This window comes from Hylobates moloch, unplaced genomic scaffold, assembly GCF_009828535.3.
Source record: "Hylobates moloch isolate HMO894 unplaced genomic scaffold, HMol_V3 SCAFFOLD_9, whole genome shotgun sequence".
Lineage (NCBI taxonomy): Eukaryota > Metazoa > Chordata > Mammalia > Primates > Hylobatidae > Hylobates > Hylobates moloch.
In genome coordinates this window covers 45,537,567-45,598,514 of record NW_026652284.1, presented here as the reverse complement: position 1 = coordinate 45,598,514, position 60,948 = coordinate 45,537,567, and the positions used below count along the sequence as shown (strand labels likewise).

At 41.3% G+C, this 60,948-nt stretch overlaps 1 protein-coding gene and 1 pseudogene across 2 annotated transcripts; one reads left to right on the top strand and one right to left on the bottom strand.

The window, feature by feature from the left end:
* Positions 1–6,834: 6,834 nt before the first annotated feature.
* Positions 6,835–59,915, bottom strand: LYPLA1 (lysophospholipase 1). Of its 2 annotated transcripts, XM_032759767.2 has the most exons (9): positions 59,710–59,915; positions 58,843–58,874; positions 25,709–25,774; positions 23,283–23,330; positions 22,235–22,305; positions 15,490–15,563; positions 13,111–13,212; positions 11,473–11,649; positions 6,835–8,577 (listed from the first exon to the last, which is right to left on the bottom strand). In XM_032759767.2, exons 1-9 carry the CDS (start codon positions 59,776–59,778, stop codon positions 8,524–8,526), a joined length of 693 nt encoding a protein of 230 aa, XP_032615658.1. In that variant the 5' UTR covers positions 59,779–59,915; the 3' UTR covers positions 6,835–8,523. The 2 variants fall into 2 exon arrangements, with proteins under 2 accessions (XP_032615658.1, XP_032615660.1); XM_032759769.2 differs by lacking the exon at positions 23,283–23,330.
* Positions 29,860–32,617, top strand: LOC116813741 (teratocarcinoma-derived growth factor 1-like; annotated as a pseudogene).
* Positions 59,916–60,948: the final 1,033 nt, after the last annotated feature.

Sequence of the window (60,948 nt, the reverse complement as noted above, 5' to 3'; positions counted from 1 at the left end):
GGGGTTTCACTATGTTGGCTAGGCTGGTGTCAAACTCCTGACCTCATGATCCACCCACCTTAGCCTCCCAAAGCACTGGGATTACAGGCGTGAACCACCGCGCCCTGCCATATTGAACTGTTTTGTAACTTTTTCAAATCAGTTGGCTGCACTTGTGTGAGGAGACTTTCTGTGTTATTTTGTTCCGTTCATCTGTGTGTCTTTCTGCCAATACCTTTTTGATTACTGTCTCAATTTAGTAAGTCTTGAAATCTGGTACAGAGACCACCCCCCTCCATGTTCTTTTTCTAATTATTATTATTTTTTAATATAAGAGATGGGATCTCACTATGTTGCCCCAGCTGGTCTGGACTCCTGGACTCAAGCAACCTCTCACCTTGGCCTCCCAAAGTGATGGGATTACAGGTGTGAGCCACCACGCCTGGGCCTTCTTTTTTAACATTAAAGTTTTGTAGTTCCTTTGCATTTCTGTATGTTTTAGAATCATCTTGTGTATAACTGCAACAGTTTTGCTGGGGTTCTGATAGGAATTGCATTAAATTAGTAATCAGTGTGGACAGAATAAACATCTTTACTATATCGAACCTTCTAATCTGTGAACATGGTGTATGTATCCATTTATGCAGATCTTTTTTGATGTCTTTCATCATCATTTTGTAGTTTTCTGCCTCCAACTCCTATAAAAAGATTTTTTAGATTTATCCCAAAGTACTATTTTTGTTTGTTTTTTGAGACAGTCTCACTCTTGTCACCCAGGCTGGAGTAGAGTGGCGTGATCTTGGCTCACTGCAAGCTCTGCCTCCCGGGTTCAAGTGATTCTCCTGTCTCAGCCTCCCAAGTAGCTGGGATTACAGGTGCCCACCACTACGCCCGGCTAATTTTTGTATTTTTAGTAGACACGGGGTTTCACCGTGTCGGCCAGGCAGGTCTCAAACTCCTGACCTCAGGTGATCCCCTGGCCTCAGCCTCCGAAATTGCTGGGATTACAGGCATGAGCCACCGCGCCTAGCCCGAAGTACTATTTTTTAGCAAGAGAAAATGGTATTGCATTTAAAATTTTGATTTCCATGTGCTCATTGCTAGTATATAAAATGCACTCGATTTTTGCGTGTGTTTTATCTTTATCCAGTATTTTAGCCCCCAGATTAGCATTATTAGTTTCACACAGTCATCAGTGCTTGTTTAGTTACCCAAATGCTTATCACTGTTTCCAGTTCTCTGAATCTCTTTTCCTCTCCTTCACTTTTCTTCTTCTGATAGAACAAACACCTTTAAAAAGTTCTGCCAGTAGTAATTTTCTTATAAACTATGTATTTTAAAATGGTTTTCTTTTGCCTTCAGTCAGAAAATTCCACATTTACATCTCCTCAACTTTTATATTAGGTTGGTGCAAAAGTAATTGAGGTTTTTGCCATTTTTTAAAAAAAATGTGACAGTTTAAGTAGTTTCCTTTTCTCTGGTTGCCATTAAGATCTTTTTCTGGCCAGGAGTGGTGGATTATGCCTCTAATCCCAGGGTTTTAGGAGGCCAAGACAGGAGGATGATTTGAGGCCAGAGCCAGGAGTTCAAGACCAGCCTGGCAACACAGTGAGACCCCATGTTTCTATAAAAATTTTAAAATTAGCTGGGTGTGGTGGCACATGCCTGTAGTCCCAGCTACTTGGAAGGCTGAGGTGGGAGGATTCCTTGAGCTTCCAAAATTCGAGGCTACGGTGAGCTATGATCATACCACCGCACTCCAGCCTGGGCAAGAGAGCAAGACCCCATCTCTAAAGAAAACAAATTCTGGCTGGGTGCAGTGGCTCACGCCTGTAATCCCAGCACTTTGGGAGGCCGAGGCGGGTGGATCATGAGGTCAGGAGATCGAGACCATCCTGGCTAACATGGTGAAACCGTCTCTACTAAAAATACAAAAAGTTAGCCAGGCGTTGTGGCAGGCGCCTGTAGTCCCAGCTACTCGGGAGGCTGAGGCAGGAGAATACTTGCAGTGACCAATTCGCCACGATCCCGCCTGGCGACAGATTGAGTCCATCTCAAAAAAAAAAAACTATGGTGTTCTGTTTTGCTCTTCACCATCATGTGTCTCAGTGGAGATTTCACTTACTTATCCTGTTAGTAACTCATTTTTTGCTCCCTGAATTTGGGGTTTCTTACCTTTCATGAAGTCTGGAAAAATATCAGCCATTTTATTTTTTTTTGAGACAGAGTCTCACTCTGTCGCCCAGGCTGGAGTGCAGTGGCGCGATCTCAGCTCACTGCAGCCTCTGCCTCCTGGGGTCAAGCGATTCTTCTGCCTCAGCCTCCCAAGTGGCTGGAACTACAGGCACGCGCCACCACACCCAGCTAATTTTTGTATTTTTAGTAGAGACGGGGTTTCACCATATTGGCCAAGATAGTCTCGAACTCCTGACCTCGTGATCCGCCTGCCTTGGCCTCCCAAAGTGCTGGGATTACAGGCGTGACCCACCGCGCCCTGCAAATATGAGCCACTTTATAGTTCTCTCCATTCTGTTCTCTCCTTCTGCAACTTCTATTAAAGCCTGTATTGGACCTTTTTACTTTATTTTTGTAGTCTCTCACCCTCCCGTTTGCTGTGCTTCCTTGAGTAAATTCCTCAGAACTACCTTTAAAATCTGTTGTCTCTAATATATTTTAACTCATCCATTGAATCATTTCTTTTTTTTTTTTTTTTTTTTTTACAGATTCTCATCTGGTTGCCCAGGCTGGAGTGCAGTGGCACAATCTTGGCTTACTGCAACATCTGCCCCCAGGATTCGTGTGATTCTCCTGCCTCAGCCTTCTGAGTAGCTGAGATTACCAGCGCATGCCACCACACCTGGCTAATTTTTGTATTTTTAGAGACAGGGTTTTGCCATGTTGGCCAGACTGGTCTCGAACTTCTGACCTTAGGTGATCTGCCCACCTCGGTCTCCTAAAGTGCTGGGATTACAGGCGTGAGCCACCGCACCTGGCCATTGAATCTTTTTTATAGGTCACAGGTTAACACAATTTAAAATCTAAAGAGTGGGTACAGGGTTTCAGTTTGGAAAGATGAAGTTCTTGAGATGAATGGTGGTGATGGTTGCATAATACGAATGTACTTAATGCTACTGAAGCATACAGGTAAAAGTAGTTAAAATGGTAAATTTTGTTATGTATTCAGATTTTTAAATCTGTGTTAGAATAAACAATGTATCCCAAAGGCAGGATTCCTCTCTCCCACTCCTATCTTTATTCATTTCTTCCCCATTCATGCTCTATAGATATAACTACTTTTATTACACTCTTCAAATATCATTTCAGTGTTTAAATGCAAATTCTAGCCAAATCAAGTATATGGTCTTATTTCCTCCACCCCTTTCAGTTTTTTACATTTTTTTCATCCGATAACGTACCCTAAATCCTTTCCTAACGAATTCAGTGCACCTTATTTTTTAATAGCTGCCTAACATTCCATTGTGTAAATGTTCATGGTTTATTTAGCTGGTCCACTTTCATTCAACATTTGGGTTGTATCAAACATTGTGCTGTCACAAATAACACTTGTCCAGAGATGAGGTCTCACTCTGTTGCCCAGGCTGGAGTGTGTGATAATAGTTCAATGTAGCCTCGCACTCCAGGGCTCAAGGGATCCTTCCAGCTCAGCCTCTGGAATAGCTGGGATTACTGGCAAGTGCCATCACTCCCAGCTGAAAATTTTCATTTGAAAACGCTGTTTTTCATTTTTTGAACCTTTTTTCAAATCTGCATTTTTTATTTTTGAGACGGAGTCTCGCTCTGTCGCCCAGGCTGGAGTCAGTGGTGTGATCTCGGCTCACTGCAACCTCCGCCTCCCAGATTCAAATGATTCTCTTGCCTCAGCCTCCCGAGTAGCTGGGACTACAGGCATGCGCCACCACACCCGGCTAATTTTTGCATTTGTAGTAGAGACGGCGTTTCACCCTACTGGCCAGGCTGGTCTTGAACTCCTGATCTCATGATCCACCCGCCTCAGTCTCCCAAAGTGCTGGGAAAACAGGCATGAGCCACTGCACCTGACCCTATTTATTTTTTAGGCGAAGTTTACTTTTGTTGCCCAGGCTGGAGTGCAATGGTGAAAAATTGGTTCACTACAGCCTCCTGGGTTCAAGCAATTCACCTGCCTCAGCCTCCCAAGTAGCTGGGATTACAGGCATGCGCTATCATTCCTGGCTAATTTCGTATTTTTGGTAGAGACGGGGTTTCACCACCTTGGTTAGGCTGGTCTCAAACTCCTGACCTCAAGTGATCCACTCTCCTTGGCCTCTCAAAGTGCTGGGATTACAGGCGTGAGCCACCACACCCGGCCTCAAATCTGCATTTTATACTGTTACTCTTTTTCACTTATTCTTCTGCTTTTTTTGAGACAGTCTTGCTGTCACCCAGGCTGGAGTGCAGTGGCATGATCTTGGCTCACTGCAACCTCCACCTCCCAGGTTCAAGTGATTGTCCTGCCTCAGCCTCCCGAGTAGCTGGGATTACAGGTGCACACCACCACGCCCAGCTAATTTTTGCATTTTTAGTAGAGATGGGGTTTTACCATGTTGACCAGGCTGGTCTCGAACTCCTACCTTCAAGTGATCCGCTCACCTCGGCCTCCCAAAGTGCTGGTATTACAGGTGTGAGGGAGCCACCGTGCCCAGCCTTCCTTTTATCTTTTGGGTCACCTGGTATTCAGTTGTAGATAAACCATTCCCTCTTACGATTTGAAATGTGGGGGCTCTGAGCTCATTTTTGACAAGGTTAAATTTATGCAACCTCAGAATTTAAATTCCGAGGCTGTCACTCTTCATAAAGTATTTGTTTGCTTCTTCCAGGTGCCTGAGAGTAAAGCCAGTCCAGGGAGATTCTTGACGTTAATATTTAACTTCCTGTGTTGACAGACCACATAAATGGTATATACCTTGAAAATCAAAATGCACATGAACACAAACTCCTGGTGAAAAAGTTTTGAGGGATGATTTCATCTCTCCCAGTCCACAGCCCAGACCAAAACAGGCAAGTTTCCCTCCGCTTCCCTATGCTGGGGAGTGGCGGGGTGGAAGGGGCCAGATTTTTTTTTTTCCTAGTTCACCTATGTGCACTGCCCTTAAAAGGGTCCTGGCTTGGCTGGGCGTGGTGGCTGTTTGTAATCCCAGCACTTTGGGACGCTGCGGTGAGATCACTTGAGCCAAGGAGTTTGAGACCAGCCTGGGCAACATAGTAAGACCCCATCTCTACAAAAATATTTTAAAATAAAAAAATAAGGGTAAATTACTTACACACCTTATCTCATCTTAAGCCCCAAAGTAACTGTGTCATGCGGGTTTTTTAGTTTCCTTTTAGTTCTCTCTGGCCACTGGAGATTGTACTTTATGGTGAGCTGATTTGTATCATAGTTCTACTCAGCATTTCCATGTGTCCTGTATTATATGAAATACACATCATTTGTGTTTCAAAGCATTTAAATTACCCCACTGGGGCACAGAGCAAGGTTGTAAAGACCATGAAGTTAGGCACATGAATTTGAATCCTGGCTCTTGCACATTAATACCTCTGGAATCCTAAGTAAACAGTTTCCCTCTCTAGAGTTTCCTCTTCTGTAAAATCAAGATGGTTGATCAGAGGACTATATACTTAAAGGATATAAAATGCTTAGTATAGTGCCCAGCATATATTAAATAATTACATTTTCATTTTTTAGTAATTTCTACAAAATAAAATGGTACTTGTTAAGAGGGTTTAAAAGTATATATACTTTCAAAATGCAGCAGTAAGAGTGGCTGCAATAGTAGGAAATTACCCAACTATTTACATATACATACAACTATTGTTACCCATGGGTAATTAGATCATAACAGTCAGTACCAAGCTCTGACCACATTTAGTAGTTAACAAAATTATTTTTAAAAGGATCATGAACTAAAGATTGTCATATGAAATACAGTGCTGATGTGAAAGATAAACCTTTTATAAAACGAACTGAAGTTAATGACAATATATTTGGTCCAGAATTTTCTTACCACGAGAACCATCCAAAAATTGAACAAGCCGCATCACAAAAAAGTGAGGTGGTCACGTAAGTATCCAAAAGCAGAAAGTGAAGGACTGCTTAACAGAACAGAAGGAATTCCTATATTTGGAAAAGTCAGAAGTCAGTGTTGAAATAAAGGAGAAAAACTACTTGGATAACTGACTTATGACACTAATTTAAAAAACCCAGTGAATACTACATTAAAGAAAAAGACCGGGCACAGTGGCTCACGCCTATAATCCCAGCACTTTGGGAGGCTGAAGCGGGTGGATCACCTGAGGTCAGGAGTTGGAGACCAGCTTGGCCAATATGGCAAAACCCTGTCTCTACTAAAAATACAAAAATTAGCCGGGCATGGTGGTGGGCTCCTGTAATCCCAGCTACTTAGGAGGCTGAGGCAGGAGAATCACTTGAACCCGGGAGGCAGAGGTTGCAGTGAGCCGAGATCGCACCACTGCACCCCAGCCTGGGTGACAGAATGGACTCCGTCTCAAAAAAAAAAAAAATAAAAATAAAAATTAAAGAGTTAAGAAAAAGACAAAAGATAAACACCAAATAAAACTTCTTAAATAGGTAGAAACACTGAAAACCAAATTTGGGAAATTTTTTTTTAGCCAATTAAAACTGAATAACATGAGATTATTTCTTATGCCTGGTTCCATTCTAAGTCAACCACACCAACATCAAAATTTCTCTCTCTGAATATATATTCTTTTAAGTACATTGTTATTTTCCTCCTTTGCATTATAGACATTCATTCCAAATGTTAACATTCCAAATATTAAAATACTCAAAGTCACAGAAAAGTCAGAATTAAATTTTATTTCACATTGATAGAAACCATGAAAAACATTTACATTTTCCCATGTTACAGCACAACATTTCAACGGAATATTTCTTGCCATAAATAATATCTTGCTGATTTGTAGAAGTGAAATAACAGTTTATGTTCTTCAAGGTAAAGAAAAATGACATAGTAAATGATTGTTTAAAATTTTTAAATCCAGACATAAACATATGGCTTCATTATTAACATCCTATATAGTCCATTACTAAATTATTTCCATTATTGATTAGCACCCATTTATAAAGATGCATTCTTAATATTGTTTTGGTCAGCTGGAATACAGCAGAAAAATTAACACAGTTCAGAAATATCAAGCATACATTTTTGCTACATATTAATCTGTATGGTAACTACACTTTATGTATAGGGTTCTAACTAGCCTTTATTACCCATAAGTTTGTTTTCAAATAATTTTTACCAGTAATCTGGAAGTTTTGACAATTTAAAATGATTGCTATTTTTATGTTTGCATGAAAAACTAATACAAAAAATAATTTGACTAAAGTGAAAATTTCAAATAAGTCCACTGGCAGATGAAAATAAAGCAAAAAATTACAATAGATTCCTCATCTTCTACAGTAGATGGTTTCAAACGTATACAAAGTAAACTCTATGCTATGAGAAGATGAAATCATCTTAGAAGTTAGTTTTTAAGATCAGTCTTAAAGGTATTTCAGAACATACTAGAATATGATCTAATTATTCTTTCAGTTGTTTACAGAAAAATAAAACCACAGAATTATTCCTTTTACCTGGGTTGAAGATCCTAATAGCTAGGTGTAAATTTGGATAAGGTACAGTAATTTGAAATAAGTAGTGCATGAAGTTTTAATGTCTGCTTTCTCTATAAAGCATAAATAGATTTTAAATACCTTATATCTGTGACCCAGAATGTCAAATTACAGCATGTATTGACAGTAGCTGTCTATGGCAGAGAGGCAATACTTGGTCTGCTATGAAGGACAATAAAGAAAAAACAAACTTTTTTTTTTTCTTGAGAGAAAAGAGTATTACATAGAAATAATATCAGGGAAAATAAAAGCCTGGTCCCAAAATAAAAGGGCCATTAATTGAAGAGAACAATTTTACTTTTTCTTGACAATAAACAGCATTATCCCTATTATTAGGAATAATGTAATACGACCTCATTCTTATTATGTATTACAATCATTATGTATATATGAACACATATATAAAAATACAGACACTGCATGGTGACTAAGCAATTTTGGAATAAATCCATAGACTAAGTCACAGCATGCATAAATTGTTTATATCTTAACTGCTCATTTATACCTGAACAAATTTTCATTAAGCATACTGCTAATTTTCAAATGATGTAATAAAAAATCTGGTGGCAGTACTGTATTATTTTGCTGAATTACATTTGAGAAAAAAGAAGCTACCTGCTTCATCTATTCTAATATAGTAGATCCTGGGTCTTCTTATAAGAATACATGTATAGAAACTTAAAAGATCATAAATTTCTCATGAGGAGACATTATTTGATCTGTGTCACTGGCATGTATTTGCAAAACATTTTAACACTGCAAAACATTAGAAATTTGAAGACTGGGCATGGGAAAAGGTTTATACTCTACTACAATGATGCTGGTGTACTTCTACACAAGGCCTCTTAGTGACGTCAATCAATTGGAGGTAGGAGTTTATCAATGAATTGCTTGACATCCATCATTTCCTGTTTGGAATAAAGTAATTTAACAGGTAGGTAGTTATGTAAGTCAGAAATTAAATTCCCACTAAAATGCCACTTATCAAATCTATGGTATGCATAGTTAAGGTGAAATCACATTTTTACTACAATTAAATAAGACAAAAGAGAAATGAGGCTCCAACAGAAATTTCAGGACATTTCCTATCATGATTATTGTACGCTGAAATGACAGCTCCCATCCAGTATCTAGTTCTGCATCTTCCTATACTGGAACAATATAAGACACTGGGGGGCAGGGATGTTTAGAAGCGATGGTGCCTATACTGAGAGGTCTCAGTAAATGAACAATTACTGACAACTGAGTATAAGTGACAAAGCAGAGCTCCTACCATTCTTCAAACTGAATTATGCGCTAAATCCATAGCATTAAGTATGTTGTGTCTTTCACAACGAATTACATACAACTAACCATTTGATAGAGAGCATGTACCTAAGATGTTCCTGGGAAGATATGAACATTAATATACCAAAGATTTATCATAGAAGAAACTTTCTCCTCTTAGCCTCTTGCATTTGGCTCAGTTTTCTCACCTCCCTCAAACTCGCTTCCTGCTATCAGCTCTTACATTTCAAGGCCTTACTTAGCCTCACAGTGCCAAATATTAGCAATGCAGCTAACCTTCAGCCTTGTAATTTAGTCACTCAGAAAAGAGCCCCGGTATGAAAGTGTTCTATTTCACAATATTCTGAAGTCCCAAAGAGTTTCCTGTGAGATCACCTCCCACTATCCTACTTCCCCTCATTTTCTGCTCCTCCTCATTCAGCCCAGAGTCGTCGTAGACTCATCTATGGAGCTTTTATGAAGCTCCAGGGTATTTGTGATACAAAGCCCATGAAGAAAACAGCTGCTCTAGAGACCTTCAGTCCCTCTTGCACAAATTAAGGGTTCCAGGACTTCCCCTGCCCTCTCTTTTCTGGATTCAACACTGTAATACTCTATATCAGTAGGGGAACACCCTAGGTTCCCAGGCACCCTTGTCTTTCTGGATAAATCATATTACCACCTCTTTCTCCGTCCCTAAATTATGTAACCCAGGCTGAGTAGTTGTAAAACTGTCAGTGTGACTGTCTCAACTAGGAATCAATTTTTACTCTAGGTCTTCTCAAGCCTCCAGACCTATCCAGGCCTCCGGCCTCCTTCTTTCTATCAAGTGATCGCACTTTCTACTTAAGTGAAAAGATAAGCACATCTAATATGAGCTCCCAAGCACTCTCTTCTCTCTCTCCATCTCCTGTTTATATTCATCCATCCTTTCTCTTTCTTTTTTTTAGGGTCTCACTCTGTCACTCAGGATGGAGTGCAGGGTGCCAACAGGGCTCACTGCAGCGGCAACCTCCTGAGATCAAGTGATCCTCTCACCTCAGCCTCCAGAGTAGTTGGGACTACAGGTGCCCGCCACCTCACCTGGCCCGTCCTCTTCTATCTTGATTGAAAATGGTTTTCTCCTCTTTTAAGGCAAGCACTATACATCTCAGGACTTAATTCTATTCTATGATCCCTCTGAGAATGCCTCTATCAATTATCTTCTCTTTACTGCATCTTCTTCCTCCTTCCTCCACTCATAGGTCTTTCTCTGATCCCATTGAAGGACAGATTTCCTACTCTTCTCCCTCTTTACCAAAACTTTTTAAAAAGGTCTATACATGTTGCCTCTGCTTCCTCATTTCCCTATCCACTTCACACAATCCTTTGCGTTTTGGCTTTATCTACCCAAACATCCAAGGTCACAGGTGGCTTAATATTGGGTACTTTCTTCCTAACCTATTTCTCCTTAATCCTTCTCTGGAACACCTTCCACATCTCCTTCCCACTCTGAAATTCTCTCCTCCCATACTCTCAACACCTAACTCCTTTTCTCATTAGGCTAAACTTTAATGTGTCCCCCAAAGTTCTATCTCTGAGCTTTTTTTCTTATAATGCTTTCTCAAGATAATTCTTCATTGATCAATTATATTAGTAATTATTTCAAATCTCCATTTCCAGGCTTGAACTTCAGACAAGTATTTCCAATATCCTATTTTGATATTGTGGGGGCACATCAATCTCAATACATTAAACTCAGTATTATCTCCTTCCTTTACTCTAAAATTGTTTCTTGCACCTACTTTTTATGATGGCATCAGAGCTAGAAATCTCAGGCCCTTTTGATACTTCTTTGGTTACTACACCCCATATAATTAATCTCTAAATCCTACTGGATCACCTGTCTCTAGAATGTAGATCAGATCACATCTCACTTCAACCAAAAACACTGACAGCTTCCTGCTGCCTAGAGAGTAAGTCTACCAAGTCCCTTCTCAGCACAAGGAGTCTCTGTTCCTGTGTCTTCCGTCCTATCACACCCAGCTTTTCCTAAGACTGAATGGCTTGCTTTTCCTGTCCTATAGTTTTTTCTCTGCACATTTGCTATCCAAATCCCACCATTTTTCAAAATCTACCTGTTTCCTCATGGTCTCAGTGCCTCCTAAAAATAAATCTCTTCTCAGTTTTTCAGGGCACCTTTTGTTATTTTCCAAGGGCACTTTTTAAAGCTTCTAATACAATGTATATCACATTCTGCTATCCATACAGTTACTTAGACATGCATCTTTATATTAAATTTTAATTTATCTTAAATTTTAATGAAAGAGAATGTTTATTATTCATCTTTGAATTATGTACAATGCTGTGTATAATAGCCAATCAGTAGATATTTGTTGAATTAAGTTGAATACACACTCATCTAATGACCTGCTAACTTATGACTCAATATGAATTAACTCATTTAAATCCCCAAGCATTCAAATGTTACTTTTCTTGAAAATATCACACGAAAAAAGTTACAAATATGGCGCTGATCACTGCTTCCAGAGACATACCTGTTGACACGAACTGTGCATCATACCTTCATAGGTTTTAAAGGTCACATTGGCTGGATTCACCAATGTTTTTAGTTTTTCAACCGTAAGAGAACCAAACATCAGGGGAACTAAAGGGTCACAATCCCCGTGGCACTGGAGAATAGAAATATCTCTATTAGCACCACCGATAGGACCCTGCAAAAAGCAAAAGAAGAAATAGTATTATTTTTGTAAAAGTATAGGACACTATGCCAGGCATTTAAAATTGTACATAAATATGCATACATATAACATATTAGAAGTTATATTTGGCCAAAAAAATAAAATTCCTTCCATCCATACTCACCACATCCCTTTGACTTCTATAGGATGTATGATCACCTTGCCTCATATTATAATATATATCTTCCCAATGAATGAGTTCCTTGAAGCAGATCATATATATGTTTTTTTTGTTTCGTTTAGTTTTTTTGAGACGGAGTCTTGCTCTGTTGCCCAGGCTGGAGTGCAGTGGCGTGATCTCGGCTCACTGCAACCTCCGCCTCCCAGGTTCAAGCAATTCTCCTGCCTCAGCCTCCCGAGTAACTGGGATTACAGGCACATGCCACCACGCCTGGCTAATTTTTTTGTATTTTTTAGTAGAGACAGGGTTTCACCGTGTTACCCAGGATGGTCTCAAACTCCTGACCTTGTGATCCGCCCGCCTCGGTCTCCGAAAGTGCTGGGATTACAGGCGTGAGCCACCGTGCCCAGCCAAGCAGATTTATATTTTAATCCATCTTTATATTTTCAGCTTTTTTTTGTTTGTTTGGTTGGTTGTTTTGGTATTTTGAGTTGCTGTTTTATTCAGCTATCTTTTTTTTGTTTTTAAAGACAGAGTCTTGCTCTGTTACCCAGGCTGGAGTGAAGTGGCACAATCATGGCTCACTGCAACCTCCACCTCCTGGGTTCAAGTAATTCTCATGCCACAGCCTCCTGAGTAGCTGGGATTGTAGGTGTGCACCACCACGCCCAGCTGATTTTTGTATTTTTAGTAGCTATGGGGTTTCACCATGTTGGCCAGGCTGGTCTTGAACTCCTGACCTGAGGTGATCCGCCCACCTCAGCCTCTCAAAGTGCTGGGATTATAGGCATGAGCCACTGCACCTTGTCTAAAAATAAGTATTATTTCTATATGTTAAAAAGAGTCCTCATTTTCATATATATCCTAAAATGTATCAAATCCTTCTAATATAAGATTTGTGACAATAAGGTTTCTTTCTAATTCCATTCTATGTACTCCACAATACAGACAGTATAGCGTACAGAAATAAGGCCTAGTAATACATCACAAAAGTCTAAGAAAATTATTTTTAAAAAAGGATGAGTGCTGTAAGTGGAGGACTTGGTGATGGTGATGTGTCAGTGCAGCATCACCGACTGCAGCAAAGACATGGCTGTGGAGGTGGGGATGCTGATGATGGGGAGGCTGTGCATGTGTGGGGACAGGAGGTAGACAGTAACTCTGTACCTTCTGCTCAGTTTTGCTGTGAATTTAAAACTTCTCCAAAAAATAAAGTTTATTAATAAAAAAAAATAAGATGACTTTATCTCCAACATTATCTACTAGCTACCTTTAGCTCAGTAATCTCATGTTGAGTCCATCAACCAAGTTACCTGTGGAAAGGAAGCCCGAAGTGGAAGCCAGCAACTGAGTGCAGTGACACCTGCCAGTTTCTGCTGCGTGGTAAGGGCAGTATATAAAGATAAAGCTCCTCCCTGAAAAGACAAGCAGGGAAAGTCAATGGAACACACACGCTTGCCCACAGCATTTCTTGTTACTAATGATATCCATAAAAAAATCAAACTCAGTGGCTGGTGTCAAATCAAATCAGGCAAATAGCGGAAATACAAACACACCCCACCGTGTCCTAAAGGACGCGGTTCTCTGTATCAGAGAACATACAGACTTCCTTTCCAACGAGACATAGTTTGTACCATGGGAAACTGCTGCACTTACAACATGCCTTAGGAATATTCTGAATTTATATTTTCTCCTTTGCAGAGTTTTAGGCATAAAATCCAATCTGGTCTTAAATTGGTATTACTTTTTCTTTTTTTTTTTTTTTTTTTTTGAGATGGAGTTTCACTCTTGTTGCCCAGGCTAGAGGGCCATGGTGCAATCTCAGCTCACCACAACCTCCGCCTCCCGAGTTCAAGCGATTCTCCTGCCTCAGCCTCCCGAGTAGCTGGGATTACAGGCATGCACCACCACACCCGGCTAATTTTGTATTTTTGGTAGAGATGGGGTTTCTCCATGTTGGTCAAGCTGGTCTCAAACTCCCAACCTCAGGTGATCTGCCCACCTCAGCCTCCCAAAGTGTTGGGATTACAGGTGTGAGCCACCGTGCCTGGCCCTTAAATTGGTATTACTTTCTAAATGAGAATTTAAGATAATAAGAACTATTTAGCAGACACCTTCAGAGTATCTGCCTACCCAGCTCACAACACCCTGCATTCTGGAAGCTGCACTCCTGCCAGCATCCAGAAGACCCATCACTCTGACCATGCCCATGGGTTACTGCAACACATGAGTACACGAGAGCCTTTCACATCCCAGGCAGTGATGTTTTCTCCTGGCACTGTGGAAATGGGATTCGATGACCACCAGTCACTCTCTGTGTGGCTACACCTTTAACATGTAAATTCAAGAGCTGGAAAAGCTATACCCTGCAAAAACCAAGATGGCCAACTGTTTATGGAAAGGTAAACGAAACAGGTAAGCAAAGAAACAAGAGATGACAGATGGTGAGCAAGGCCCGACTGCTTTTCAATTCCTAGCTACTTCCTGAGGCCTTGCCTCATTTTCCTCCTCAGTTTCCTTGATGGGATGCCACAGACTCATCGCTTACTCCTTGCTTGAGGTATTGAGTTGGTTTCTATATACTGTAATGAATGAATATCAAATATACAGACTCCCAAATGAACTTGTTATTCTGGATCATCATTATTATTATTATTATTTTTGAGACAGAGTCTCAGCTCTGTTGCCCAGGCTGGAGTATAGTGGTGCGATCTTGGCTCACTGCAACCTCTGGGTCCTGGGTTCAAGTGATTTTCCTGCCTCAGCCTCCGGAGTAGCTGGAGTTACAGGCGCGCACCACCATGCCCGGCTAATTTTTGTATTTTTAGTAGAGATGGGGTTTCACCATGTTGGCTGGGCTGGTCCCGAATTCCTGACTTCAAGTGATCCGCCCACCTTGGCCTCCCAAAGTGCTGGGATTACAGGCGTGAGCCACTGCACCTGGCCTGGATCATTAATTTTTGTCCCTATGTTTATGTCACAATGTGTATTACAATATACATTATCTGTGAATTTCAACAAACACCAAATCAATAACACCTTTTCACTATATTGTATCAACAAATCTTTCTACTGAATTCTGTCTTCTAAATAATTTCAGAATTCTGACATCTCCCTAATCAAGGTAATCCGAACACTAAGTTGCTAACTTAGAAGGTTTACAGATGAGAAGTTAGGGCATCTGGGGACTGGTTCCATGGCAAACAGCTTACATGCCGCAGTAGCCATGAAAGGTCCGTATGAGGAAGCTATGTCTGTGAAGGGAGTACAGAAAGCAGGGGAAAAAGTACAGAGACGAAGAAAAATGCCAAAAATAAACACCACATATTTATACCTAAAACCTGTAATACGTGAAGGTAAAGGGAAGAAATTCTCGTCTTCCACTTTACTGTTCCTATCAGTAGTCTCCTCCTATAGAGGGGACTCATGCCTGTGTTATCAGAGTTTTAATTAATTAAAAGGATACACTGTGTTAACTTAGAAATTTAATTACATGTGTACATGTCTATTATAGTTCTTTAAGAAGAAATTAATTAGTTCCAGTACACTGAAACTTAATTAAACATTAAAGGTAAGTGTATCAGTCAAGATTCTATAACATCAAAAAAGACTACTCTATAGAAAGGATTAATGTACAGACTTCTAGATAAGTATACTGATGGTATTGACACTCTGCTCAAATTTTATCTTACCTGAGAAAACCCTCCCAAAATAATTCTGTTAGAAGGAATGCCATTCTTCACTTCTTGATCAATCAAAGCTTTTACTAAAAACAACACGAAAGTTAGTCAGCAATACTTTCAGAGTTAAGCCCACTGATAAAATTTAAATTAGGAAAAAATTAATAATAGAAAAGCACAATTACTTTTAAGGTGGAAATGAGTGAAAAATTCAAAGCACTTCATTAAAATACAAAATTAGAATGTATTTTCATATGCCAACGGAGAACAATGTGAAAAGGAAATTTAAAAAAAATCCAATTTCCAATAGTCACACATAAAATTAAATACCTAGGAATTAAAGAAGTGAATGATCTCTATAATGAAAACTATAAAACACTGATGAAAGAGGACACCAAAAAATGGAAAAAAGATTCCATGTTCATGGATAAGAAGAACCAATAACAATATTGATTGTTATTGTTCATGAATTCTTCTAATCCATGACCATGGAATATTTTTCCCAAACCACCCAAAGCAATCTATATGAAAATACCAATGACAATCTTCACAGAAACAGAAAAACAATCCTAAATTTTTTTTTTTTTTTTTTTTTTTTTTGAGACGAAGTCTCGCTCTGTCACCCAGGCTGGAGTGCAGTGATGTGATCTCGGCTCACTGCAAGCTCCGCCTACTGGATTCATGCCATTCTCCTGCCTCAGCCTCCCAAGTAGCTGGGACTACAGGTGCCCACCACCACGCCTGGCTAATTTTTTGTATTTTTAGTAGAGATGGGGTTTCACCGTGTTAGCCAGGATGGTCTCGATCTCCTGAACTCGTGATCCACCCGCCTCGGCCTCCCAAAGTGCTGGGATTACAGGCGTGAGCCACTGTGCCTGGCCCCCTAAAATTTATATGGAATCACGACAGACTCAGAGTAGCCAAAGCTATCCTAAGCAAAAAGAATAAAACTAGAGGAATCACATTACTTTACTTCAAATTATACTACAGAGCTATAGTAACCAAAACTGCATGGTACTGGCATAAAAACAGACACATAGACTAAAGGAACAGAATAGAGAACCCAGAAATCCACACACCTACAGTGAATTCATTTTCGACAAAGGTGTCAAGAACATACACTGGGGAAAAGACAGTCTCTTCAATAAAAATGGTACTGGGAAAACTGGATATCCACATGCAGAAGAATAAAATTAGACCCTATCTCTTGCTGTATACAAAAATCAAATCACAATAAACACTTAAATCTAAGATCTCAAACTATGAGACTACTACGAGAAACAATTGGGGAAAATCTCCAGGACATTGGTCTGGGCAAAAATGTCTTGAGAAATACCCCACAAGCATATCAACCAAAGTAAAAATGGACAAATGGGATCACATCAAGTTAAAAAGCTTCTGCACAGCAAAGGATACAATCAACAAAGTGAGAAGACAACCCACAGAATGGAAGATAATATTTGGAAACTACCCGTCTGACAAGGGATTAATAACCAGAATACGTAAGGAGCTTTAACAACTCTATAGGAAAAAAAATAATAATCTGATCAAAAAATGGGCCAGGCCAGGCACGGTGGCTCATGCCTGCAATCCCAGCACTTTGGGAGGCCAAGGAGGGTGGGTTACGAGGTCAAGCGATCGAGACCATCCTGCCCAACATGGTGAAACCCCGTCTCTACTAAAGATTAAAAAATTAGCTGGTCATGGTGGTGCACACCTGTAGTCACAGCTACTCGGGAGGCTGAGGCAGGAGAATCACTTGAACTCGGGAGACTGAGGTTGCAGTGAGCCAAGATTGCGCCACTGCACCCCAGCCTGGTGAAAGAGCAAGACTCTGTCTCAAAACAAACAAACAACAACAAAAAAAACGGGTCAAAGATCTGAATAGACATTTCTGAAAAGATGACATAAAAATGGCAAACAGGCATATGAAAAGGTGCCCAACATCACTGATCGCCAGCAAAATGCAAATCAAAACTACAGTGAAATATCATCTCACCCCAGTTAAAATGGTTTTTATTCAAAAGACAGTTAATAGCAAATGCTGGCGAGGATGTGGAGAAAAGAGAACCCTCATACACTGTTGGTGGGAATGTAAATTATTACAGCTACTATGCAGAACAGTTTGGAAGTTCCTCAAAAAACTAAAAATTGAGCTACCATATGATCCAGCAATCCCACTGGATATATACTCAAAAGAAAGTATCTTTCTTTTAACTATATTTGGGTATATATCTTTTGGGATATATACCCAAAAGAAAGGAAATCAGTATATTGAAGAGGTGTCTGTACTCCCATGTTTGTTGTAGCACTGTTCCCAATAGCCAAGATTTGGAAGTAATCTATGTGTCCATCAACAGATGACTGGATGAAGAAAATGTGGTACATACACACAATGAAGTACTATTCAGCTATAAAAAAAGAATGAGATCCAGTCATTTGCAACAACACAGGTGGAACTGGAGATCATTATGTTAAGTGAAATAAGCCAGACACAGAAAGACAAACATTGTATGTTCTCACTTTTTTGTGGGATCTAAAACTAACTGAACTCACAGACACAAGACAGTAATAGAAGTATGGTTATCAGAGGCTGGAAGGGTAGTGGGGGGCTGGAGGTGAGGTGCAGCTAGTTAATGGGTACAACAAAATAGAATAAGACCTACTATTTGACAGCACAATAGGGTGACTATAGTCAATAGTAACTTAGTGTAGATTTTAAAATAACTTACAAGAGTGTAAATGGATTCTTTGTAACTCAAAGGATAAATGCTTGAGGGGATGGACACCCCATTCTCCATGATGTGCTTATTTCACATTGCATCCCTGTATCAAAACATCTCACGTACACATAAATTTGTACACCTACTATGTACCCACAAAAATTGAAAATAAAAAAATTTTAATTAAAACTTCAATAATTTCCCATTAAATATTTTGTTAACAGTTATTTCATCAAGAGATGGATTTTAAAAAAAATTAATAGTTAATTCTGCTCATATATATTCCACATTTCTCTCTTTAATGAACCATAGGCATTTGTACCTAAAAGTTGTCATTTTAAAATTGTATGTAGTTAAGTGTTTAAAACCATTCATTCTATTGTTTTTAAAAAATCACAGAATTGGCCAGGCACAGTGGCTCACACCTGTAATCCCAGCACTTTGGAAGGCTGAGGCCGGCAGATCAACTTGAGGCCAGGAGTTTGAGACCAGCCTGGCCAACATGGTGAAACACCGTCTGTACTAAAAATACAAAACGTAGTCGGGCATGGTGGCACAGGCCTGTAGTCCTAGCTACCTGGGAGGCTGAGACAAGAGAATCACTTGAACCCGGGAGGTGGAGGCTGCAGTGAGCTGAGATCGCGCCACTGCACTCCAGCCTGAGCAAGAGAGCAAGACTCCATCTCAAAAACAAACAAACAAAAAAACCAGAATCAATCTCTTTCGCTAGCTCTGACTCTCTCTGTGTCTCTGTCTCTCTCTCTCTCAAAACAGGGTCTCACTCTGTTGCTGACCTCCCAGGCTCAAGCAATCCTCCCACCTCAGATTCTCAAGCAGCTGGGGGGCCACAGACATGCGCCACCACGCCCAGCTAATTTTATTTTTTGTAGAGACTCTTACCCCTGGGCTCAAGTGATCCTCCTGCCTCAGCCTCTCAAAGTGCTAGGATTACAGGTATGAGCAACATCCCTTGGCCTCAATCACCTTTCACCTAAGGGTAAGGGCACTATGTACCCCAACTATGTAACCTGAGCACTGTCTTCTTTGTTCAGTAGCACATTCTCTTTTGTTTTTTCTTTCCTGGCTGAGTCTGATTCTAATTTTCTCCAGTAAGTCATCACTTCAGAGAGGAAAGAAGTAACAAGTATTTCGTAGGCCAGCTCTATTGTTAGGACAGAATCTTTCATTCTGGAACTCATGAGGCCCACGTATCTTCTTCACAGGGCCCAGGCCCTCCCTGTTTTCCATAGCATCTAACACTTACCCTCATAATTTGTCATCTATTATTTTCAGACAAAATCCTAACTCTAGGATTTTAACTTTAATCTACTTTTTGATGATCCCATAAGTCAGTGTTGTTGGTTTGACATTCCCAAATATCTTACATCTTTTGAATGTATTTTCCCTGTTTTAAAGACCTTAAAGAGTTCTTTTAAAACAAAAGGGCTGCACCCAGTGGTTCGTGCCTGTAATCCCAGGATTTTTGGGGAGGATCACCTGAGGGCAGGAGTTTCCCACCAGCCTGGACAACATAATGAGAATTCATCTCTACAAAACAGTTTAAAAATTAGCCAGGTATGGTGGCACATGCCTGTAGTCCCAGCTACTCAGAAGCTGAGGCGGGAGAGTTGCTGGAGACCAGGAATTTGAGGCTGCAGTGAGATATGATCACCAACCGTACTCTAACCTGGGCGACAGTCTCTAAGTAACTATGTAAATAAAAAATTACCAAAAAGCAAAACAATTCACAGCCAGCCTGCCTTGCCATTGCTGCCCACATCCACCTACACCCACCCACACTTAGGAGTCACCAACCAGATTTTCCTGAAGGCAATCCCAGTCCTCACATTATTATACTTGTCAATATTTCAGTACATACGTATAAAAGAAAAGCACATTTCTGTGCATTTCTTTTTTTGTTGTTGTTTTTTTTTGAGACGGAGTTTCACTCTTGTTGCCCATGCTGGAGTGCAACAGTAGGATCTCAGCTCACTGTAGCCTCTGCCTCCCAGGTTCAAACAATTCTCCTGGCTCAGCCTCCCAAGTAGCTGGGATTACAGGCAGGCGCCACCACGCCCAGCTAATTTTGTATTTATAATAGAGACGGGGTTTCTCCATGTTGGTCAGGTTCATCTCGAACTCCCGACCTCAGGCGATCCGCCCGCCTCAGCCTCCCAAAGTGCTGGGATTACAGGCGTGAGCCACTGCGCCCGGCCTCCTGTGCATTTGTTAAAAATAGACACGTCCCAGTAAGTTGGTATTCTGTTTCCCCCTCCAAACAAATAGAATTACCATAATCATAAAGGAGATGGACTCCTAACCAGAGACCAGGCTTTCGAGGTTTTGTAAAGCAGAGCTAATACTTCACAGGGGTGTCAAATGAGGTGCTCCGTAAGAAACACCCAGCTTGTAAACAGTCATGTGCTCAATCAGTGGCACCTGTTATTATTACTGCACTAAAATTAACAATTTTTTTCTTTTCTTTTTTTTTTGAGACAGTCTCCCTCTGTCACCCAGGCTGGAGTGCAATGGCACAACCTCAGCTCACTGCAACCTCTGCCTACTGGGTTCATGCGATTCTCCTGCCTCAGCCTCTCGAGTAACTGGGATTACAGGCGCCCGCCACCACACGTGGCTAATTTTTTTGTATTTTTAGTAGAGACGGGGTTTTACCATGTTGGCCAGGCTGGTCTCAAACTCCTGACCTCAGGTGATCTGCCTGCCTCGGCCTCTCAAAGTGCTGGGGTTACAGGCGTGAGCCACCACACTCGGCTACATTTTCACTGTTTCTTATCATTATACTCATTATATCATTATTTTCACTGTTATTCCAAGTCTCTTTAATGAAGATAACCGGCCAAAACTATTTTTTTTTTTTTTGAGACGGAGTTTCATTCTTGTTGCCCAAGCCGGAGTGCAATGGCGCAATCTCGGCTCATTGAAACCTCTGCCTCCTGGGTTCAAGCGATTCTCCTGCCTCAGCTCCCAAGTAGCTGGAATTACAGGTGTGCGCCACCACGCCCAGCTAATTTTTTAATTTTTAGTAGAAATGGGGGTTTCACTAGGTTAGCCAGGCTGGTCTCAAACTCCTGACCTCAGATGATCTGCCCACCTTGGCTTCCCAAAGTGCTGGGATTAAAGGCGTGAGCCACCATGCCCGGCCGGCCAAAACTATTAAACATTCTGCTGTTTTCTCCATTTTCCTATGTAAATCAAAGAAAAATTATTATATGTCTGACAGAGTTAAAGCTTGATAAATGCCATTTGTCCCCATCCACCTCATCTCCATTGCCTATACTCAGGTGAGTTCATGTGGACACTGTGGCAAACAAGTAACAGAGTGACCAGAAAGGAAGACAAGCCTGGGCAACATAGGGAGACCCTGTGTCTACAAAAAAAAAAAATTAAAACCTGGCCAGGCATGGTGGTGTGCGCCTCCGTGGTCCCAGCCTACTCAGGAGGATGAGGTGGAAGGGTTGCTTGAGTTCAGAAGGTCAAGGCTGCAGTGAGCTTTGATCACACCACTGCACTCCAGGCTGGGTGACACAGCAAGACCCTCTCTGGGGGGCAGGGGGTAAAAGGAAGGAAACAGCTGTACCTCCTGAGATTAGATAAATGTGGTTTTTTTTGTTTGTTTTTGTTTTTGTTTTTCTGAGACGAAGTTTCGCTCTTGTTGCCCAGGCTGCAGCGCAGTGGGGCGATCTCACCTCACTGCAACCTCCACCTCCCAGGTTCAAGCAACTATCCTGCCTCATCCTCTCAAGAGGCTGGGATTACAGGCGCCCACCACCATGCCCAGCTAATTTCTTGTATTTTTAGTAGAGATGGGGTTTCACCATGCTGGCCAAGCTGGTCTCAAACTCCTGACCTTCAGGTGATCCATATGCCTCTACCTCCCAAAGTACTGGGATTGCAGGCGTGAGCCACCGTACCCGGCCCAAATGTGTAATTTTTAACCAGTACCAATATGATTACTGAATCTACTAAAAACATTTAGGAACACTTTTGGCTTTATAAACATTTTCTGTACTTACTATTTTCTGCTGCCTGTTTAATCCCAGATTCATCTTCCTGTGAATCTGGTGAAAGCCCAATAATATCAAACCTGTAAAATAAGGCAAAATCTTAAAAGAACCATTTTATTCTAAGAAAAATCTATTATTGTAGCAAGTATATTTTACTACATTCATGGTAGCTTGGATTAAAAGGCTAACCAGAAATATTTTTTTTATTTTATTTTACTTATTTATTTTTTGAAGTTTACTTATTTATTTATTTATTTTTTGAGACGAAGTCTCACCCTGTTGCTCAGGCTGAAGTGCAGTGGCATGATCTCTGCTCACTGCAGCCTCCCCCTCCCAGGTTCAAGCGATTCTCCTGTGTCAGCCTCCTGAGTAGCTGGTACTACAGGCGCATGCCACCACACCCGGCTAATTTTTGTATTTTTAGTAGACACGGGGTTTTGCTGTGTTGGCCAGGCTGGTCTTGAACTCCTGACCTCAGTTGATTAGCCTGCCTCTGCCTCCCAAAGTGCTAGGATTATAGGTATGAGCCACCATGCCCGGCTAAAGTCATCGTTTTTTAACAGATCTGATGTTAGGAGTCTCAGAGAACAGTTAGGAAAAATCATAGTCTGGAAGTAGCATATAGGAACAAAAAACTGACCCTACTTTCTGACAGTAAAGTGCAGAGGGAATGTGAGGATATCTTCAGAGGGCTGGAAGCGAAGCGGTTTCCTTAAAAACAACCCAGACAGGCAAGAAATTGGAAAGGTGAAGAGGCTGTGGTTTAATAGGGGTCATTCGAATGCTGGGTTACTAAAACCAACAAAGGTTATCAAGCAGCAGAAGATATTCTCCCACATGATTTTTATTCAAACACTCTCTCCTATTTCCTCTACCTGTATGTACAGCTCCTTAAGTTTACCCCTAAATCTAGAGTATAAAAATGTAAATAAAGGTTAACTATGCAACTTTGCAATTTAAAAAACAGCTAAATAAAAACTGCTGTACACAAAAGCATTTCTGAAAACATTAAATAAGTAATATAATGTTCTTATTGAATAAGTAAATTCTTACTTACCATGAAGGCATAGCCATGTTCATATTTAATGTAACAGGCCTAACAGGCCTACATGGAAAAGAAAAAACAACAAAATCAGAATAACAAAGCATAAAAACTGGTAAATTCCATTAATCAAAACCATATAATTGCTTGAGACCTACACAAAACTGTATGCTACAGTTTTAACATACGAACTGTTTTATTTCATCCACACCTGTACAACTCTGCTTTCCATGCTCCTCCAAATGTGTTCTGAAGACAGAGCAACAGCAACAAAGGACAAAGCTTGACAGATATATTTTCCCTTCTCAACACCCTTACTTACTACTTTTGACTTCTCAGACAGGAGAAGAGAAACCAGAAACCAATGGTTTGGAAATGTATAAAATATGAGATTCTGGTATGGGGCTAAGGACAATGAGCGATTTATTACACTGATACAATTCTCATATGCTCAGATTACACTTTTCCTAATTTTCTAGTTCTTAGCTATGTACTTTCTTAAGAGACCTCTAAATAAATAAGGGAAATCCAAAATTTGCCTAAGTGTCCATTACAGCCAATTCAAGTCTGTGATTAAAAATATGCTAGATAATCTGAATTCAGCTCCATCCAAAGGAAAGAAAAGTAAGCACACTCTAACTACATCTCACCACTTTCCTCCTGATTCATGAAGTAAGTCCACCTTAGAGGTTACAAACTGTATCAAAATTTCTTTGAGAACACAAACTTCCCCAGGTTGGGCAACAGCCTTTTAAAGCTGTTCAACTTGGGGCGTATATCAATAACCATTCCAACGTAATTAAGAATTCTGGGCTGGGCAGGGTGGGTCACGCCTGTAATCCCAGCACTTTGGGAGGCCGAGGCGGGCGGATCACCTGAGATCAGGAGTTTGAGACCAGCCCGGCCAACATGGTGAAACCCTGTCTCTATTAAAAATACAAAAAATTAGCCGGGCACGGTGGCAGGCGCCTGTAATTCCAGCTACTTGGGAGACTGAGGCAGGAGAATCGCATGAACCCAGGAGGCAGAGGTTGCAGTGAACCGGAATTATGCCACTGCACTCCATCTTGGGCAACAGAGACAGACTCCATCTCAAAAAAAAAAAAAAAAAAAAAGAAAAAGAATAAAAATAATCCTGTCTCTTGCTTGAGCAGAATGATAGAGGACATAGCAACCCTAGCCACAGTATTCACTGTAGCCTACAGAGATAAGACAGACTGTATTTCAGGATAAAAAGAGGAAGAAATGTTTTCTTATCCAATCTTCTCAGCTGTTGTTCTTCTTCCCATTCCTTCTTTCATGTTTATGTATCCGTCCCAACTCTACTGCTACTACCACTTCTGGGGATGAATTACTAACTGATATGAGTATGTCCAATCCCTTCTTGTCTTCTCCATGGTTATTGCTTCTCAGCAACCTTTTGACCTAAATCAAGGGTGTCCAATCATTTGGCTTCCCTGGGCTACATTGGAAGAATAGCCTTGGGCCATACATAAAGATACATTAACACTAACAATAGCTGATGAGGTAAAAAATAAAATAAAATAATATTTAAAAATTGCAAAAAAAAAATCTCATAATGTTTTAAGAAAGTTTACTAATTTGTATTGGGCTGCATTCAAACTGACCTGGGCCACAGGTTGGACAAGCTAGACCTAATGTGCCAATCTTATTGATCTTCTAAGTTTGCTCAAAACTTTCAGAGCCAGAATTCAAAACAAGACCTATCATATTCCAAAGTCTTTGCTCTTTCCACAGTACATCAACATTGCCCCAAACGATAAAATTAAAGAGTGTTTTCAACATAATAAAGATTTCTCACAAATCTAACAGGTAAATCCCCTTCAGAGATACCCTAGGGATATCCTAGAACTTTATAGATATTTGTATATCCAAGATAATTTTTCTGGGAGGCCAAGGCAGGTCGATCACTTGAGGTCAGGCATTTGAGACTAGCCTGGCCAACACGGTGAAACCCTGTCTCTACTAAACATACAAAAATTAGCTGGGCGTGGTGGCACGTACCTGTAATCCCAGCTACTCTGGAGGCTGAGGCAGGAGAATCGCTTGAACCCAGGAGGTGGAGGTTGCAGTGAGCTGCGATCACGCCACTGCACTCCAGCCTGGGTGGCAGAGTAAGACTCCGTCTCAAAAATAAATAAATAAACAAATAAATAAATAAAATAATTTTTCTGGTCTTAAGTTCAGCTGACCTCCAAGACAGCAATATTTTAAATTGCTTAACGAAAGAGAAAAAGAGAAAAAATCAATTTAACTAAGAAACCATTTTAGTTTTAAGGAATTCTACTAATCTTTATTTTTAAACAATATTTAGAAAGTAAAAATTAACTGTATTCAAATACTTTTCTGGAAGGGTAAAGCAATCACAATTGCTCCTCTCCAGACTCTGAATCACAAGCCTGAAGATCAGAAATACTCACGCATGCGGGCAGATATATTTGATATGTGAACTTCTGATACCTGCAAAGGCTTCTGCCCATCCGTGCCTGGTGGAAAAATCATTGAATAATGCTATTAGACACTGTTTTAAATCCCAGTAAGTTAGTAGCAGAAGAGTAACTTTAAAAAATTGTGAAGATAAATGTTAAATCCTGAAAATATGTTTTTGTTTGTTTGTTTTTTGAGATGGGGTCTCGCTCTGTCGCCCAGGCTGGAGTACAGTGGAGTACTCCATCTCAAAATAAATAAATAGGTAAGTAAATAAAATAAAAACAGCAACTTTCGCTGAGCATGGTGGCTCATGTCTATAATCCCAGCACTTTGAGAGGCTGAGGTAGGAGGACAGCTTGAGACCAGGAGTTTAAGACCAGCCTAAACAATATAGTAAGACCCATTCTACAGAAAACTTAAGAAAAAAAAAATTTTTTAATCCAGCAACTTTAATATTATTTCTTCATGTGTACATGTTCACATACATACATGTTCAAAGCAGAATACAGAAAAATTGGAAAACTATAAATAATCAAATCCTTCTAGCCAGGAATAAACAGTTAATTTTCTGATGCATTTCCTTCTGATTTTTCCCATGCATGTCAATTAAGGAATAGATGCACATTTCACAAAACAGGGATCATATTATACATATAGTTTCCTGCTTATTTACATTTGGCCATATACTTGATGCTTTTTACATATTATCTCTACTAAAGAATAAAGTACAAGTAATTTCAGCCTTTCTTATATCAAACAGTCTAGATAAATATTAATTTTTTTTTTTTTTTTGAGACAGAGTCCTGCTCTGTTGCCCAGGCTGGAGTGCAGTGGCGCGATCTCGGCTCACTGCAAGCTCCGCCTCCCGGGCTCACACTATTCTCCTGCCTCAGCCTCCCGAGTAGGTGCCCACCAACACGCCTGGCTAAATTTTTTTTTGTATTTTTAGTAGAGACGGGGTTTCACTGTGTTAGCCAGGATAGTCTTGATCTCCTGACCTTATGATCCCCCTGCCTCAGCCTCCCAAAGTGCTGGGATTACAGGCGTGAGCCACTGTGCCCGGCCCCCTGTTAAATACTTTTCTATTAACTATTTTTCTGTTTCAACCCACCTCCCCTAAAGTGTTAAAGACATAAAAAGATTAGTCACAACAGTATTAACTGCAATACTTACATAACATTAACTATAACCAGGATATTGTATAGGAGTTTTGTGTGTATGCACATGTGTATATGTGTAAATAGCTATGTTAAAGACTTTTTTCTGAAAACTATAAAACATATTAAGAAATTAAAGAAAATCTATATAAATGGAAGGATATCCCACTTTCATGGACTGTGAGATATAATATTTTAAAGACGGCAGGCAGTACTCTCAAATTGATCTATGGAGTCAATGCAATCTTTATCAGAATACCACCTGACTTCGCACATATTAGAGCCCAATCTAAAATTTGTATGGAAACTCAAGAGACCCAGAATAACAACAACAAAAATCTTGAAAAAGAACAAAATTAGAGGACTCACACTTCTTAATCTCAAGAATTCCTACCAAGTAACATTCAGAAAGACTAGTACTAGAGTACAGACAGACATATAAATCAACCGAAAATCCAGAAATAAAACCTCACATTTACTGTCAACTTATTTCTGAAACAAATCAACAGGGAAGGAATAGTCTTTTTAACAAAAGTAGCTGGGACAAGTGGATATCCACATGTAATACAAAGAAGTTGGACTGCTACCTCATACCATATGTAAACACTGACCAAAGACCTAAATGTAAGAGATAAAACTATAAAGCTAGAAGAAAACATACATATATCTTTGTGACCTCAGATCTGGCAATTTCTTAGATATAACATCAAAAGCACAACCGACAAAAAAAAAATAGAAAAATTAGAAATCATCAAAATTAACCGTTGTGTTTCAAAGGACACTATGAAGAAAATGAAAAGACAACTTACATAATGGGAAAAATGTTTGCAAATCACATCTAATTAAGTGTCTAGTATCTATAATAAAAAAAACTTGCAACTCACAACAAAAAGACAACCCAATTAAAAAATATGCAAAAGAATTGAAGAGATGTTTGTCCAAAGAAGATATACAAATGGCCAAAAAGCACAGGAAAAGATGCTGAACATCATTAGTCATTAAGGAAACATAAATCAAAGCACAATGATACATCACTTCATACTCACTAGGATGGCTATCAATATAATGATGAGAGGAATAAATTCTGGTGTTCTGTAGCACTGTTGAGTGAATATGGTTAACTACAATTCAGTGTATATTTTCAAAATGCTAGAAGAAAGGATGTTGAATGTTCACAATGCAAAGAAACGATAAATGTTTGAGGTGATGGATATGCTAATTACCCTGATTTGATCCTTACATGTTGTATACATGTATCAAAATATATCACTCAGTATCCCATAAATAAGAACAATTATGTATCAACTAAAATGAAAAGGAAAAGAAAAAATACTTTTAAAAAAACTTTGGCCAGGCATGGTGGCTCATGCCTGTAATCCCAGCACTTTGGGAGGCCAAGGCGGGCAGATTCCTTGAGTCCCCAGGAGTTCAAGACCTGCTTGGCCAACGTGGTGAAACCCCGTCTCTACTAAACCTACGAAAATTAGCTGGGCGTGGTGCGCACCTGTAGTCCCAGCTACTCAGAAGATGAGGCCGGAGAATCACTTGAACCCGGGATGCAGAGGTTGCAATGAGCTGAGATTGTGCCACTGCACTCCAGCCTGGGCGACAGAGTGAGACTCTGTCTCATTAAAAAAAAAAAAAAAGGAATATACTAAATGTCATGAATTGTTCACATTAAAAGGGTTAGTTTTATGTCATGTGAATTTTACCTCAAATTAAACAAAAAAGACATCTCAATAAAAAAATAGGCAAAAGACTTGAATAGACATTTCTCCAAAGACAAATGAATGGTTAACACACCATGAAAAGATGCTCAACATCATTAGTCATTAGAAAATGCAAACCAAAACCACTGTGAGATACCACTTCATACCCAGCGGAATGGCTATTGTAAAAATGACAAATAATAGCCAAGTGTTAAACGGTATGTTGAGAAATCAGAACCCTCATACAGTGTTGGTAGAAATGTAAATGGTGCAGCAACTTTAGAAAACCTTTAGGTTCTCAAAAGGATAAATATGAAGTTACCATATCCAGCAATTCTATTCCTAGGTCTATACCGAAGAATAGTGAAAAAATATGTCCAGTACAGATGCGGTGGCTCATGCCTGTTTAGCTACTCGGGAGGCTGAGGCAGGAGAACTGCTGGAACCCGGGAGGCGGAAGTTGCGGTGAGCCAAGATCGTGCCACTGCACTCCAGCCTGGGCAACAAGAGTGAAACTCCACTCTGTCTCAAAACAGAAACAGAAACAAAAACACAACAAAAAACTTGTACACAAATGTTCTTTTTTAGCAGTATTACTCAACTCCAAGGTGCAAACAACCCAAATGTCCATCAAATGACGGATGAATAAACAAAATGAGGCCGGGCGTGGTGGCTCATGTGGTAATCCCAGCACTTTGGGGAAGCCAAGGCTGGCAGATCACCTGAGGTCAGGGGTTCGAGACCAGCCTGGTCAACATGATGAAACCTCTCTCTACTAAAAATACAAAAATTAGCCGGGCTTGGTGGTGCATGCCTGTAGTACCAGCGACTCGGGAGACTGAGGTAGAAGAATCACTCAAACCCGGGAGGAGGAGGTTGCAGTGAGCTGAGAAAGCACCACTGCACTCCAGCCTGGGCGACAGAGCGAGACTCCATCTCAAATAAAGAAAAAAATAAAATAAAATAAAATGAGGCATAGCCATACAACGGAGTACGATTCAACAATGAGAAGGAAGTACTGACATGCTATAGCATGGATGAGCCTTGAAAACAATGTTAAGTGAAAGAAGCCAGTTACAATAGAACACAAATGAAAGAGTACAGGGTTTCTTTTTGAGGCAATGAAAATGTTCTAAAATTGACTGTGGTGATGGTTGCATAACTTACGGTGAATACATCTAAAACCATCGAATTACACACTTTAAATGGGTGAATTGTGTGGTATACGAATTATATGTCAATAAAACTGGTACCAAAAATAAAGACAAAGAATGCATGACTGGACCCAGTCATGAGGAACCATTAGACAGACTCAAGTTGAAGAGTCATTCTACAGAATATGCAGAACTGAAGGCTGTGGCTGTATGCTTTAAAACTGTAAAGGAAATGAAAGAAGAACTGATAAAACAGCTTCAGATTCAAGACATGACAGCTCAAATGAACACATACTCCTGGAAAGGATCTCAGGCCAGGAAGGAAACGGACACAGTTGAGAAAGCTGGCAAAACTTCAATGGAGTCTGTGGACTGGATATAGTGTTTAATCAATGCTCATCTCCTGATTTGGAGTGTTGTATGTTGCTTATGTACAGGTATCCTTGTGCATGGGAAATACACATGAGAGTATTTAGAGATAATGGGAAATCATGTTTGCAGGTTTATCTCAAGAGTTAAAAAAAGACTCATCTATATATACATACATATATATACAGGGTGGGGGCGTGGACAAGCACACACAGGACTGAGTGCACACACAATGGAACACACGCAGTAAAAGATGAACCAAGGAAGCTCCATGACAGCAATATGAGATTTTTTTGTACAAAAAGCACACATTTTATTTTAAAAGTGTGAGTTACAATTGCCACAAAAAGAATAAAATACCTAGGAATACAGCTAACCAGGGAGGTGAAAGATCTCTACAAGAATTACAAAACGCTGCTCAAAGAAATCAGAGATGACATAAACAAGTGGAAATGCATTCCATGCTCATGGACAGGAAGAATCAATATTGTTAAATGCCCATACTGCCCAAAGCAATTTACAGATTCAATGCAATTCCTATCAAACTACCAATGACATTCTTCACGGAATTAGGAAAAAATGTTTTAAAATTCACATGGAACCAACAAAAGAGCCCAAACAGACAAGGCAATCCTAAGCAAAAAGAACAAAGCTGGAGGCATCATGTTACCGGACTTCAAACTATACTACAGAGGTACAATAACCAAAACATCATGGTACTGGTACAAAAACAGACACATAGACCAATGAAACAGAATAGACAGCACAGAAATAAGGTCACGCACCTACAACTATTTGATACTCAACAAAGCTGACAAAAACAAGCAATGGGAAAAAGGACTCTCCAGTCAATAAAAAGTGCCAGGATAACTGGGTGACCATATGCAGATGATAGAAACTGGACCCCCACCTTACACCATATACAAAAATCAACTCAAGATAGATTCAAGACTTAAATGTAAAACCCCTAACTATAAAAACCCGAAAGACAACCTAGGAAATACCATTTTAGACATAGGACTTGTCTAAGATTTCATGATGAAGACGCCAAAGCAAATGCAACAAAAACAAAAATTGACAAATGAGATCTAATTAAACTAAGGAGCTACTGCACAGCAAAAGAAACTATCAACAGAGTAAACAAACATCCTGCAGTTGGAAGAAAACATATGCAAACTATGCATCCAACAAAGGTCTAATATCCAGAATCTATAAGGAACTTAAACTTACAAGTAAAAAACAAACAACCTAGCTGTTCTGTGGTGTAGCCATTCTTTTATTCCTTTACTTTCTTAATAAACTTGCTTCCACTTTACTGTTAAAAAAAAAAAAAAATCAAATAACCCCACTGAAAAGTGGACAAAAAACATGAACAGGCACAAAAGACAGGCTGGGCGTGGTCGTGGCTCACGCCTGTAATCCCAGCACTTTGGGTAGCTGAGATGGGCGGATCACTTGAGGTCAGGAGTTCGAGACCAACCTGGCCAATAGTGAAACCCCATCTCTACTAAAAGTACAAAAAATTAGCCGAGCATAGTGGTGCATGCCTGTAGTCCCAGCTACTCAGGAGGCTGAGGCAGGAGAATTGCTTGAACCCAGGTGGAGGGTGCAGTGAGCAGAGATCGCACCACTGCACTCCAGCTTGGCGACAGAGCAAGACTGAATCAAAAAAAAAAAAAAAAAGACAACAAGCATATGAAAAAATGCTCAAGATCATTAATGATTAGAGAAATGCAAATCAAAACCACAACAAAATACCATCTCACAGCAGGCAGAATGGCTATCATTAAAAAGTCAAAAAAGGTCGTTAAGGGTTGGGCCATCAGGAACTTGCGTGTCCATCTCAGGGAGACCTGGCCTTCAGAGATGACAGCATTCAGCCCCAGGAGGAGCCTGCAATTAGTCCTCGGTCTTCCCAACTTGTGCCGCCCATGGAGATACAGGACAGTAAGGAGCTAAACAGAACCTGCTGTCTGAATGGGGGAACCTGCATGCTGGGGTCCTTTTGTGCCTGCCCCCTCTTTCTACAGACGGTACTGTGAGCACGATGTGTGCAAAGAGAACTGTGGGTCTGTGCCCCATGACACCTGGCTGCCCAAGAAGTGTTCCATTTGTAAATGCTGGCACGGCCAGCTCCGCTGCTTTCCTCAGGCATTTATCTACCTGGCTGTGATGGCCTTGTGATGCATGGCATCTCATGGCTTCCAGGACTCCAGAACTACCAGCATCTACACTGCCACTTCTATGCTAGCTGGCATCTGCTTTTCTAGACAAAGTTACTATTAATCAACACTGACTTATTTACAGAAATATGATTTTAGATATCATGCAAATTTCATAACCAGTAAAGGCTGCTGCTACAATGTCCTAACTGAAAGATGATCATTTGTTAGTTGCCTTAAAATAACGAATACATTTCCAAAATGGTCTCCAACATTTCCTTATAGTACCAACTCCTTCTTACCTCTTTGCCCTGCCCTCCCCCAAAAACCTACTTCGTTTTTCAAAAGTCAGCCATATCTCCATTGTGCCCAAGTCCAGTGTTTCTTGATACATGTAATTCTACCAAAGTCTTCTTAATATGTTCTTTTAAACAATTGAATTATATCTTCAGATTATTAGAGACTAATCCTAATGTGGACCTTAGGATACAGTTTTGAGTAGAGTTGATCAAAATCAAATAAAATAGTCTCTTTAAAAGGAAAGAAAGCAGCCGGGTGTGGTGGCTCACGCTTGTAATCCCAGCACTTTGGGAGGCCAAGGTGGGCGGATCACGAGGTCAGGAGATCAAGACCACCCTGGCTAACATGGTGAAACCCCGTCTCTACTAAAAATACAAAAATTAGCTGGGTGTAGTGGCGGGTGCCTGTAGTCCCAGCTACTCGGGAGGCTGAGGTAGGAGAATGGCGGGAACCCGGGAGGCAGAGCTTGCAGTGAGCCAAGATCGTGCCACTGCACTCTAGCCTGGGCGACAGAGCCTTTAATAGTCATAGATTTAAAAGACTGTTTCTTTACCATCCCCTTAGCTGAGCAAGACTGTGAACGGTTTACATTTACAATTCCTGCAGTAAACAACCTGCAGCCTGCTAAGCGTTTCTTCATACGTGGTTCATTCCACACAGTTAACCGAAAATGCTCAGTTACGATTTCATACAGATGAACAACTGATGACTTCATTTACTCAACTGCAAACAGCAGTTAAGAGTAGAATGCATTCTTTTTACATCACCCACATTAGGGCTCATACACCTTTTCCAGGACCTTTGAAAGGAATCAAATGGCTGATCACCTAGTTGCTAATGCAATTATTTAATGCTAGACACTTTCACGATTTAACCCATGTTAATGCCTCTGGTCTCAAACGCAGATACAGCATTACCTGGAAAGAAGTTAAAGCTATTATCCAGCGATGCCCAACTTACCAAATGGTACATTCCTCATCTTTTACAGGAGGAGCTGATCCTCGAGGATTGGAACCTAATTCTCTGACAAATGGATGTCACACATGTTCCCTTGTTTGGGAGTCTAGCTTATGTACATGTATGTGTGGACACCTTTTCTCACTTTCTCTGGGCTACATGCCAATCAGGAGAGTCTTCTGCCTGTGTTAAACATCATCTTTTGCAGTGTTTTGCGGTGATGGGCATTCCAACTTCTATTAAAACAGATAATGCCCCAGGCTATACTAGCCAAGCTCTAGCTACATTTTTCTCTATGTGGAATATTAAACATGTTACTGGTATCCCATAGAATTCTCAAGGACAAGCCATAGTGGAAAGAATGAATCTCTCCCTAAAACAGCAGTTGCAAAAGCAGAGAGGAGGAGACAGAGAATATGGAATCCCACAGATGCAACTGAACCTAGCATTACTAACTTTAAATTTTTTGAGCCTGCCCAAAGGCCAGATGTTATCAGCAGCTGAACAGCATCTGCAGAAACCAGCTGCAAAGACAGAAGCAGAACAACTGATTTGGTGGAGAGATCCGATTACAAAAAGTTGGGAAATAGGTAAAATAATAACTTGGGGTAGAGGTTATGCTTGTGTTTCTCCAGGCAAAAATCAACAGCCGATTTGGATACCATCAAGACACCTGAAACCTTATCAGATGAGCCAGATGCCGAGGAAGAGACTCCGGGAGGATCCCGAGGGCCCCCCGGTTACAGCCATGTCGAGACTGACGCTGAGGAGGATCCCAGCTGTCATGAGCAACACCCGTCGAACACAGCCACCCACCTGGGGACAGATCAAGAAGCTGTCACAGATGGCGGAAGAAAACCTGAGGAAAGCGGGACAACCAGTCACAATGAGTAATTTAATGGTAGCTATGATAGTGGTTATCACCACTGCCGTGAGTATTCCTTCAATAAGGGCTGACACAGAGAACAATTATACTTATTAGGCATATTCATCAATCTTGGCTGGCAATAATGCCTAGATGTAATCACTCTGACACAGTTACACATGCTTTCTGATCTCAGTATTTATCATAATAAATGTGCTCCTATTATTGAGGCATACTACCCTCAAAAACCTATTTGTAAGAAGGATTGGACCTGGCCAGAAATAATGAACATACTTGTTTAGGAAGATTGCACTGCAGAACAGGCAGAGGTGCTGCACGATTCCTATGGAATCATTATTGATTGGTCCCCTAAGGGGATGTTTAGCTTGAATTGCACCTCTCAGTCTGCGTGCCACGGTCACACTATGTTCAGATGATCTGAACAAAACGGTCAGATAGTAGAAATGATAAGAAGTATGGCAAGACTTCCTATTATCTGGAACCATAGCAGTATAATGGCACCTCAACCTCAAATGATATGGCCTGCTCTAGGAGCTTAACATAAGGATTTGTGGAAACTATTAAATGCTCTTAATAAGATCAAAATTTGGTAAAGAATAAAAAAGCATCTAGAAGGACACTCTACAAACTTGTCTTTGGATATTGCAAAATTAAAAGAACAAATATTTAAAGCATCCCAGGCACACCTCACCTTAATGCCAGGAACTGGAGTGCTTAAAGGAGCTGCAGACAAATTAGGAGGTAGTAACCCATTAAAATGGATAAAAACACTTGGAAGCTCTGTGATTTCAATGATGACTGTGCTTTTAATCTATGTTATTTGTCTTCGTATAGTCTGCAGATGCGGATCCTGACTCCTGCGAGAAGTAGCTCACCATGACAAAGCTGCCTCTGCTTTTATCTCTTTGCAAATCAAAGAAGGGAGACAAGTTGGGAGCAAGCCCCCTGAAATCTGGCCATAAACTGGCCCCAAAACTGGCCATAAACAAAATCTCTGCAGCACTGTAACATGTTCATAATGGCCCTAACGCTCATGCTAGAAGGTTGTGGGGTTACTGGAATGAGGGCAAGGAACACCTGGCCCGCCCAGGGCGGAAAACCGCTTAAAGGCATTCTTAAGCCACAAACAAGAGCATGAGCGATCTGTGCCTTTAAGGACGTGCTCCTGCCGCAGTTAACTAGCCCAACCTATTCCTTTAATTCGGCCCATCCCTTCATTTCCCATAAGGGATACTTTTCGTTAATTTAATACCTATAGAAACAATGCTAATGACTGGCTTGCTGTTAATAAATACGTGGGTAAATCTCTGTTCGGGGCTCTCAGCTCTGAAGGCTGTGAGACCCCTGATTTCCCACTTCACACCTCTATATTTCTGTGTGTGTGTCTTTAATTCCCCTAGCGCCGCTGGGTTAGGGTCTCCCCGACTGAGCTGGTCTCGGCAGTTCTCCCATAAAGACACATGCATACATATGTTCATTGCATTGCTATTCACAACAGCACTAAATCAACCTAGATACCCATCAGCGGCAAACGGGATAAAGAAAATATGGTACATATACACCATGAAATGTTACGCAGCCATTAAAAAAAGAATGAGACCATGTACTTCGCAGCAACATGGATGGAACTGGAGGCCATTATCCTAAGGAAACCATCACAGGAACAGAAAACTAAATACCACATGTTCTCACTTGTAAGTAGGAGCTAAATAACAAGAACACATGGATACTAGGAGAGGAACAACAGACACTGGGGCCTACTTGATGGTGGAGGGTGGAAGGAGGGAAAGGATCAGAAAAAAGACCTATCAGGTACTATGCTTATTACCTGGGTAACAAAATTATCTGTACATCAAACCCTCAAAACATGCAGTTTACCTTACAGATGTCCTCCTGAATCTAAATACAAGTAAAAAATAAAAAAGTTGTCTGGGCACGGTGACTCACGCCTGTAATCCCAGTACTTTGGGAGGCCGAGGCAGACGGATCACTTGAGGTCAGGAGATACAGACCAGCCTGGCCAGCATGGCGAAACCCCGTCTCTACTAAAAAAAAATAAATAAATAAAAATAAAAAAGTTTATTCTTCTGAAAATAAAAGGAATAGATTTATGAGATAATAATAAAGTGTATGTTCCAACTTTTAAAAAGAGCTGGACACAGAAGATATACACATAATACCATTTATCTGAAGGTCAAGAACAGGCAAAACTATGGTATAGTAATAGAAGTCAGAATAATGGTCGCCTCTGGGATGGGAGGGTACTAACTCCAGGGGAATGAAAAATACTCCTGGGGAGCTGGAAATGTTTTCTGTCTTCATCAGGTTGAAGGTTTCATGGGTGTAAGTAAAAATTTATCCAGCTAAACACTTATTTTTTATTTTTTTTGAGATAGAGTCTTACTCTGTCACCCAGGTTGGAGTGCAGTGACACGATCTCAGCTCACTGCAACCTTTACCTCCTAGGTTCAAGCAATTCTTGTGCCTTAGCCTCCTGAGTAGCTGGGATTACAGGCGTGCACCACCACGCCCCGCTCATTTTTTGTATTTTTAGTAGAGACGGGGTTTTGCTATGTTGGCCAGGCTGGTCTCGAACTCCTGACCTCAAGTGATCCGCCCTCCTCAGCCTCCCAAAGTGCCAGGATTACAAGTGTGAACCACCGCACCCAGCCCGGCTGAACATTTAAGATTTGCATACTTGATTATATCATAATCCAATACAATTTTCAAAATAATTTTCAAAAATAGCAAATCCAACTCAAGTTCTTACACCAAACCAATCTGAGTTTAGAACTGCGTAACAGCTGCAAAGCAAAGCGACTGATAAATTCTCTACCCACCAGACTCAACTACTAAAGTATACATTGTCCCCAATTTACAACAGTTAGACTTAAGATTTTTCAACTTCACAATGGCACAAAAGCAAAACACATCAGTACGCTGCTCGACTTTTCAGCTCTGCCAGATGTAACCCCATTGTAAGTCAAGGCACATCTATATTCAGCTAAGGGTCACCAGATTTGGCTGAGTGTGGCCTTTTCTGGGCTACGTGCTGCTCATTGCTGATCTAGACTTGACTTTGGGATAAGCAGGAAGAGAGCGATAAAGTTGAGGGAAATGAGCTGTTTGCCCTGAGGTAAGTCTGAAAACATTTGGGAAATCATTTTGAGACAAGATTATAGATTCTGTAGATAGAAACACCTTCTACCATCTGCTAAGAGAAATGTAAGTTATGAGCTATATCAATTGATTCAAGTACATATTACAGGTCTATACAAGTCTATGTTCAACAACTCCCCCCCCCCTTTTTTTTTACTTTTTATGTTTAACACTTTATTACAAGCTATTCACTTGAATTTGACATACTATTTCAATGTACGTATTTTCAGTGTTAACAGCCACTAAGTTTTCTTCTTTTTTTTTTTTTTTTTGAGACAGTTTTGCTCTGTCGCCCAGGCTGGAGTGCAGGGATGGCTCACTGCAACTTCTGACTCCTGAGTCCAAGCGATTCTCGTGCCTTAGCCTCCTGAGTAGTTGGGATACAGGTGCCCACCACCAAGGCTGGCTAATTTTTCTTGTATTTTCAATAGAGATGGGGTTTCACCATGTTGGCGAGGCTGGTCTCGAACTCCTGACCTCAAGTGATCCACCTACATCAGCCTCCCAAAGTGCTGGGATTACAGGCATAAGCCACCGCGCCTGGCCAGTTTTCTGTCTGATAATTTCAGTACAATTAGGAATAAACTTAACGTGCATAGTTAGCTTTGCAAATAGATTTCAATATGTATAATAAGCAGTATTTTGCAGCAATAATAAATACCTGGCATACGGGCTACCATTCCTAGATTGTGGGCCCAGAGTAGACATTACCAAGCAATTAAGACACTCTTTGTCACAGAGCCTTGACCAACAAAGTATCCAAGCAGCATGTAAGATAAAAAACTAGACTGGGTGCAGTGGCTCAAGCCTTTGACCCCAGCAATTTGGGAGGCTGAGTTGGGCGGATCATTTGAGTCCAGGAGATCGAGACCGGCCTGGGCAATGTGGCGAAACCCCCATATCTACTGAGAATACAAAATTAGCTGGGAGCGCTCCTGCAGTCTCAGCTGCTCGGGAGACTGAGGTGGGAGGATCACTTGTGCCTGGGAGGTGGAGAGTGCGGTAAGCGGAGATCACACCACTGCACTCCAGCCTGGGCAACAGAGTGAGACCTCATCTCCCCCGAAATAAATAAATAAATAAATAAATAAAATATAAAACCTGTCTGTTATCTCTGCAAAAGATAACAGTATAACCACATTATAAAATGTTTTCCATGGTTATTGCCAATGCTGATTTTCTGTAAGCTTTTTCTACTTCTATTTCAATTTCTAAGTATATCGTTACTATATTTTCTATTTCAGGATTTGTGCTAATGACCTCAGGGATAACTAAATAAGCTTTAAACATTACAGTATTATTTCAGCTGATTATAGCTTTGGGAATAGACAGCCACTTAAAAAAAATCACACATAAAATAATCTTCAGGCTGGGCGTGGTGGCTCACACCTGTAATCCCACCACTTTGGGAAGCTGAGGTGGGTGGATCACTTGACCTTAGGAGTTCAAGATCAGCCTGGGCAACAACAGCAAAACCCTGTCTCTACAAAAATTAGCAAAGTGTGGTGGCACGCGCCTGTAGTCCAAGCTACTCGGGAAACTGAGGCGGGAGTTGTACTGAGCCATGAGTGTACTATGCCACTCACTGCACTCCAGCCTGGGCAACAAAGCAAGACTCTGTCTCAAAACATAGTAGTAACAATCTTCCACCTATTTATTAGAATCCAAAATAAAATAAAGCTTCAATTATGTTCCTCAAAAGAATACTACATATAATAAAAGCTTGACCTATATCATGGCTGGCTAAGGCAGATGACAGCCTTATTCCTTTATGTTTTACACTTACAAAGTATATTGAGAAGTAAATATGTAAATTGATGGTGACTACAGAAACAGAATAAAAAATGTAAATATATTTATTTATTACGTTTTTTGAGACGGAGCCTCTCTCTGTTGCCCAGGCTGGAGTGCAGTGGGGTGATCTCGGCTCACTGCAACCTCCACCTCCTGAGTAAAAGTGATTCTCCTGCCTCAGCCTCTCGAGTAGCTGGGACTACAGGCCTGTGTCACCATACCCGAGTAATTTTTGTATTTTTAGTAGAGACAAGGTTTCACTATGTTGGCCAGACTGGTCTCAAACTCCTGACCTCAAGTGATCCGCCTGCCTTGGCCTCCCAAAGTGTTGGGATTACAGGCGTAAGCCACTGTGCCCGGCCAAAAATGTAAATTTAACATGAATTTTAGAATTGTTATTAATAGAATAAAACATTGGCTATTTTCTCCACACCAAAGAACTCTATACCACTGGCTTTTTGAATACTTATAATCTTTTTTATGTATTAGACATTTGCCAAAGAAGAAAAATGCTGGAGTTCACACAGAAAAGTACAAGAGCTTTAAGGTATGGGCTTTGTAGTTCAAAGGGCTTTTGCTGTACTCCCTAGTTTCTAGCCCTGTCTGGAGTAACAGGCTGTTGAAGGGTTGCCTCTCAATTATTCACCCCAAATATACAGACAATGCAACAATATTTCACAGTAAATTTTGACTATTCGTGGTTCTGCCCCTATTTGTGCTCAAAATTGTAATTCTATAATTATTAATATTATTCATTTATATTTTGTGCTACTTCTCTTAACTGTGTTTATGTCTTAACCACATAGACCCTTGTTTTCCCTACTATATACACAGTTTTTGGCCAGCAGCACTCGTCCAATGAAAGAGCTCAAGAAAATGCCTTTTTTAAATAACAGAAGACACGTTGAAGAAAAAAAAAAAAAAAAAACTGGAAGATTATTTTATTTTATTTTGAAACACAGTCTTGCTCTGTCACCCAGGATGGAGTGCAGCCTGTAATCTCTTCACTGCAACCTTCGCATCTCAGGTTTAAGCGATTCTCCTGCCTCAGCCTCCCGAGTAGCTGGGATTACAAGCACGCCACCATGACAGGGTTTCACCATGCTGGTCAGGCTGGTCTCAAACTCCTGACCTCGTGATCTGCCCACCTTGGCCTCCCAAAGTGCTGGGATTACAGGCATGCACCACTGCGCCCAGCCTTTCTTTCTTTTTTTTTTTGAGACAGAGTTCTGCTCTTCTGCTCTTGTTGCCCAGGCTGGAGTGCAATGGCGCGATCTTGGCTCACTGCAACCTCCGCCTCCCAGGTTCAAGTGATTCTCCTGCCTCAGCCTCCCAAGTAGCTGGGATTACAGGCTGTACCACCACACCTGGCTAACTTTTGTATTTTTAGTAGAGACGGGGTTTTGCCATGTTGGCCAGGCTGGTCCTGAACTTCTGATCTCAGGTGATCCACCCGCCTCCACCTCCCAAAGTGCTGAGATTACAGGCATGAGCCACCGCATCTGAGCAGAGAAATTTGAAAAACATTCTACTGCATGAAAGATAAAGATTGAGATAGACTGTATCCTCAATGAACCTGCAGTCCTGTAGGAGAAACAAGATATAAACATACCACCATACAGATCAAAAGTTAAGCACTACAAACAAGTTACAAAGAATGTCAAAACGTGGAAGAGAAGGAAAAGATTAGGTTCAGCTACGAAAATCAAAAAGAATTTATACAGCAGGAGCAGTAAGACAGAGGCCAGGTTTTCCCCACAACGCACACGCACATACATACACACCGTAGCATGTTTTATTCCTTATTACAATTAGGGGAGAAAAGACAAGAGTAGAAAACGAAAAGCATTTGGAGTGGCGCGATCAAGAACTAATCCTTTTTTCAAAAAAAGAAACAATCATTAACAGCTTAGCTCCTATTTGTTATGAGACTATATTGTATCTACAGTTTCAGAATGTACTTTTTTTTTGGTAGAGACAGGATCTCACTATGTTGCCCAGGCTGGTATCAAACTCCTGGCCTCAAGTGATCCTCCTGCCTTGGCTTTCCAAAGTGTTTGAATTACAGGCGTGAGCCACTGCACCTGCCCAGGATACACTTTTTCCACTTAAATTGCTGGAATTCTAACTTATCAAATATTCTTCTTTCTAAACATTTTGGCATTTAAATTTTTTTTCACACAGATTTCTCATTGTACAGTCTTTCTTTCTTTTCTTTTTTTTTTTTTTAAGACAGAGTCTCGCTCTCTTGCCCAGGCTAGAGTGCAGTGGCGCAATCTCGGCTCACTGCAAGCTCCGCCTCCTGGGTTCACGCCATTCTCCCGCCTCAGCCTCCCGAGTAGCTGGGACTACAGGCACCCGCCACTACGCCTGGCTAATTTTTTGTATTTTTAGTAGAGATAGGGTTTCCCCATGTTAGCCAGGACGGTCTCGATCTCCTGACCTCGTGATCCGCCCGCCTCGGCCTCCCAAAGTGCTGGGATCAGAGGCATGAGCCACCGCACCCGGCCTCATTGTACAGTCTTATAAAATGAATGTTCGCAGACATCATTTTTTCCCTAGAAAAAATTCTTTAAAACATTTATGTCACAAAAATCTTTTAAAAAATTAGGCCTTTGCATATATACTGTTAAATTAGTCTAGAAGAATACTTTAAAATCAGAGATAGAAATTGAAGAGACCTCAGATAAAGTAGGTTAAGACCACATGGTGAAGAAATGATTGCTGTGCTCTGTATTTGAATGTTAACAGGTAGCCCATAAGAACCCACAAAAAAAAATCAAATGACAAATATTATCATCTTAGGAATATTACTCTAAGCAAATACAGCTCTAACTCTCATGCAAACTAAAAATTATAATGAAAAGCTCAATTTTTCATAGTATGAATATACAAATAGTTCCCAACTTATAATGGCTAAATTTATGATTTTTTGATTTTATGATGAGTTTATCATGATGTAAAACATCTGTATATCAAAAAATATTTAACAACAGGGGTCAATAATTGTTTTCTGCAAAGGACCAAAAGAGTCAACATTTTAGGCTTTACCAGCCAGAAGGTCTCTGTTGCAACTACTGAACTCAGCCACTCTAGGATGAAAATTAACTATACACAACATGTAAACAAAAGGATGTGGCTCTGTTCCAAAAAAACCTTATTTATGTACAATAAAATCTGAGTTTCATATACTTTTCATTTGTCACTAAGTCTTAAGTTTTCCCTAACCATTTAGAAAAAGTAAAAACAAGTAGCAGCGAGAATGCATAGGATGCAGCAAAGGCAATGCTCAAATGGAAATGTATGGCTGTAGACATCTGTGTTTAAAAATAAAGATCTCAGGCCGGGCACGGTGGCTCACACCTGTAATCCCAGCCCTTTGGGAGGCTGAGGTGGGCAGATCACCTGAGGTCAGGAGTTCAAGACTAGCCTGACCAATGTGGTGAAACCCTGTTTCTACTAAAAATACAAAAACTAGCCCAGTGTGGCAGTGAATGCCTGTAATTCCAGCTACTTAGGAGGCTGAGGCAGAGGAATCACTTGAATCTCGGAAGCAGAGGTTGCAGTGAGTTGAGATTGCATCACTGCACTCTGGCCTGGGAGAAAAAATAAATAAATAAATAAATATAAAAATAAAGATCTCAAATTAACAACCTAATCTTCTACCTGAAAAAAAAAACCAAAACCAAAAAACTTAGTCCACAGTAAACAGAAAGAAGAAAATAATAAAAACTAGAGTGGAAATGAATGCAATAGAGGCCAGCGCAGTGGCTCACACCTGTATTCCCAGCACTTTGGGAAGCTGAGGCGGGTGGATCACTTGAGGTGAGGAGTTAAGAGACCAGCCTGGCTAACATGGCGAAACCCCACCTCTACCCAAAATACAAAAACTAGCTGGGTGTGGTGGCACGTGCCTGTAGTCCCAGCTACTCAGGAGGCTGAGACAGGCTTGAACCTGGGAGGCGGAGGTAGCAGTGAGCCGAGATTGAGCCACTGCACTCCAGCCCGGGCCAAAGAACGAGAGTCCATCTCAAAAAAAAAGAGAGAGACCATCAACTAAAGCAAAAGTTGGTTCTTTGAAAAGATCAACAAAAATGGCAAATCTTTAGCTAGATCAACCAAGGAAAAAAAACAGAAGACTCAAATTATTACAATCAGGAATCAAAGAACAGACTACTACTAACTTGACACATAGAAAAGATTATAGAAGAATAGTATGAACAATTACATGGTAATAAATTAGATAACCTAGACTAAATAGACAAATTCTTAGAATGACACAAACTACCAAAAACGGATTCAAGAAGAAACAAAATCTGTACAGGCCTATAACAAGAAATTGAATCAGCAATCAAAAGTCTCACAGAAAAGCCCAGTACCACATGGCTTCAAGGTGAAGTCTAGCAATCCAATGTTTAAAAAATCCTTCTCCTCATCTCCCCTGCCCAAAAAAAGAAGGAACACTTACTCATTTAGAAGGCCATTGTTACTCTGACATCAAAACCAAAGGGTACAAGAAAAAAAAAAGTGACAGCCAGGTGTGATGGCTCACGCTCGTAATCCCAACACTTTAGGAGGCCAAAGTGGGGGGATTGCTTGAGCCCAGAGTTCAAGACCAGCCTGGGCAGCACAGTAAGATCCCATCTCCACAAAAAAGTGAGAAAATTAGCCAGGCATGGTGGTGTGCATCTGTGGTCCCAGATACTTGGGAGTATGGTTTGAGCCTGGAAGGTTGAGGCTGCAGTGAGCTGTGTTCACTCCACTGCACTCTAGCATGGGTGACAGGGCGAGACCCCATCTCAAAATGAAAATGACAGACTATCCCATAGGAATATAAATACAAAATCCTAAAAACTACCAAACCAAATCTATCGACAAATAATTACAATTATACACCATGACCAGGACAGATTTTCCCTAGAATGCAAGGGTAGTTCAACATTAAAATTTAATAAATACAATACACCATTTTACCAGAGATTGTAGCCAGGGAAACTGGCAAGATAAATGGCATCCAGACTGGAAAGGAATCAGTAAAATTCCCTCTCATGATCTTGTGAGCTGAGTATCTTATGATCTTATATACAGAAAATCCTATGAAATCTACAAAAACATCCTAAGAGCTAATGAGGTCAGCAAGATCCCAGGATATAAAAAACTTATCAAAAAGGTATATTTCTATACACTAGCAATGAACATATAAAAATGCAATAAAGACAACAATTCCATTCATCATAGTATACAAAGGAATAAAATACTCAGAGGAATAATTTAACAAAATAAGTGAAAGACTTGAAAACTGGGCAGGGCAGTGCATGGCAGCGCATGCCTGTAATCCCAGCTACCCGGGAAGCCGAGGCAGAAGAATAGCTGGAACCCAGGAAGCAGAGACTACACTGAGCCGAGATCGCGCCACTACATTCCAGCCTGGGCTACAGGGCGAAACTCTGTCTCAAACAAACAAACATAAAAATCATCAGGATGAAAAACTGTTGTGCTGCAAAACATACTACCAAGAGGGTGCAAAGACACCCCACACAATGGGAGACAATATTTACAAATAATGTATCTGATAGGAGTCTAGTGTCCAGACGACAGAAACAATTCTTATAAATCAACAACAAAAAGGCAACCCAATTTTTAAAATGGCAAAGGATCTGAACAGAGATTTCTCCAAAGAAAATATGCAAATGGCCAATAAGGATGTTTGAAATGCTTGTTCTCTGGTGCCATAAAGAAATAGCACTTGAATATAAATTTAATTTATTTAGTAAGGCCATTTTTACTTTCTGCAGAAAGGGTACACTTGCCAGTAGCTGTGCCACGAGAGTACACTGAACAAAGGAGATACAGTCATTTATAATCTGACGAGTCCACCCTACTGCTGTGTCTGGTTTCCATTGGCTGGAACGGGACCTCACATTCTGTTGTTTGTCCCGATTGGCTAGCAACTTAGAACTTTTTAAAAGAGGCAAAGGTAGAGGAGAACAAAGGAAGGAGGAAGTAACTTGTGGAATGCTGAGAAAGATAAAAACACTTTTAAATAAGGAAGAGGAACAGGCTATGACCTAATGCTTGCTTGGACCAGTATAAGCATGCCAGGGCAAATATTTAGGCTCAATTGTGGGAGCTAAGAACATAAAGTACATTGATTTCTTTATTACGGCTAGCAGATATTTAAGAATGTTAGCACAGGTCTTCGAATACATTTTGCTTTTAAGAGAAGTTACTATTTATTCCTAATTAGATGGGGAGGAAAATCTTTGAAGAGGGACCTCTATTTTACTTTTTTCAAGGACATGAGATGATGCTCAACATTAGCCATTAGGAAATGCAAATCAAAATCACAATGAGACACCACTTCACATACAAATGGATGGCTATAATCAAAAAGACAATAACAAGTGTTAATAAGGATGGGGAGAAATCAGAGCACTCACACACTGCTGGCCATTTATCTTGGCAGAAGTGTAAAAAAGTACAGCTACTATGAAAACTGCCCTGGAGTTCTTCAAGGGTTAAACATAGAGCTACCATTGACTCAGCAATTTGACTCCCAGGTATATACCCCAGAGAACTAAAAACATGTCCATACAAAGTCTTGTACACGAATGTGCAGAGTAGTATTATTCATTAGAGTCAAAATGTAGAAACAATCCAAATGTTCATTAATTGATGAATGAATTATTTTCATGTGAATTTTCTTAAGAGACAGAGTCTCACTATATTGCCCAGGCTAGACTTGAACTCCCGGCCTGAAAGGATCCTCCTGACTCAGCCTCCCAAGTAGCTGAGACTACAGGTGCATGACGCCATGCTCAGCTAATTATTTACTTAGCAATGAAAGAATGCAGTACTGGTACATGTTACAACATAGATGAGCCTGAAAAACATTATGTTATAAAGTGAAAGAAGCCAGATGCAAAAGACCAAATATTATCTGATTCCATTTCTACGCAATATACAGAATAAGCAAATCCACAGAAACAGAAAAAGATAGTGGTTGCCAGGGAGGGGAATAAGTAGTCTGCAGATGGATGTTGGGTTTCTTTTAGGGATGTTGAACATATTCTGGAATTAAGACAGTGGTAATAGTTGAACAACTCTGTAAATATACTAACTACTGAACTGTATACTTTAAAAGAGTGAAGTTTTTGGTATGTGAATTGTATCTCAATAAGTACAGTAGTTCCCCATCAACCATAGTTTTGCTTTCTGTGGATTCAGTTACTTGCATTCAACCACCATCGAAAAATAGGTGAGTACAGAACAAGAATGTATTTTGAGAGAGAGATCACATTTACATAACTTTTATTACAGTATATTGTTATAATTATTCTATTGTTGTTGTTCACCTCTTACTTTGCCTAATTTATAAATTAAACTTTATCACAGGTATGTATGCATAGGAAAAAACATAGTATCATAGGGTTTGGTACTCTCTGTGGTTTCAGACCTCCACGGGGGGGGGGGGGGGTCTTTGAAAATATGTAACAATACTAACACTAATATGTATGTATTAGAATGTATATACTATGTAATAATAAGTAAGTGGCAGGCCAGAATTGAACCATGGGCCCTTGTTTGCCAACCTCTTTTTTTTTTTTTTTTTTGAGATAGGGTCTCACTGTTGCGCAAGCTGGAAGTGCAGTGGCATCATCTCAGCTCACTGCAGCCTCGACCTCCCAGGCTCAGGTGATCCTCCCACCTCAGCCTCCTAAGTAGCTGGGATTACAGGCACACTCTACCATGGCTGGCCAATTTTTTGTATTCTTTGTAGAAAGTGGATGATATGGTTTGGCTGTGTCCCCACCAAAATCTTACCTTGAATTGTAATAATCCCCATGTGTAGAGAGATCTCCTAAAACTATTGCTATGGAATAAAAGATGAAATGCTCCTGATTATTGTAAATACAAAATTGCATGCAGGATTGCGTAAAGACAATGCCAGGTTGGACTGCCAGAACGAGCCAACAGCAAGTGATGTGCTTCCCCCGCAGAGAGCCTATGAATGGACGTGCAGTCAGGGAGGTTTCACATCACCAAGATTCCTATCCCAGAAAAGCAGATGTTCATAGCTCTGGGAATGGAATGCGACCCTTGTGGAGAGCCTATAAACGGATGCATGCGGGGGTGGGGGTGGGGGGGGGCCTGTCCATATGGATAAGATAGGGCTATAAATGCCCTCATCTTGCCATGGCTCTTCTAGGCCTCTTTAGGGTTAAGACATACTCCCTTCTGAGCATTTCTGGTCTAACCAGTTGTCTAGCTTCACATCCTGTTTCTATGGATTGTTTGTAACCAGCTTTTGCTGCAACTGTTACTGCTGATTAATATCTTGCTAATCATAGGTTATGGAAAGATTGTGTTTCTGTTTTAAGGCTCTATTAGAAATTACTGACGCACACACTATATTGTAAATTCTTATCTCTGTATACTGTACTTCTACATACAAATGTACTGTACTTCTACATACAAATGTTATGTTAAAGAATTACTTCATCCCCATGTGACCGTCTCACCTCATAATCAAATGACCCTAAATCCCTCACTAACCTACCCCCGCCCTCACTAAACTTAGTAATAAATGCTGGTATATCCAGTGAATTGTTGGCACCGTGGGACCAAAAGGCGGTGACCCCCCTGGACCCAGCTTTCACTATCTGGTGTGTGTCTATTATTTCTCAACCCGCCGATCCGCCTGGGAACAAAGAGATAGCCTCGTTGCATTGTGGGCTGCTGGCCAGATCCCACAATACCCATGTGTCAAGAGTGGGACCAGGTAGAGATAACTGAATCACAGGGGTGGTTTTCCCCATGCTGTTCTCCTGACAGTGAGTTCTCATTTGATCTGATAGTTTTATAAGGGGCCTCCCCCTTCGCTCAGCTCTCATTTCTCTCTCCTGCCACCCTGTGAAGAGGTGCCTTCCACCTTTCCTGAGGCCTCCCCAGCCACGCAGAAGTGTGTGTGAATTAAACCTCTTTTCTTTATAAATTACCCAGTTTCGGTAATTATTTATAGCAGCAAGAGAACTAATACACGGAGTTTTGCCGTGTTGCCCAGACTGATCTCAAACTTCTAGGCTCAAGCCATCCTCCCACCTCAGCCTCCCGAAGTGCTAGGATTACAGGTGTGAGCCACCACCCTGGCTCCAACCTCCATTCTACATAAGAAATACTAAGAACCAGGCAGGGTGTGGTGGCTCATGCCTGTAATCCCAGCAATTTGGGAGGCCAAGGTGGGTGGATCACCTGAGGTCAGGAGTTCGAGACCAACCTGGCCAACACAGGGAAACCCCGTTTCTACTAAAAATACAAAAATTAGCCAGGCACAGTGGCGGGCACCCGCTAATCCCAGCTACTCAGGAGACTGAGGCAGAGAATCGCTTGAACCCACGAGGCGAAGGTTTCAGTGAGCTGAGATCACACCACTGCACTCTAGCCTGGGCAACAAGAGCAAAACTGTCTCAAAAAAAGAAAAAGAAAGAAAAGGAAAGGAAAGGAAAGGAAAGGAAAGGAAAGAAAAGAAAAGAAAAGAAAAGAAAAGAAAAGAAAAGAAAAGAAAAGAAAGAAGAAATACTAAGAACCCTTATATGAGAAAAAGAAATAGGAATCTTGGGTTCTAGTCCCCACTCAGCCACTATCTAAAAGTGTGGCCTCAGACAGTTCCGTCAGTCTGGTAGTTCTCAGAAGTGTGATCCCCAGACCTGTACTATCCCTATCCAATGAGAACTTGTTAGAAATGCAAATTCTGGCCAGGCACAGTGGCTCATGCCTATAATCCCAGCACTTTGGGAGGCCCAGGTGGGAAGACAGCTTGAGCCCAGGAGTTAGACTAACCTGGGCAACATACTGAGACCCTCATCTCTACAAAAACTTTAAAAAATAGCCAGGCATGGTGGCATGCAGCTGTACTCCCAGCCACTTGGGAGGCTGAACCTAGGAGGTCAAGGCTCCAGTGAGCTGTGTTCACGCCACTGCACTCCAGCTTGGGCAACAGAGTGAGAGACCCTGTCGAAGCAAGAAGGAGGAGGAGGAAAAGGAGAAGGAGGAGGAGGAGGGAGAGGCAGCGGCAGAAGAGGAGATGGAAGATGCAGAGGCGGTGGCAGAAGAGGACCCTGTCAAAGTGGGGAGGAGGAGGAGGAGGAGGAGAAAGAAGGAAGAGAAGGAGGAGGAGGAGGAGAAAGAAGGAAGAGAAGGAGAAGGAGGAGAAGGAGAAAGAAGGAAGAGAAGGAGGGGGAAGAAAAGGTGGAGGAGGAGGAGAGGGAGAAGACGGAGGAGGAGAAGGGGAGGAAGGGGAGGAGGAGGAGGAAGAGGAGGAAGAAAGAAGAAAGAAGAAGAAGAAGAGGCATGCAGACAAATTCCTGGGTCTCATTCCAGACCCACTCAATCAGAAACTGGCAGTGAGGCCCAAGAATCAAGTCTTTCAGGTGATTTTGATGCATGCTATAGTATGAGAATCATGCCTTTCTAGTTCTCAGTTTTCCCATCCATAACCAGGAGCTAGTTGTACTGGATGATTCAAAGGTCTATACAGGTTATAAAAATCTGACTCCAACCACATTAATATAAAAAGGATGGCCAAGCTGTATCCAACTCTTTTGATAATTTTCAATGACAATGAAAAACTCAAGATTTAAGAATTCTGGCTGGGTGTAGTGGCTCACACCTGTAATGCCAGCACTTTAGGAAGCCAAGGTGGACAGACTGCTTGAGCTCAGGAGTTTGAGACCAGCCTAGGCAACATAATGAGACCGTCTCTACTTGAAAACAAAACAAAACAAAACAAAATCAGGCCCTGTGTGGTGGCATGCACCTGTCATCTCAGCTACCTGGGAGGCTGAGGTGGAAGGATTGCCTGGGCCGGGGAGATCAAGGCTGCAGTGAGCCATGACCACACCATTGCACTGCAGCCTGGGTGACAGAGCGAGACCCTGTCTCAAAAATAATAATAATAATAATTCTACACAAAGCTTCAATTAAGCAGAATCTAATATTCAGAATCCTAGATTAATCAGAATATATTTCATTTTATTGTTAGAAAAAAGGAAAACAAAACCCAGACACATATACACAAGGTTTCTAAGAGTCCAAAAAGTGAATTTCAGCGCATACCCCCCAAAATATTACAAATTGACTCCAATTTGTTTCTCAATTGTGATCTTTTAAAAAGGACTGCAGAGGCCAGGCGCAGTGGCTCATACCTGTAATCCCAGCATTTTGGGAGGCCAAGATGGGCGGATCACCTGTGGTCAGGAGTTTGGGACCAGCCTGGACAACATGGTGAAACCCCGTCTTTACTAAAAATACAAAAATTAGCCGGGCGTGGAGGTGGGTGCCTGTAATCCCAGCTACTTCAGAAGCTGAGGCAGGAGAATTGCTTGAAGCTGGGAGGCGGAGTGAGCTGAGATGGTGCCACCAAACTCCAGCCTGGGCGACAGAGAGTCTCAAAAAAAAAAAAAAAGACTGCAGAGTAACTAAGGCATTATTTCCATTCGTTCATTATCCTGTAGTAATATGGGTGTAGAACTTCTTAAAAACTCAGAGATTCTGTCTGGGTTTGTACAAGAAACACCACTCATTCCCATCCCCATTCATGTAGCACATTATTCTTATGAACTCTCCTATCAGTCCCAATCAGTCTTACCAACTAACTAGACAAGAAAAAAAATGACCTAAGACAGATAAGATTCTTGACTGAACACCAGAAGTAGGGTTGATCTAAGTCAGAGCCAGGACTGTTCACTTTTGGATAACACGAGTGTGTCCGCACTGAGAATTATGCAAATCTACAGAAAGAAGCAAGTGAGAGACCATAAGACCAGGGAAAGGTAGTGAGAATAATGGTGTAGTTGAACAGCGTTCCCCCCAAATTCACATTCACCTGAAACCTCGGAATGTGACTTTATTTAAAAATAGGCTCTTTGCAGATTTCCTTAGTTAAGGGTTGAGATCACACTTGATTAGGGTGAGCCCTAAATCCAATAACTGGTGTCCTCCTAAGAGGAGGAGAGGACAGAAACACAGCAAAGGTCATATGAAGACAGAGGCAGAGGTTGGGGGTATGGTGCCTGAGGCCAAGGAAAGCCAGGAGTTATCAGAAACTGAACGGGCAAGGACAGATCTTCCGTTAGAGAGAATGTATGTGGCCCTGTTGACAGCTTGGTTTTGGACTTTTGGCCTGTTTAACTGTGAGAATGAATTTCAGTTGTTTTTAATCCATCTAGTTTGTGGTTATTTATAATGGCAGCCTTAGGAAACTAATACATGTGGTGATTGATGCTCCTCATATGTCTCTCCCTTTAATTCCTTATTTATTCATTTATTTGTCCAACAAATACTTAGTGCTATTACATGTCCTATACTATTCTAGCACCGGGAGTACAGTATTAATTTAAACAAAACACAAAAAATCCCTGTGCTCAGGTAAATTTTATGGTATGTGAATTTTATCTTAATGAAAGTTTATTAAAGAAACCTTTGCCTTCATGGACTTTATATGCCAGTGGGCTGTCCTTCTATCCTTCCACAAATTCTAATTTTTGTTTAAGCTAGTTGAAGAGTTTTCTATTCCTTGTAATTAAATGATCTCCAAATCACATTCTAAAATTCTATTATTAATAGTTCTTGATTACAGGAAGACTTGCAAACTTATTATGGTCACAAAACATATCCATGTTGCCAATTTATTTTCAGTCCTCACCTTGTTGGACCTCTCAGTAAAATCTGATCCAGTCAACCACTTTATCTTCAAACATTCTTCTCTATACTTTTATAATCTCCTTGGCCTAGGAAATGTCACAGGGACTGGTAATACAGATAAGTAATTCCTGGAATACATTGGGGCTGAGGAGTAGCAGGGAAGGGGGCACATGAAGAGAACCAAGCTTTCCACCAGGACTTTCCTCCTCCCCGTTTCCCCTTAATTGGAACTGAGCTTTCAGGTGTGATATTCAGCAGATGGGGAGAGGTCCCATGAATGAAGCATAGCTGTGAGCTGGTGCAACTGGAGGGGCGCACTCCAGAGTTGCACTGTTGGCCAGAACCCCCCAAGAACAGAAGTCAGGTTCCTCACGGAATTACAAATATGGAAAGGGAGAAGGCTATAATAAACCCTGTGGTGCTGGGCTGCAATTGGAGGAATCATTATAAACTCAAGATTTTGAATACTTATAAATACTAAAACTGATATGTGCGTACATATGTATGTATGTGCATATATTCTTAGCTCTGTCCACTGCAAGGGTCTAGATCTGGGAGCACAATAGCACCCAGAACTCACTGTCTACTAAAAGGAACCAGGGTTCTTGGAAAAATGGCTGAGTCCAAGACTAGAGCAGGAAACATATAAGACAATCCTAGAAAAAATCTTATACCATAAAGTGAGGAAGTGATCAAATAAGAATGAGGATATGTCCAAAAGACACTGAGTACCAGCTTGAAAGGGTTACTGTGGCCAACTAAAGGACAATTTGAGCATCAAAATAAATAACTAACTTGATTGTTATCCTCCGAATACAACAGGAATCCAAGAGTCTGTACTGATTTAAAATTTTCAAACAAATGAGTATGTACATACATAATAAAGGAGAAAGGAAAGCTCTATCCCACGGTAGACTGCTAAAGAATAAATCCAGAATAAAGGAATTTTTTTTTTTTTTTGAGACTGAGTCTCACTGTCGCCTAGGCTGGAGTACAGTGGCACCATCTCGGCTCACTGCAACCTCCAGCTCCCAAGTAGATGGGACAACAGGCATGCACCATCCTGTCCAGCTAGTTTTTGTATTTTTAGCAGAGACGAGGTTTCGTCATGTTGGCCAGGCTGGTACTGAACTACTGACCTCAGATGATCCTCCTGCCTCAGCCTCCCAAAGTGCTGGAATTACAGGCATGAACCACTGCACCCGGCCAGAACAAAGGAAATTTAATTAAAAGTCCATATTTTAACTTTAAATATTTAAATATCATAAGATATTCAGCAACTACCACAACAACAGATTCTGGCAATAATCATTAATGGGTGCTAAATCCATGGGTAAACATATGGTGGGGATCAGGAATATGTTATAATATCAAGGTATCTAGCCACAAAATATCTTTTAATATTTTAATTACATATTCAATATTTTAAATATTTCATATGTTATACTTATTATTTTAATGTGGAGAAACCTGGCAGACACCATCTTAACCAAGTGATAAAACACAACATCAGTAACAACAAAGTCATCACGAGGTCTTGCCTAATATGATGCACTGTTATGGACACAGCAACACCCCTGTAGTGTTCCTGTCAAAAAAGGCATAAATCACAAAACATCAGATAAACCCAAACTGAGGGACATTCTACAAAGTAACTGGCTTACACCTTTTTTTTTTTGGTAGAGACAGGGTCTGGCTGTTGCCCAGGCCGGTCTCAAACAGCTGGGCTCAAGCGATTCTTGTGCTCAGCTTCCCAAAGCACTGGTATTACCATACCCAGCCTGTATTCTTGAGAAAGTGTGAAGGTCATGAAAGACAAGGACTGTTTCAGAATAAAGAAAACGAAAGAGAAATGATAAGTAAAGGCAATATGTGATCCTGGACTGATAAAGGACATTACTGGTTCAAATCAATGAAACGTGAATGGAGCTGGTGGATTAGATCATAGTATCCCATCAATGTTAACTTCTTAATGATGGTTATACTGGAGTGTCCTGGTACTTAAAAATGTACACTGAAGAATTAAGCTGTAATGAGGCAACACGCCTGCAACTTATTCTTTAATAGTTCAGAAATATTAACAATTGGGTAATTTGGGTGAAAGGTATAAGGAGCGATAAATGCTATTTCTGCAACTTTTATGTAAATTTCAAGTTATTTAAAATGAAAAGTTAAAAAGTTTAAAACATAACAGAATAGAACATAACCTATTAAATAAATCTGAGTCCAGGCAGGACACAGTGGTTCATGCCTGTAATCCCAGGGAGGGATTGGGAGGCCGAGGTGGGCAAATCACTTGAGGTCAGGAGTTCGAGACCAGCTTGGCCAACATGGCAAAACCCCATCTCTACTAAAAATACAAAAATCTGACTGGACACAGTGGCTCACGCCTGTAATCCCAGCATTTTGGGAGGCCGAGGAGGGCAGATCACAAGGTCAGGAGTTCGAGACCAGCCTGACCAACATGGTGAAACCCCCCCCACCCCCGTCTCTACTAAAAATACAAAAAAAATTAGCCAGGAGTGGTGGTGCGTGCCTGTAATCCCAGCTACTCATGAGGCTGAGGCAGGAGAATCACTTGAACTCAGGAGGCAGAGGTTGCAGTGAGCCAAGATCATGCCACTACACTCTAGCCTGGGAAACAGAGCGAGACAGGGTCTCAAATAAAAAAAAAAATTAGCCGGGCATGGCGGCACGCACCTATAGTCCCAGCTACTTGGGAGGCTGAGGCAGGAGAACTGCTTGAACCTGTAAGATTGCACCACTGCATGCCAGCCTGCCTGGGTGACAGAGTGAGATTCTGTCTCAAAAAAGCAAATAAATAAATAAATAGAAAATAAATCTGAGTCCATACTAACTAAATGGGGAGTAGCAGATTAATAAACGAAATGGAATGACAAAAAAAAGGAATGACAGAATTGGAAAATCACACTGTAGAAATGATTGACTTAAGCAATTATCAATGGATGGTAAAAATATTGGGTGAAAGCTTGATGAACAACTTGCATAGTCACAAAGTATACCCCCGCAACTTGCTTTTTAATTACAAAAGGAAAGTAACTGCAGTAGAGACCTGAAGATACCAACCTTAATCAAATGATCGAAGTTACAACAATAAAGGGACTTTACTCAGCATCATTAGTCTACTGATGCATGCAATGAATAGGACATATTGCTTACGTGGCATTTATACCAGAAATGCATAAACTGAATCTAATCATGAGGAAATATACAAACCCAAATTAAAGGACTAGCCTGTTCTCTGCAGAAGTGTCAATGTCATGAAAGACAAAAGAAAATCTAGGGAATTGTTCCAGATTAAAAGAGACTAAAGAGATGTGATAACTAAATACAATGTATGACTAAAGAGGAGATGGCTATAAAGGATACTAATGGAACAATCTGGCAAAGGTTGAATGCATAATATATTAGATAATACTAAATGTTAAATTTAATGGGATAACTTTTCTGTGATTATATACTGTTTAAAATACCCTAGTCCTTCTCACCCACAGTTTTGTTTTCCATGGTTTCAGCTGCCTACAGTCAACTGTGGTTCGAAAATATTACATGGAAAATTCCAGAAATAAACAGTGGGGGATGCTCTAAAACCCCCAGTGGATGCCTGAATCCATGGATAACACCAAACCCTATATACACTATGTGTTTTCCTATACATAATACCTGTGATGAAGTTTAATGTGTAAATTAGGCATAGGAAGAGATTAACAATAATAAAACAATTATAACAATATGCCAGCATCACTTCTCTTGCACTTTGGGGGCATCATTAAGCAACGTAAGGCTTATTTGGATAAAAGCACTACAGGCTGGGCGAGGTGGCTCATGTCTGTATTCCCAGCACTTTGGGAGGCCGAGGCGGGCAGATCGCTTGAGGTCAGGAGTTCCAGACTGGCCTGGCCAACATGATGAAACCCCGCCTCTACTAAAAATACAAAAATTAGCCGGGTGTGATGGTGCACGCCTGCAGTCCCAGCTACTCAGGAGGCTGAGGCAGGAGAGTTGCTTGAACCTGGAGAGTGGAGGTTGCAGTGAGCCATGATCGTGTCACTGCATTCCAGCCTGGGTGACAGAGCGAGACTCCGTCTCGAAAAAAAAAGCAAAACAATACTGCAACAGTTGACCTGATAACCCAGATGGCTACCAAGTAACTAACAGATGGTGAATGCATATAGCATGGATATGCTAGGTAAAGGAATGATTCCTGTCCTGGGTGAGACAGAATGAGATTTCATCACAACACTCAGAATGGTGTACAATTCAGGCCACGCGTGGTGGCTCATGCCTGTAATCCCAGCACTGCAGGAGGCTGAGGTGGGTGGATCACCAGAGGTCAGGAGTTCAAGACCAGCCTGGCCAACATGGCGAAACCCCGTGTCTACTAAAAATACAAAAAAATTAGCTGGACGTGGTAGCACGTGCCTGTAATCCCAGCTACATCGGAGGCTGAGGCGCAAGAATCACTTGAACCCGAGCAGCAGAGGTTGAAGGGAGCCAAGATTGTGCCACTGCACTCCAGCCTGGATGACAGAGTGAGACTCCATCTCAAAAAATAATAATAAAATAAATAAAAAAGAATGGTGTACAATTTTAAACTCATAAACTATTTCTGGAATTTTTCATTTAGTATTTTCAAACTACAGTTAACCATGGGTAACTGAAACCATGGGAAGCAAAACTGCAGGTAAGGGGAGTATCTTAAATATTAAATTGCCATTTGTCAGGCTGACAGGTTCAAAGTTTCACCATGCACTCACGGAACCAATCCAGAGTCAGCCTTTCCTTAGCATTATCCCACCAAATAATTTCAGAGCTGGAGACCTTTGTTTTTTCTTTTATCACGACAGGTTAAAAAGGAGGATACTTTTTAAATATAAACTTAACTTTTGGTCAAGATTTCATGAATGTTCTTGGTATTTTTGATCCTAATAGTCTTCACCATTTTCACTTTTAACTTCAGTCTGTGGAATCTGCCTAGATTGAAGTTTTTTTTTGCTTGAACTAATCATTCAGACATAGAAGCGCTCATTATTGGCAAAGTCGGAGGGTAGCAAGCTTCTCCCTGACTTGCAACATCAAGAAAGGTTTGGCCATAAAATAGATTCTGCTATTCGAGTTTCATTTGGTAAAATAAGTTCATCATTTTCACGGGACCACTGGATTGCCAGAAAGACTGCTGCAACCTTTTCTGTAACTCCATACAAGGTTTGTATTACATAACTCAACTTATTAGGCAAAAAATAGGAATTACTTTTAAGTGGTGGCTTACGCCTGTAATCCCAGCACTTTGGGAGGCTCAGGCGGGCGGATCACTTGAGGTCAGGAGTTCGAGACCAGCCTGACCAACATGGCAAAACTCCGTCTCTACTAAAAATACAAAAATTAGCTGGCATGGTGGCAAGCACCTGTAGTCCCAGCTACTCGGGAGGCCCAGGAACCCAGAAGGTGGAGGTTGCAGTGAGTCAAGATCACGCCACTGCACTCCAACCAAGGCAACACAGCAGACCCTGTCTCCAAACAAACAAACAAAAATCTAGCCTAATGGCATTTTTTTTTTTTTTTTTTGAGTCTCACTCTGTGGCCCAGGCTGGAGTGCAGTGGTGCAATCTTGGCTCACTGAAGCCTCTGCCTCCCAGGTTCAAGTGATTCTCCTGTCTCAGCCTCCCTAGTAGCTGGGATTACAGGCATGCACCACCACACCCAGCTAATTTTTATATTTTTAGTAGAGATGGGGTTTCACCATATTGGCCAAGCTGGTGTCGAACTCTTGACATCAAGTGAACTACCCATCTCGGCCTCCCAAAGTGCTGGGATTACAGGTGTGAGCCACTGTGCCCAGCCCCAATGGTTCATTTTAAAGAAAATTTAGTCATTCTGGGGCTACTTTATCAAAATTTATTTATCTTCACTTTTCCTCTATTTCTGCAATTTTTAAACAACATTCATATTTCACAGATTATCACCGATTTAAATATAAAAACAAAAACATCTCAATATAGAAAAAGCTTGAGTAAAAGATAAATCATGTATCTAAAGTTAGTACAACAGGCCAGGCTCAGGCGGCTCCCGCCTCTAATCTCTGTGTTTTGAGAGGCTGAGGCTGAACGATCACTTGAGCCCAGGAGTTCAAAGCTGCAGTGAGCTAAGATCCTACAACTGCACTCTAGCCTGGGTGACAGAGCGAGCCCCTGTCTCTAAAACTAATAACAAAAGAAAAAAAGCAAACAAACAAAAAATAAAAATAAGTACAGTTAATACAACAAATTGTTTGATAAGCCTCCAAATAAATCTTTGAGTTGCCTCCTCTGCCTTTCAACTCATTAGAGTGAACATCTAATCCCTCTATTCAGAATGCTGCATGCCTTATGTTGCCACTATTTTCTTATCAAAATCAACTAGTTCTTCTCTTCAATCTACTCTGAAATTTTAACTGCTCTGGAAAGCTCTCAATTGCACATCGTCCCTACTAACATTCCACTGATCTCTGGTATCCAATACCCAAAGCAACTAATGAGGAGTTTGCAATTTTAGTATGTTCCAGAAACCAGAGTTAAAAAAATCAATAAACTCACGATGATAAGGGGAAAATTCTGAGGGTTTTCAAAACATAAAATCACCGCACTGTAAGATATATTAACTGGCAATCTTTTAAAATACCATTTTAGCGTCCTTAAACATTAAACCTTTGAATGTGTAAACAAAAGTTGCATGACCCAGTTTCATTACTGTTACTATTAATAATAATGGTACCTACCCAGTATCTCCCAATCCATGCAGGAAAATCACCTATAAGAGAAGAGGAAAATTGATAAGCAATGCTAAATAAGCCCACACAGGATTGTTACACACTAGCTTTGCTTAACGTGGGAAACGGAAAGAAACCTACGACAGAATTACACAACACTATCTTCGGCGACTTAATCTCTATCGACCTCTTTTAAATGGCAAAAATTCTAATCAACTTCTCCCTTTATTTCCTGAGATAATGAATGTGGTGGGGGGTAGCACTCAGAGGTCCCAGTTAGACACTGAGGGCAAATTATCACATTCTAAGAAAAACAGTTTATCTCTTTCAAGTCAAATCAGGAACGTCTCACATATCCTGTAGAATTTTTCCATTGCAAAAGCAAGCTTCCGAAAGCAAAAATAAGTTTGACTTTTCATACACGAGTTTTCTAAAAAACAGTACGTCTGACCTCGTAGGACACTCAATCTTCAAACTTCTTTCATTGAGGACAAGAGTGCGCGGTGACAATAAGGCGATTTCCTGGCGGACTTAGGTTTCCCTCACCCACACACCAGGCAGAAACACGCTGCAGAGGCTGACGCTGTGCCCTAGGCCGGCCCGCGGGGGTCCCGGGGCCGCACTTCCTCCGCAATGCAGGGAGGAGCTGGGGACTCGCCCTCGCGCCGGCTGTGACCCCCCGGCTGCCCCCGCCCCCCGCAGACCCGGCCGCGCCAGCCATTCGCACCCCACCCGGGCCGGGAGGAGCGTCCTCGTCCGCAGGCCGCCACGCGCCCGCAACGCCCACCCCGCGCCCGCAACGCCCACCCCGCGCGAGGGGCAGCCACCGGTGGCCGGCCCAGTGGACCCCTCCGAGCCTACGCCTAGGCCACTCACCGCAGCAGTGGCCTTCCGGGCGGCGGGCACGATGGCGGGCAGCGGGGTTGACATGTTATTGCCGCACATACACCGGCTCAGCTCACAGCGCAAGCGGAAGGAACAGCTGGCGCCCGGCCGCGGCCCAAGGGCGTGCGAGCGGCGAGTCCCGGCCGGCCCCACCGGGCGCACGCTCAGGCGCGTGCGCGCCAACGCGGCCCCGCGCTACCTTCCGCGCGCGCCCGCGCGTCCAGGGTCCGCCCTGCCCTGCCCCTCGCCCGCCGCCCCTCCCTCGGCGCCTCACAATGTCTGGGCGGCTCCCTCCCTCCGATTGGCTGCGGCGGCAGCGCGGACCGGGCTGCGCTGTCGCCACCCACGCAGCCTGCGCATGCTCGGTGCTGGCTGGGGAAATGCGCCCTCACGTGCAGGCTAAGGGCTGGTCTCTTGGATCTTGGCTTAGGTTTTTGCTTTTCTAGCGCTGTAGTGAAAAGAATGAGCCCCAGAGCCAATTCACCCAACCCCAGGTGCTCCTTGGTTTCCTGCGGCCAGGATCTATTCATTTGTAAAAGTCTGGATGGACTGGGAGAGGTTGGTGGAGCTTTTGCAGTATTTCCGTTTGGGGCTACAGCAGTATGTAGATGTGGGTTCAACTTACCTTCTTTAAACTTTAGTTGGAAAGGTTAACATTTGTCACCAGAAATCCACTACTTCCCTAACTTGATCGACAACACTTATTGATGTACGGATATTGACACAGTACAGGTTTAAGTGAGAGGTAAAGCCAGCTGGTCTTCTGGGTCGGGTGGGGACTTGGAGAACTTTTCTGTCTTACGAGAGGATTGTAAAATGAACCAACAGCACTCTGTAGCTAGGACTGTAAAACGCACCAATCAGCGCTTTGTGGCTAGCTAGAGGTTTGTAAAATGCACCAATCAGTACCCTGTAAAGTGGGCTAATCAGTGTTCTGTAAAGTGGACCAATCCGCAGGACATGGGCCAGGACAAATAAGGAAATAAAAGCTGGCCACGCCCCCCCTCCCCCAGCTGCAGTGGCAGCCCTGGGTCCCCTTCCATGCTGTGGAAGGTTTGTTCTTTAACTCTTAACAATAACTCTTGCTGCTGCTGCTCACTCTTTGGGTCTGTGGCACTTTTAAGAGCTGTAACACTCCCAGCACTTTGGGAGGCGGAGGCGGGTGGATCACGAGGTCAGGAGATTGAGACCATCCTGGCTAACACGGTGAAAACTCGTCTCTACTAAAAA

What these genes read in the sequence shown, in the direction of transcription:
- LYPLA1 (XM_032759767.2), bottom strand. Translation starts at nt 59,778, where the DNA reads ATGTGCGGCAATAACATGTCAACCCCGCTGCCCGCCATCGTGCCCGCC. An exon ending in CATGGATTGGGAGATACTGG is followed by an intron (nt 25,775 to 58,842) that starts GTAGGTACCATT and finishes TTTTTCCACCAG; the next exon opens with GCACGGATGGGCAGAAGCCT. An exon ending in TGCACAGTTCGTGTCAACAG is followed by an intron (nt 8,578 to 11,472) that starts GTATGTCTCTGG and finishes TATTCCAAACAG; the next exon opens with GAAATGATGGATGTCAAGCA.